This window comes from Spea bombifrons, chromosome 4 (genome assembly GCF_027358695.1).
Source record: "Spea bombifrons isolate aSpeBom1 chromosome 4, aSpeBom1.2.pri, whole genome shotgun sequence".
In the NCBI taxonomy this organism is placed as follows: Eukaryota; Metazoa; Chordata; class Amphibia; order Anura; family Pelobatidae; genus Spea; species Spea bombifrons.
Window position 1 is genome coordinate 102734379 of NC_071090.1, and position 70822 is coordinate 102805200.

The following is a 70822-nucleotide window of genomic DNA, read 5'->3' on the forward strand; positions in this document are numbered from 1 at the left end:
CATATGGTTTCACACAAAAGCTCTAGCTGCTCATATATATATATGTCTGTGCACTAAATGCCAACTAGGTCCTTAAGGGGTTAAACAGCAGACAGGAGTCTAGGCATGGCCGTGACGTCACGTATACAGGTAAAGACAGCAGAGCGCTCCTAACGCTGAAGCAGAGAATGTAGGAGGCGGGGCAACGAAGATGTCTAAGACTCTAAACAGCAGATCACATGACTAGCAGCTAGCAAGTCAGCTGACTAAAAGCGAAGCTCCTAAAGGTACGGATACCCCGTTGGACCGAAACGGGGCGTTTAAAAGATATTGAGCAGCAGGAGTTAAAACAGACATCCTTCTGCCTGCGGGGGGCACACGGCACACGGCACACGGCACACGGCACACGGCACACGGCACACGGCACACGTATGGTCCGGTAGGGCAGGCATCAAATGAGACGGCCGCATAGTGGAGAGCTATTCTGATCAGAGAGACCGCTGGAGAGACAGACGCAAGTGGATGTGACAGACCGGCTGACATGGGGACCCTGCACAGGAGCCGCAGTCTAAGCGACAGCCCTAAACCATCAGGTGTGTGTATGTGTCTCATAGGTAATCCCTGTGTATACATACATACATACATACATACATGTCTGTGATCATATGTACCCCGGGCAGGTATGTTATGTGTATATGTCTTATAGCTAATACATGTGTATACATAGGTGTCTCTGTGATCATATGTACCCCGGGCAGGTATGTTATGTGTGTATATGTGTATACATACGTGTCTCTGTGTACAAATATTCCCCACACAAGCCGGTATATGAGTCACTCCCATTACACACAGACTGGTTCCACATCCGAGCTGCCGCCCCGTCAGGCTGTGTTTTATTACGGTAGATTGTATAATTATTTCACATACAATAAGCACCAGCTGTTTGCAACAATTCAATTTCTTGTGGATTTTCTTTTCCTTTTTGGATTAAGTTAATTTTTTTAGACTGGAGTCTGTAACGTTGTATGAAACATTATTATTATTATTATTATTATTATTATTTTATGTGCAAGCGTCTGGATGGTACATGGCTGTGTTATGACTGAAATAACGTTATAATGGATTATAAGTGATTTGATACATTGATGGCAAGTGGGACTTGTTTGTGTCATTTTATTGCACTTGTTGTTGAATAAACATTAGGTCTGGGTCGCTGTTAGATTCTTTTGGTCCATCTAGTCTGCCTGTTTTTCCTGATGTAAAGACTCTGACCTTAATCAGTTGTTGGTCTTGTTTTGGTTTCAGGAGCCATGTGCCTATCCCATGCATGGTTAAATTCCCTCACTGTATTAGGCTATACCACCTCTGCCGGCAGGCTGTTCCATGTATCTGCAACCCTCTCAGTAAAGTAAAACTTGCTTACCCAACATCACACACTAAGCCTCTAGTTTTAGATTAGGGTCTCATGTTGTAACATTTCTCATGTGAAATTAGCTTCCTCCTGTACTTTGTGTAATCCCTTCCTGATATTTTTTTGGTATCCAAATAAAACAGCTGTGGGACGAAGCCTTAAACGTAAAATATCTCTGGCATATTCAAAAGTTCTGTTTTAAATTTTTCACCGAGATATTTGCTTACCCGGCAGCCGTCTGCCGGGTGCTGATATGCCTGTGGGCAGCGCTGTGTATCCCCGCGTGATTGTGTGCTGCTGACCTTGCGTTCGGGTGCACCCGGTGCGTCCTAATTTGAGTAACCCTGTGCAAAGATGACCCACGAACGTGTAATACCAAATCCACCGCGAAAAAGAATGATTTAACTTACCAAAAGATCATTGATGATGATCCACAAATCATAACAATGGAAATGGCGTAAATAATGCCCAAAATACTCCACCGAATATTCCGGTGTCTGTAACTAAAAATAAACATAAAGCGCATATAGTGTAGGACCTTTAAATGTAAAAATAACAACATATATAAATAAATATGGTTTCAATCGTAACGAAAGCTCCGTGACTTGGAGCTGTGTATGTAAACTTGTAGCAATCAGACATGAGCGGGTACAGGGAGTTTATTATTATTTAGTTATATATTGGACTCTTAGTATTATCTTTTTTGGTTGTTTTAGTGTGCACCCAGTGCGTTCCCTGCTTTATACTGGTTTTGTGACCATAGCAATGCCTGGGCTTTAATGTCCCTTTTATGCGGTGGTTCTCCCCTGCAAATCTACAGTTTCATGCTGGCAAGGAGGGTGAGCACCTTTTCCCCGGTAAGCTGAGGTTCCATTTTGCCACAGATCACTTCTGGAATAGCATTACCCCCCCCCCTGTAATTGCATGTCTGGAGTTCCGCCAATGATTTCTGGAGCCCAGCTGATTTCTGGTATTTTCTATTCGGTGCTTCTGCTGGTTGGACTCTGGTAAGAGTTTCGTATTCTTCTGCGTCTGTGGCTGGCTTGGTGAAGAACCAGGCTCTGAAGAAACCGATGTCTATTACATCTCGTCTCCAGGGGCATACTAAGAAGATCACATTTCTTGTGTTATCTCAGAACAATGGTTACATCCAGAGAAAAGACTGTCTCTAAGAGGGGTTTTTTGACTCCAAGAGCTATATGATTTATTATGTCTCTTCTGGAGTTGATGGGGTTTTCCCACTTCGCTGTTCCATGGCATTTAGCACACGTGAAATCTCTAAAAGGTTTCCTCTTGGACATCTGAAGCCTCTTCGTTCTTGGATCAGATGGTGGCTGAAAGTAGAGAATCTTCTTGGAGGGCTCTCCTGGAAGTCTCCATGCTGGACTATAAGAGCGGCAAATGCCAGTTTGCTGGCTTGGGGAGCCGCTGTAGAAGACAAAATCATACAGGGAAGCTGGTATGGGCAAGAGTCTCGCCCCCTAATCACATGGAACTACTGGCTGTTTACATGTTCAACATCCTAGGTTTAAGTTCCATCGAGACGGCTTTTCTCAGCAGGCCTGTATTTCATTACATCACACAGACGGGTGGGGAGTCCCTCAAATAGTTCTCATGGCCACAAACTTAAACACGCAAAAAATAACTTTGTCAATCTCTCGCCCCGATATTGGAGTTTACGTCTGTCTTCAACCCCCCCCCGCCTTTCATCTTCCGAGTTCACAAGAAGCTCACATCTTAGTCGCCTCAGTTGCTCCCTTTTGTTTTTTTTTTGGAGCTGATCATCCTCTTCTTGTGCCAGTGAGAAGAAGGGGCCCATTCTTCATCCTGATCTGTTCTGGAATTTGGCAGCCTGGTTTCTAAGGGGAAGTTGCTAATTATTCCCTGTTATGAATACCCCCCTCCCCCCTCCAGTAAAAAAACCAATCACTATACAATACAACGAGATCTGGAAATCCTTCTCCCATTGGGGAAGGTCTTTTATGCGGGCCTAAAACCTGAGGTACAGATTGTAACGATTCCCGTCTTGCTGAACATCCTTGGATCCCGAGGTTCTATAAAGCTATCTCCAGACGTCGCTCCATCCTTGACTCCCTTGGTTTCACCGATGAAGACGATAGTCTCCTTGGGATAAAACGAACTTCTTTTTGCACTCCACGCATTTTGCGATATGTGCAAACCCCCCCAAGCTAATCAAATGACTGAATTACACACAACAAAGCGGGAGAAAAAGGAGTTTTGGATTGGAATATAATGCATATTTGTGCTGCTTTATGGAATGCAGTCATGTGGGGGACATCTAATCACATGTTCATTAAGAAAAAAGGCATAGAAACCAAACACTGTAGTACTCGTACTACACAAACTCTGTTTATATTCTAGAGGCTCCAGTGGCTGCAGTCATGGTCCATGGTAAGTGCTCCGTGCTCCACCATTAAATGTCCGGGCTGAAGTGAATATCGAAATGGCTTTAGATTGGTTTTGCTTTTAGTAATCTAGTCTGTCCCTGGCAGCGTTTAACCTTTTGTGTTAGGTGATCATTGGTCCTAAAATCAGGATCGTATTTTTAGGGCGCTGATCTTGGTCAGGACAGAGCACCTGCCTCCGCGGTCGCCGTCCATTAATCTATTAATTATCTCTTATTATTATTATCTATTAATCTGAGTCTTCGTTTCCAGCAGAACGCCAGCGCCTTCTCTCCCCGACGCCTTGCTATGGCTCTCGGCTGTGTGAAATCGTCGGCCCTGAGGAGATCCAGCTCCGGCGCAGGCTGAAGTATTTCTTCATGAGCCCGTGCGACAAGTTCCGGGCCAAGGGACGCAAGCCGTACAAGCTGGCTCTACAGCTGGTCAAGATCATGTTGGTCACTATTCAGGTGCGCATAACGGCTTCCCGCCATAAGGGAAATTCACCATGGCCAAAATATCTACGTGATAGGAGTTGGGCCACGTAGCAATATATATTGGCCTAACTCCGGAGAAAACCTCTACACGTAGAGCTTCATTTGAAATCAGTAGGAGCTCTTTCTGTATTTGTGATGGAGTCTCATTGGATATCCTGTAAATCTCAAGCTAGCCAGTGCCGGAGCCGGTTGTTGGTGAGTGTAGTCTGATGAATACCTCCATGCATTAGCAAGGGGAGGAAAAAAATCGGCTATCATGTGCATATGATGGCTCAAGTGCCCCTTCAAAAACACGGTCCGCAGGGATTGGGAATGAAATAACCGGCCACAAAAGACCGCACGTAATGCACTAAATGTGTGGCACCGGTAAAACCTGGCATTAGAAGCGTGGTTACGGGACGGGCTATGGGTACGACCCACAACCACCTCGCGTTTGTAGGTACCTTGTAATCTATTGAACTAGAAGCTCTGCTTCAATAGGGCACGAGGTGGGGTCAGCGATTGGGATCTGTGCTGCTGAATTAACCCCTGATCACCCGTGTGTCCCACAGCTCATCCTTTTCGGGCTCAGTAATCAGATGGTGGTGCAGTTTAAAGAAGAGAACACGGTGGCCTTTAAACACTTATTCCTAAAGGACTACTCGGATGATTCAGATAAAACCTACGCCGTCTACACGCAGAATGACGTCTACCAGAACTTGTACTACGCTGTGGAACAGGTGAGCGTTTCTGCGTGCTCTGCGTCACTTAGGCAATGCATTAACCTCTTAAACGACTGCAATGCCCATCATCTAGCCATTTGTAGACTTAATCGCAGCCAGAGGCACCAATTTTGCTCTCGTGAGGCCTATGTTTGCTTTTCCGTAGATATTAAATAGATATTTAAGTCAATCGTCTGAATTATTGGCTAATAGATAAAGTAAGTCCACTCAATGTCTTTTTTTGTTAACCCTTTAAGAACATCAGATCTTGCTTTTTATTCCATTCCACACAGTACCTCTCGCTACCCAATCAAACAACGGCTCGATACGCGTATACCCGTCCCTTCAACCAATCCGCTCTCTCCGTGTGTCAGCAGTACTACCGCAAAGGCCACATTGACCCTGCTAATGACACTTTCAATATTGACCCCAAGGTCATCACAGGTATGTTTTTGTGTATAATTGTATCTTTCAAGCTGAAAAAGAACACCGGGGAGCTGTAATTTAACCCTCGCAGGCCACATACACAGTTATTTATTAATTTTTTTTCTTGTTTATTGGGCAACCCGCTAAAACGCTGGTAAGTTTGTAGCTGTAGGGTCTGTCTGTCTGTCTGTCTGTCTGTCTGTTTTATGAGCCACATCATGTGTAATTGATGTAAGTCTTTGAACCATGGGAACTGCATTGATAGTTTATAAGAAAGGGGGTGACAAAGCCCACATCCTTGTTCCATGATGTCTCTTGCCCGGGAGGCATTGGGCATTGTGTGCCGCAGCGTAGGCTTTGACATGGGGCATTTGGTTGGCACGGGCTTTGGCTAATGATTGTACGTGCCTATCTCTCTGCAGACTGCATTTATATGGACCCGTCGGACTCCAGCCAAAGCTACCGGAACCTTACTATTAAGTTTCACAAGTAAATATAATTCTTCCGTCCGTTAACCCTTCCCTACCTGTGGAATAACCAAAGGGCTGTGTCCGATAATGTCTCCACGAACGGCCCCAATGGACTGCCCGTTTAGCCAGTAAACCCTTTTAAGCTGCATTCTAATGACAAGGTATCGCTTATATCTGGTAGAAATGCTGTGTTAACACCTTACCTGCTGCTGCCCTTAAGAACCTTTTCGCTTGTGGCTTCTTCTATCTGCCCTTTTTTGTTTTGCTCTGCAGAGACTCTTCCTTCTCCGCGTCTCAGCACAGCTTCCGTCCCGTAACCCCCCCGGCATGAATCGTCGCGGTCCGTATGTTGCTCTGTTCTTTATCGCTTCTGTCCCTTTGTGCTTTTCCAGGCTAATCAACGTCACAGTAAAGTTCCAGTTAAAGGCAATTAACATTCAGACGATCATTAATAACGAGATTCCAGACTGTTACACGTTCACCATCACTGTAAGTGGGACATGGCAATGGATGCAAAGATATCGGTCCTATGTAGTCATGGATGATAAATCTAGAGACGGCAGAATGTTTATGGTCAGCTTGACCTAGAGTATGGGCACAGGAGGCTAAGATGCAAAGAATAAGTCTTCAAAATACAGACAGGATAGAAAGTATGTCTGTAGGATCAGGAGCCTTGAGTTGGATGGCATCTCACTGAATGGTGGCTTTTTCTGTGGTTTTTCTTTTTTTGTAGATTGTTTTTGATAACCAGGCACACAGTGGCAGAGTGAAAATTAATCTGGACAATGAGGCGACTATTAAAGAATGCAAAGATCCCAGCGTTTATGGCCGAGGTGAGCTCTCCGTCGTGCGGCACAGGGATGGACCTTTAAAGTCTGCTTTGATCATTGTCTATGGTGGGGGTAGATGGCCATCAACAGCTGAGAGGCTTGGCTGACCATCCTGAGGGTTTTGTATGTTCCTGAATGATTTGGAAATCAGCTCTGAACCTCTGATCAGTCATTAATGGTTCCTTACTGTGTATTTCTAGCCCTAGGGTACTTGCTAAGTACTAATTACTGTCCCACTACTTAATAGATGCGTGGGACACCCCAGCTAAGGGGTTTATTCGCTAAAGGGAGAGGTGTCAGAGTTGTCATTTCAACTCTCGCTTCACCGTTCATTATGAAGGGCCACCATTGGCAGGCTTCTTCAGCAAAAAGGCCTGAACTAGCCCTGTATAATGCATAATTTAATTGGTGAGGAGACTTTGAATAAATCTCCCTGATGTAACTATACGTCATACAGGACCAACCAAGTTCTTCGCCAGTAGAAGTGACGTCAAGAAGCTGAAACCACAACTGTCCCTTTAGTGAATAGACCCCAGTATCTTATCTAGAATCCTGTACCCCACGTCTGCAGCTTTTCTCTTCTGTTTCCTTAAAGGTGACAATCACTCCCGGCTGGCGTTTGATGTTTTTGTGATCGTTTGCTGCATTCTGTCTTTCATTCTGTGCGGTCGCTCCATCTTACGAGGCCTCAGACTGCAGCATGTGAGTCAAAGTCCTGAACGCGCGTCTCGTATATTTACAGCCCCAATAATGTACCCTTTCTTTATAAAAGATGACCTTTAACTATATACGGACAGTTTATTGGCATTTGAGGTCTTGCGCAACACTACTTGCACTCTTCATGGACACCACCTGCATCCTGTAACTCTTTCTGATCTGCAGTAGGGGGACATCCTGCTCACATGGGCTGACTTCTGTGATGTCAATTACCAGACAGTCAGCGATGTCTCTCTCTTTTTGCAGGAATTTGCCGGCTTTGTGCGCACCCGGCATTCTCTCACGGTTTCGCTGTCTGACCGCCTGGCGTTTGTCAATGGCTGGTACATGCTGCTCATAATCAGCGACATCCTCACGGTTTCTGGCACGATTATGAAGATTGGCATTGAGTCAAAGGTGCGTCTCCAAGTACCCTTAACGTATAGAATTACTGCCCCTCCGGTCGACTGCCTGGAATTACATAGGATGACCACGTATTACCGAAAAAAACCTCAGGGCCCTACTACGAAGGGAGCTAGAAGGGGAGTCCTAGGGTTCAACTTTCCAACTTCACCCTGGATTATGAAAGGGTCATCATCTGTATGCATAATGTGTAGGGAGGTGATTATAACAAACTCTTATCTATTTACTATGCATTGTACAGGGTCAGCAACACTCTTCATGCAGGAGAGGCTCGCTGACCTTGGTCCTTTTGTAGTGCATAGATGCATAATCCTGCACTTTAAAGTATTAAGCCTTGGCCGTCTGTATGGTTTTACAACGTGTTGATTTTCGTGCTGCCCTCTGTTGCGTTCCACCCCTGTATTCCTCAGACGTTTGCCAGTTACGACGTGTGCAGTATTCTGCTGGGAACCTCCACGCTGCTGGTGTGGGTTGGCGTGATCAGATACCTCAGCTTTTTCCAGAAGTATAACGTGAGTACTCCTCGGTATTAACGGGACCAGAATGGACACAAACTGTGATTATTTATATTTATCAGACTGATAATGAGACTTCATGCCTAGTGACGGCATATAAGGGAAGACAAAAGGCCCGTGGGAGTCTGAAGCATCATAAAGAAGCTACAAGAATGGGCAGATTAAATGGCATAAATGACCCTATGCACCATTAAATTCTATATATTTAATAATGTTTATAGATCTATTTACTGTTACCATTAGTTAAAGCTATTTAAATCCGGTTTAAATCAATGTACTGACGTATTAAATGTTTGGAAACCTTTAAAATAGAGACACCGCCTGTAATGGGTTTCACCTCCAGAGATTCTTCTGGCCTGTTTTTCAAAGCTTTTATATTTTACACGTTCTTTGTCTTGCCCCCCCCATCACAGATCCTGATTGTAACACTAAGGGTTGCGCTCCCCAACGTCATCCGCTTCTGTTGCTGCGCGGCCGTCATCTACCTGGGATATTGCTTCTGTGGATGGATCGTGCTGGGACCGTATCACGTCAAGGTTAGTGGTGGTCGTTGACTGTGCGTTCCCTTTAACTTTCTTCCAAGCCTACTTTCCTGATACGTAACCAACGTTTGCTTGTTTGAGGCATTCTTGTTTGAAGCATGATGTTCCCTTCAAACTTGAACCCATTATTTTTCGGTCTTGTGCCTACAGTTCCGCTCTTTCTCCATGGTGTCAGAGTGCCTCTTCTCTCTTATTAATGGTGATGACATGTTTGTCACCTTCTCGGAGATGCAGCAAAGCAGTAATCTGGTGTGGGTGTTCAGTCAGCTTTACCTGTATACCTTCATCAGCCTCTTCATATACATGGTACTCAGCCTCTTCATCGCTCTCATCACAGGAGCCTACGAGACCATCAAGGTGAGTCGCGTTCATGCATGGTGCCCCTTACTGCGACTGCTGGATAAAATAGCACTTCTTTCCCCGTGGATTTTGAATACCGTGACAGGTCGTGTTACAAAGCATCTGCCCCTACCCAAGCAGTCTGAAACAAGTAGTAAAGGCCTATATACTGATGTCGTTCTCCTTGTAACTCGTCTGTTCCCTCCAGTGCCAGAACATGGGGGATGTCACGGTCACTGTCCTCGATCAGTATATAGCAGACTGTAAGGACAGTCCCAGCTCAGGGAAGTTCCGCTCTGCCAGTAGCAAAGACTGCTCCATGCTCTGCTGGTGCGCTAAAAAGTGAGTATTGACCGCGTGCCTATTACACTCGCATAAATATATACTAATGGCTACTCCGGCCTATGGCTCGATCTCTTTTCTTACTCTCTGCCATGTGGTTTACCCCACCGATACACCCCCATTTTCACCCTTTTGCCCCATTTCCAGCCACCACCAATGCCTTGCTTCTCTACGCCTTGTAAGGGGTTTACTCTGTAACATTGCCCTTTTCCAGTCCGCCGTTATATTCCTTTCCCATATCTTGACTTACGATCTTTTTTTTTTTTTTTTTTTTTCTCCCCCCTCTTTCAGGTCAACCGATGATGATTATTCTGAAATCATTAACTGAAGTTCCCCGTTGGTGGCCTGGAGACGCTCCCTTCGGTCCTAATATATTGGAATTGTATTTTAAAGACTGTAAAGCATTTTCATTTTTTAAAAATGTGTTTTAATACAGGGAAGGTTAGTTTGTCCCGGGTGAACACCACCCGCCAGGAGACATGATTGCTGTTTTTATGCAAATCTTATTTATGCTATTAGTTGAGAACTGTCACAGGAACAAGGAGGTAGTTAGGACTGAAACATTGTCTGGGGGTATACTTAGGAGGGGTACATAGAGTCCCAAGGGATTCGTTTTTTGCATAAGCAGGGAATAGACGTCCCACTAAATGGGAACTTGACTGTGGTGACTAGGCAGAGTAATTCATATATATATAATATGTGAGTGAGTGAATGAATGAATGAAGTGTAGCAGGAAGGATTGGTGAGACTGTGTGATGCAGATTACTTAAACGCACAACAAAACTGTGACTGTGGCCAATCATGTTTTAATTATCTGACATGTTGTGTCTTTTTTTTTGTTTTAAAATATTTTTTACTTTTTTTTTATTATTTAAAAATAAAGTGTCACAGTAAACTATCTCGAACAGTCTCGATATGTTTCTGTAACCTCTTCATGACCAACAATATTTTCAGCTTCTAAGACCAGAACTTTTTTGCACTTAAGATTAAAATATACTATTCACAGTTTCTATTTGTGAGCCATGCCTATCATCATACAAACTATTATGGCCAAAATGGTTTGGGGGCAGCAAACATGTTATATAACCATTTCATACAATGTTATCTCTGTTCTGAAATATCTTTAAATGATGCACAGTCTGTGTGTTTGCCTCCAGAAGTAGAGAAGGATAAAATATTTTGATCCCTACATGTTGGCAAAACATGCATGTCCGCTAAGCAAAATGTTAAAATCACCTTTTACTTTTTGTTTGCGGTGAAAACAGGTGTGTGTATACACTCATTGGCCACTTTATTAGGTACTCCTCGCTAGTACCGGGTTGGACTCCCTTTTGCCTTCAGATCGGCCTTTATTCTTCATGGTATACTTTCTACAAGGTACTGGAAACATTCCTCAGAGATTTTGGTCCATATGGACATGATGGCATCCCGCAGTTGCTGCAGATTTGCCGGCTGCACATCCATGATGCGAATCTCCCGTCCACCACATCCCGAAGGTGCTCTATTGGATTGAGATCTGGTGACTGTGGAAGCCATTTGGAGTTCAGTGACCTCATTGTCTTCTTCAAGAAACCGGTTTGAGATGATGTGAGGTTTGTGACATGGTACATTATCCTACTGGAAGTAGCCATCAGAAGATGGGCACACTGTGGTCATAAAGGGATGGACATGGTTAGCAACAATACTCCGGTAGGCTGTTGTGTTTAACCCCTTGATGACAATTGACGTGCCAGGACCGGCACGTCTTTAAACGGGTGCAGAAAGCGAACTATTTTCGCTTTCTGCACCGAAACGGCGTTGCTGTAATGCCTCGACCTCAAGGCATTCGGCAACGCCGTGATCGGCACAAAGGGGCCATCTCTGGCCCCTCCCCGGGGCGTCAACATCCCGTTTTAAAAGACGCCCGTTTTAAAAGTGTTTAGGAGGCGATCAACGATCGCCTCCTAAACTTAAATGGTGTCGCTGGAATGCCGCGATCAGGAGGCATCCAGCGACACCAAACACTTACCTTGGGATGGACTGTGACCGCTCCGGAGAGCGGTCACAGCCGCCGCTGGAGGTGATCTTCGCCATCAAGCAAGATGGCAGCCGCCCTGTAAAAAAAAACAATAAAGACTAAAAAGTTCGCTAGACAGTCTCCAGACCCTCTAGAGAACTCTGGCTCCACTTGCAGGTTGAATACAGGTACTGCATTCAACCATGCAAGTCAATGGAGCTCAGCTTTCTAATCACAGTGTGATTAGTAAAAATAAAATAAAATTAATAATAATTAGAAAAAAACAGTAAAAAACCAGTAAAATGTAAACTAGATAGCCCAGGGGAACCTTCAAGTTGAAAAAAAATGTAAAAAAAAGGCAAAAAAAAAATAAAAAAAAATATATATATATATATATATATATATATATATATATATATATATAAAAAATATATTTTTGTGAGCAAGTCCTAAAATTAGCATATTAGCTTAAAACAATTCTCGCATGGAAAGAGTTAAAATACTGGCATATTAAATGCCCATGGGGTGTCTACTTTTAAAAAATGTATGATTTGATGGGGTAAATTGAATTGGCCGGATTCAACAATGTCCCAATTAACACGGGGGGGAAGGATGGCCACACATCTAATTTCCAATTTAAAAAAATGCACACGTACCAAATGTGGCCTTTTAGTTCCCCCCAAAAAATGACAAACCCATGCATGTGGGGTATCACTGTACTCAGGAGATGTTGCTGAACACATACTGGGGTGTCGTGTGACAGTGGCATATACCAGGAGCTGTAAATTCATACATAAAGTAGGTGTGTGTGGGGAAAAATACACACAAAAATACTACTGCAAACTTTGAAACAATGCTGGTGGTAAAATGTGTGCATGCAAAGAGTTAAAATACTAGCATTTAAAATACACTGTGGTGTGTAGTTTTCAAAAATATATGGTTTTGTTGGGCACACTGAAATGGCCCGGCTCAAAGATGTACCAAATAGGGCATGGGCAGTGGATCCCCAAATGCCAAAGTTCAACATTGAAAAATGCGCATGCCCCAAATGTGGCCCTTTTGCCCCCAAACAGCCAGGCGAAATCATTCATGTGGGGTATCACTGCGCTCAGGAGATGTTGCTGAACACATATTGAGGTGTTTTATGATAGTGACATATACGAGAACCTGTTTATTCATACCTGAACTAAAATGTGTGTGACAAAACAAATGCAAAAAAATTACTACCATAAAGTTTGACAAAGGCTGATGGTAGAATAAGTGCTTGGAAAGGGTTAAAATACTAGCATTTGGAATACCCTGGGCTGTCTAGTTTTCAAAAATATATGACTTGATGGGGTAAATTGCATTAGCCGGCTTCAAAGATACCCGAAATGGCACATGGGGGGAAGAATTACCAGATTTGGAAAATGGCTTTGAAATAGCAAAACGCTACCTGTACTTATTGCCCCATAATGTGTAGAAAAAAGCAGAAAAAAACATAAAAACATTGGGTATTTCTAAACTCAGGACAAATAGTAGACTCTATTTAGCAGGTTTTTTTATTACCTTTTATAGATGAGTAAAAGATTTTTCAACTAAAAGTTAGAAACAGTCATTTTTTTCTAAATGTTTCACCATATTTTATACTTTTTTTAATAGTAAATAATACGATACAATCAAAACAATGTCATCTAAAGAAAGCCCTTCTTGTCCTGAAAAAAAACAATATATAATGTGTGTGGGTTCAGTAAACGGGAAAGAAGAAAATGACAGCTAAACACGAGCAGCGCAGAAATGTTAAAACGGCCATTGTCACGAAGGGGTTAAACAATGCTCAATTGGTACTAAGGGGCCCAATGTGTGCCAAGAAAATGTCCCCCACACCATTACACCACCAACAGCCTGAACCGCCAAAGTCTGACCCTGCCATCTGAATGTTGCAGCTGGAATCGAGACTCATCAGACCAGGCGACGTTCTTCCAGTCTTCCATTGTCCAATTTTGGTGATTCTGTGTGAATTGTAGCCTCGGTTCCCTGTTCTTAGCTGACAGGAGCGGCACCCGGTGTACTCTTCTGCTGCTGTAGCCCATCTGCTTCAAGGTTCGGAGTGTTGTGCGATCAGAGATGGTATTCTACATACTTTTGGATGTAACGAGTGGTTATTTGAGTTATTTTCTTTCACCTCAAACCAGTCTGCCCATTCATCAACAAGGCATTTTCGCCACACAACCTCACTGGATATTTTCTCTTTTTCGGGATCGTTCTCTGTAAACCCTAGAGATGGTTGTGCGTGAAAATCCCAGTAGATCAGCAGTTTCTGAAATACTCAGACCAGCCCGTCTGACACCAACAACCACCATGCCACGCTCAAAATCACTCAAATCACCTTTCTTCCCCATTCTGAGGCTGCTGGAACAGCATGCTGTCTCTACCACGTCTACATGTCTAAATGCATTGAGTTGCTGCCATGTGATTGGCTGATTACCTGTTTGTGTTAACAAGCAATTGAACAGGTGGACCTAATAAAGTGGCCAGTGACTGTATTATATATATATATATATATATATATATATATATATATATATATATATATATATATGTTTTAAAAGGCAAATTGAGTACTAGAAACCCTTTTGCAATTATGATACCGCTAGAAATCTCCTTGTATGTGCGTGTAACGTACATACACAGGACAATAGGACGTAACAGGAGCGCTCTTGTGGGAGAAGTGACGCTTTCATGTTATAATGCAAACATGCAGACATCACTGTTTCTGGTATATATATATATAGAACGCATGTATAAAATGCGATCAGTGTAAAGTAATTGAATCCATAAATAAAGGATGGGTACATAGCACTGGCAAATAACACTTTAGCAGCGTATAACAAGTGATTAGTTCTGTGCATGTAAATGGTTAATCATTAGAATCTTTATTATAAAGACATAAATGATTATTATTTATGAAATCATATTCTATAGTGAGAGGTTAACTTGGCGTTTATTTTAAATGAGTTGACATCGATTACTGCAACTTTCCACACTCAGATCTACACAGAAATCACAGCACATAGTTGGGTCTGGGTGTAGTAAGATGGCCGCCAGAGCTCGCTGACGGAAGGAATGCACTGCGGATGGTCGGGTGCAGCAAGATGGCGTTCCTCGTGAGCTTTCCGCTTTCAACATGGCTGGAAACCGGTGGTCATCGCCCACTGATGACGGCATCGCCGTGCGCTGGAGCGTGATAACAGGTGAAGAGAAGGTCGAGCAAGTGAGGACAAAGGTGAAACGTAACCCCGGCTACAGGTAATGGGAGGAAAGTCAGCTGCTGTGCTCTGCGGGGGAGGATAGAAGAGCTGCGCGTTATCATCTAATAGTAATAGCAATGATCACGTGTTCAGAAGTCCTCCATGGAGGGATAACACAAATTAAAAAGAGTGCCGGGCTTTGAGGGATGGTGTTGAGCTGTTTAGAGTATGTGGATAGACACAAGCAGTTTGGAACTCCAGCTGCCTGAGCCTGATGGGAGTTGTAAGCACTCACAGGATGAGTTGCCTGTCACAGTATGGGGGATTTAGCACACTTTGTCGTTTGTTGAAGTAACATGGTGTCTCCTTACCTGTGCAGAAGCCGCAACATAACAGAAGCCTGGATGGGTTGGCAATGGTAAGGACTTTACTGCGATGCAGGGGCTTTGCTAGGTCTCTAAGAGATCCGGGCGAGTGCCCACAGATGGTTAAACAGCAGCGGAGTCCGCTTTAGGAATGGACGCCGTGCTGACACTGAACATATTTACATATACAGGAGGTACTCTGCACTCACTTTGCACCCACAATAGTCTTCTCTCAGAGTATAAGGTCTCCTCTTGATCATCCCCTTTCTCGTTATCTCTCCCCCTTCTCACTATCTCTCCCCCTTCTCACTATCTCTCCCCCTTCTCACTATCTCTCCCCCTTCTCATTATCTCTCCCCCTTCTCATTATCTCTCCCTCTTCGCATTATCTCTCCCCTTCTCATTATCTTCCTCCCTCTTTCTCCTATATCTTTCTATCTCTTCCTATCTGTTTATCTCTTCCCCATTATCACTTCTCTTTTTACTTCCGTTTCTCTTTATCTCTCATCTGAGTTCACCTCCCCCCCTATGTTCTCCACTTTTGATATCCCTCACCTTTCTCCTCATCTCCCCCTTTTCCCAGACTTACACAATCACGCCAACACATATACACTCATATATACACACATACATGCTTTCTTTCACACCCTTACACATACTAATAGTATACCTGTACATTGCTGACAACTCTAGTGTTTGTGTGAAATGCTTTGCATGGTCTCTTTGCATTGTCTTATCCACCTTATGACGTTTTCCATTTCGAAGCAAAGAATAACAACTGCCGTCAGCTGGCTTGTTGAAGTTATTATAGAACATCAAAGAAACCGTAATAAGGGGAGTTCTCTGGAGGTTAATAGAAAGCGCAGGCGGACATACTCGGTGTCTGGTGATCTCTCATGGTTCTGTCTCTGTGTCTGGTGATCTCTCATGGTTGTGCCTCGGTGTCTGGTGATCTCTCATGGTTGTGCCTCGGTGTCTGGTTGTGCCTCGGTGTCTGGTTGTGCCTCGGTGTCTGGTTGTGCCTCGGTGTCTGGTTGTGCCTCGGTGTCTGGTGATCTCTCATGGTTCTGCCTCACCGGAGGAAGCCCAAGATTCCCTAGAAAATATAAAGAAACGCCTTGATAGGTGCTACCCCAGCAGGTTCTATCAGAGGCTGTGTTCCTCAGCAATGCTGACCCAGCCATTACAGTGAGATAGATTGGAGTGTTTATCTCTGGGACTTCACTATTCCCACCACTGCCCCAAACGGCAATGAAGAATCTACACTTGGAATACAGATGGGGAATTTAAACATTCGGGGGGGGGGGGGGGGTAGACACAACGCTATCCTGAATCTAAGACGAGTTAAAGGACTGACATCAGGAACAATGGGTGGACAAGATGGGCCGAATGGTTCTTATCGGCTGTCAAATTCTATATAACAGATAACCCACCGGGGCTGTCAGCTGAGCTCATTGGGGTAAATGAGAGGGTTATGACCTGTGTTCTCCCAAACTTTCCCTTTTCCTTCCGCAGGATGAACCCGCCATGAGTTATATTCTAGGGGCCGGGCTCTTTGTGGCTGGAGTCTGCACCATGTCATTAATCCTGTACACGTTTCAAGGGAGGCAGACGGGTGAGTCCCATTCAGTAGTCCATCTTTCACCTGTGTCCAGGGCAGGCCCTACATATTAGACTCCGCTCGGCAGGTAGAACCCGGAGGTCCACCCGATTTCTGTCTCCCAACTGAGAAGAAAGTTCTGTACCGAACCATGACGATTGCACACAATATACTCCTGGATTTACACTCGCACCATAAGGCACGTTACATCGTTATGTAGTTCTTTGGAACCTTGCCCGTCATCAAGATGGGACTAAAATGTTTGATTCAGGAAAACATATGAAATCCATGTAACAACAGAGAATTAATACGAAACGTTTAGTACTTGCTGCCTCCGGCTTTATAGGGTAAAATAGATCACATTTCCAAAATTCTACAATTTGCATTTCACTGCGCTAAATATACCTTATATGTACCATATAACTCAAGATGCCCAGTGTCGGTAACGAAATACGTGTAATTCTACTTAAAGCTGTGTAGGTCCATCCTGTCTTGGTTCTGACTTCCCGAGATCAGGGAGTTCTATTGAGAGCCTGAGAGAGGACTGAATGATCCAAATTAAACCATATAAAAACTGCATTAGAGATGATGACATAAAATAAAATGTCCATGTTTTGTTTGAAGCATAAACATCTGTGTTTTCTAGGTAACACCCCAAAAGATCACTTTTTAAACCACTTATTATACAGTATATATAATTGCTGTCACAGCGCCCCCTTGTGGTCTATTTGGGAATCTTCAATTAGCTGAATTGGCCAATATTGAATCCTTACCTCTGATTTACCTCTCACCTTTCTGCCCCTATATAATGATAAACATTGATAGGTGCTACCCCAGCAGGAGACAGAACCTAGAACTGTAGGTTCTATCAAAGGCTGTGCTCCTCTGCAACAATGACCCATGGAGGTTCTAGATGACCAGGAGGTGGGTACAGGCAGTTTTGCCCCCATCAAGTAATTTGGGCCCAGTTTGCAGCTTTACCCCCGTGCCTGTGCTTGCTACTTGCCCTAAAGGGGCTTCTTTGTTTATCACTCGCAGAATCCCCGTTACCAGAAGAACCCCAGCGGCTTCAAGTTCCGAAGATCCGTGGAAAGGTGACAGTTTGTGTATCTCGTGCAGTCTGTGTGATCAAAGCTCTGTGCGGATTTTATAAATGATATCAATTTATAAAATATACACACAGCTTGCATGTGTTGACGCCTGTCTGTGCATTTGCAGTGTTCACATAGATTTATCACCGTTTTACCGGCCATAAAGGTATGCTTCTTTAGTCTGTATGAAATATGTGCATTTTAAAAATATATATTAAAAACTATACATATAATAAATATTATTAAAAAATGCCCCCCAAGAAACGGACCAGCGCCTACTGATTTGTTGGAGGAGGAAGAAGTTCATCCACCTAAAGGACTTGAAATTCCAGCATTGCTTGATAGATTGTAAGCTCACAAGAGCAGGGCCCTCTTCTTTACCAGTGCGCTGATGTTATTGTCAGGTTTACATATTTCTAACTTAAAACTGAATGCTAATTTTCACTGTAATTTTCCCCTATTGTAATAGCGCTCCAGAATCTATAAATAAAGCGTCAAAACCAATTAAAACCATTGTGTAGAGGATCAGGAGGACGGACCGTAATGATCTCTAATTTATTTTGGAGGCCATCATCGAAGACTTTTTCCCTTCTGATCAGTGAAATGCGCTGTGCATCGGCTCTTGTGAGCTTGCGCTCGTTTGTTGTGCCGGCAGCTGTTGGCATGTTTTATGTCTCTGGTAACAGGCAGAAAGGGTCATCATCTTTCCATTTGTTTTCAGCCAAAGAAGCGGAAGATTTTGTGTACGAAAAAGAGGTGAGCAGAAATATATTTGGGTTAAAAAAAAATAAAATAAATGGAGGCTGGTTAAAAAGAGCTAATGGAATAAGGTAAAGTGTGTTAATAAACATGAAACCCGTCTCCCAGGGGTCGGAGAGGACGTTGGGAGTCTCCTCCCTTGCATCCCGTGGATCCTCCACGTGCTCCACTCCTCAGCCCCCCAAAGGAGCCGATCGCATCCACGCTGCCCCCTGAGGTCTTGTACATGTTAAAGAGTATAAGGTGAGCTCGTTCTGCTTCTGCCCTTCTGTTTATGCCAGCGGTTCTCAACCTGTGGGTCGCGGCCCCTTTGGGGGTCGAACGACCCTTTCCCAGGGGTCGTCTAAGACCATCGGAAAACACATACCTCACAATATATAATTGCATAATTTTATGGTTGGGGGTCACCACAACATGAGGAACTGTATTAATGGGTCGCGGCATTAGGAAGGTTGAGAACCACTGGTTTATGCCCTTATCCTTACATTTGTTTGCATTCTACTTGGGAATAAAATAATTGGGAATCTACAGTAAGAGTATACGTTGGTGATCCGTGCAAAAATGTAAATTGTTCTATAATGCAAACAGATGAGAATTTACCAACATTTAGTTCTCTACTTCTCGGGCTTGGTTCCAGCGATCATCAGAGATGAAATTCAATGATAACTCTAGAGCCAAGGGTTGGCCATATGTCCTCTACTTTGTGCTGCTGGAATAGGTGAAGCAAAAAAAATATTTAATAATGGTGTGTTTGAGGTGCATTCGGCCGGGAGAACCAAAAATTGGGCCACTCAAGCAAAATGGAAAAGAACGTTGACTCAAGTGACGCCAAGTCCAGCAGAACCAGGTTCTTGTTTGCTTTACTGGAGACTCTGGTTTTGAGATGGCAGGGACCACAAACTCAAAGCCAGTAAGTTCTTTGAGAGGAACCGGTTGCTCTCCATATTCAGCCGTGATGAGCTCCTGAAAGTAGGAGAGATGCGCTGTTTGCCAAACCTGATAAATGTGACCTTTACATAATTTTTTGTTATATAATAAAAGTGTTTTATATAATAGATACTAATGAGATCCACGATAATTATTAATCATGTGTAATGTATTAGGAGGACATTTATGTAGTGATGCTAATTCTATGTTTGCTTGGGCTCTTCTTAACTTCCTTCATGATGTCATCCTAGGCAGATCCTTATGGTGCCAAGTCGCTTACAAACGATTTTAGTTCAGGATTGATAGGTTATTAAATATACATTTCGGCTTATAGGTGGCACCTCCATACCAACACCCAAATAAATGGAATTTTTAATAAATTGGATTGTTGAGTAGGGCAAAAAAAAATGTCATGATGCACATAATGTACCCGGTTCATGGTTAGTATAGTAGGTTTAGTGTTCTAGGTTTTAGTATATTTAATTAGAACCTCTTACATGTCCAAACCCTTCCACTAGAATTGAAATGAAATAAAGTAGCAGTTATATCCGTTTTTCTTTAACCCCCCATATTTTTTCTCTGTTTTGTTCGGTTTATTTCTGCCGCTTCATTCAGCTTCTATCCTTGCCATACTTTGAGCTGTCGCTCTCCTCCGATACATAACCATTCTCTGTGCTCGACCCAAACAGGTTTTCCGAGTTCCACCTAATGCCATTATTATGCTATAATTTATCATATCTGTACCATATCCCACTGTCTTTATTATTAGCTTAGGCAGGGTCGGGGTGGGGGCAGTAGCATATTCCTTCTAGGGCCACAAGCCCCGGATTGATCGCCCTATTGGGACCTAAAACCCCTTTTCCTACCCTAATGCCTCTCTTTTTCTAAGGAGCTCAGAATGTTTGCTGGCTGTGATGGTATCACAATGTTCTAGAGCTATAAGATTTGCATTAAGGTTTAGATAAAACAGCAAAACAAAGCAGAAAAGGGGAAAAAATGGGGTAAGAATTGTGATTTGGTCTAGGACTGACTTAAGGTCACACTACATCATCATTTGTGATCGTCCTTCCATGTATCTCTACACTGTAATGTTTTCTTTGTTTTTTTTTGCTTGTGTGTCTTATCATGTTACCATCACCACCACCGAACCAGCACCATCACACCTCTCTCTGTGTCTCCCCTCTTATTCCCCGTCTTTCTCAGAGTGCTGGGTCATTTTGAGAGACCTATTTTCCTTGCGCTGTGCCAGCACGTGGTGTACGAGCATTACAGCCCGGGATCGCTGGTTTTCTGCCCCGGGCAGCCGGACTCCAGCATTTACATTGTCCTGGAGGGGAGAGTGGAGCTGTCACTGACCGATCCCGTGAGACCTTATCGATTTCTTTTTCTTTATATGTATTCTCTCTTTTTCATGTTTTTGTGTATTCATTTTCTTAATATATTTTTTTCCTTCATATTTGTTTTTTTGGGGTTTTTACCAAAAAATTAGGTTTTTCCACTTTTTTCAATATGAAAATATTTGAAATGTTACAAAATATAAGAAAAGAAAATAAGGAATAGCATATAGAATCGCTGCAGCGAACACAATATCTGCCCTCCACCCATCTAATTTGACGACTGCAGTTAGCGTCCCGAGTCCAATCTCTTGGGCCAAAACGGGGAAAAACCTGCAGACGTAGGACGAGGACCTTTGGGAAAAGACATAGATTCCAAGGCGATTTTTAAACCGGGACACTGTTTAATACTCTATCTAATGCTCTCCTATTTTTGATATACATGTGGCATGATTTAAAGCGGAACTCATACCATACCCGTTCCTTCAGTTATGGTTGTAAGTTTATCATTTATTCGAGTGACTGAACTATCTCTGATAGGGTGACCACATCAGCCATGTTTTCCAGGACACATACTTTTCACATATTGCTGACCAGCCCAGATAAATTGGGGCCCTGCAGTATGGGGGATGTATATCTAACTCATTGGTTCCACTCCATGAGTCTATACATCCCACATAATGCAGGGCAGCATTTTATCTGGGCTGGTCAGCAATATGTAAAAATTATATGTGTCCTGGAACTATGCAGTAGGGAAATTGATTGCTCTTGTCTTGGCAGTCTATGGTAGGGAAGTTGATTGCTCTTGGCTTGGCACTCTGCGGTAGGGAAGTTGATTGCTTCTGTCTTAGTATCCTTATGTATAGAAAATCTTTATTGTTTTGGCTTTGCCCACTCCTATGTATGGAAACGATACCTCTATAGTAATATGAATTCGGTACACCCTGGGCCATCTATCTATCTATCTATCTATCTATCTATCTATCTATCTATCTATCTATCTATCTATCTATATATCCTTTATATATCCTTGGACTGAGTTCTAAAAGTGGAGCAGTCACTATGGAAACTAGTGAATTATGGTTTTTCCGCATTCACGCTTTGCTCCAGATTTGCACTAAATAAACATGGCCTACTATTAATGACAGTCAGCCTAAATTTGCAGAAAGCACGAATCTTGCAGGCACATGTGCTTCGTGATATGATATGGGAATTGGCTGGTATGACATGAAATCTCTCTGTCCTGTTCTTAGGATGGCACCCGGCATTACATGAAATCGGTGGGTCCAGGCGATAACGTGCACAGTCTCCTCAGTATCCTGGACGTGCTGACGGTGAATGGACTTTTCCTTAATTAAGCCGTAGCGTAACGTTAAGGTAGTGGGGACTGCTCTCCAGGGCAGGTCCAATGGTCTCCAGCGCCCTAGTCATGAAACAGCGTTTAACGCCTCCCTCATTCATTTAATTTCTTAGCAGAAAATGTAATGTTGGCGCCCCCTATTGGCACAAAGCCCCAAGCTGCAACATACAGTGAGGAGCAGAGGATGATGGAAGAAAGATACAAAGTGGCCAGTAAAATAATAAAGTGAAGTCAGGTCCATCGGGAAAAGTCAAGAGGTGGCCTGGGAAGGAAAACCTAGGAAAGGCTTTAAAGTCATCCATCTTTTCTTGAAGCTATCTGTATTTAGTACAATGCAGTGGCGAGGGATGGCTTTCATCATCCTGCTTTTTCAAACTGAGCCAAATGATCAATAGTTTAAGATGGGGGTTTGCCTTCATGTGGAACAAAGGAACATTTTGGATAGGATGATGTAATATAAGATGTGGGAACTTTCTAGATCTGTGACTCTGGGTGTCACAGCCAATTACCAAGCCTCCTGTCATCCCCAGGTGAGGGTCAAGTGACATCTATCTCAACCCAATACCTTACCGATCCAGCCCCCAGGTTCAGCTAACCCTGTCCCTTCTAGGATGGCTTTACCCCCTTCTGACTCCTGTATCGAGATGGAGACCCCTAGGCGGGGATACCAGAGTCTCCATGTTTCCATCACTGATTCCTAGAAAGACAACGTGGTATTCAACTTTTACTTTCCTCTCTTAGGGTCACCAGCGGCCATACCGTACAGTAACGGCACAGGCTGTAGAGAAGAGTACCTTACTACGTCTTCCCGTTGAGGCTTTCTGTTCCATATTTAAGAGTCACCCCCAGAGCCTGGTACGGACGGTGCAGGTACGTAGGCATAAATGGAATCTGTTTAGCTACGTTTGCTATAGGCTTTCATTCCATACATCATACACCATACACCATACACCATACAGCACCACCACATATTGCTTATTCCAATCTATTACGTTCTTGTACCGGCTGGTAAGTATGTTTTGTGGCTTCTTGACATACAAACCACCATGGATTTTTTTTGTATTGCTAACAGTTTTGTTTTAGAACACTGACATGCAAATATAGATTTTGTTTTCTAATTTTTCTTAGATACTAGAAAAATGACCCACCATGGATGTGTGCAAATGGTCATAGGTAGATCTGACATTGACTTCATTCTAGTATTGTGTTACGTAGATGTGGATTTAAATTAATAGCAACATTACAGCCCTGGCACTCATAATACATACACAATTGCTTAAATATCCAGTGATTTTGGGGATGTGCACTTTCAAATCTACTTTTTACACAGAAATAATGGTAATCGACCAAATTCTCTTTTTTCTGTGCAGATCATAGCAATTCGCCTGCAGAGGGTCACCTTCCTTGCTCTACACCACTATCTGGGTCTCACCATTGAGCTCTTCCAACATGTAAGATCCAATGTTTCTCCCTTTCTGACACTAAACCAAAGGAATTGTGGGGTTTGGAGATTCAATGAAAGTAACCAAGCTATATATAAGAAACTTTTTAGAAGCATTTATAATATTCTGAATAGGATATTTCACGTTATCTCTGTTTCTCCTTGAAGGCCCCTCAGGATGAGTCTCATCCATCTCAGTCTAAGTCTGTCTGCTCTCGGCGGCCACCGCTTTCAAGAAGCAAAACACATGACGAAGGTGAGATCGTACCTACTACAGCTATCTTCATCTGGAAGACTTTCTGTATTTATTAAGAATCATTATTTCTTCTCCAGGCAGCACAGATAAGTCTTCTAAGTCCCCACCACAAAAACACAAGAGAGCTCCACCCTTAGGACGCTGCAGATCTGCATCTTTGGCGGTGCCAGGTGAATGCCATTTAAATAATGTGGACATGTTGTGCAAAGATCCAGATGGTCATATCTTTTTAAGTGACGGGCGCTAGTGAGGGCTGTATATCCACCATTCTTTATGGTAAAAATTCATTCTTTCTTCCATTCATGAACTAGAAATATTTGCCTGTTCTAATATGGAGGTCTCTCCTCTACATGTTTTCTATATTTCACCTTTCTTTGGCTTAGAAGAAGCTAGCGTTGTAATGTTACATCCTCTGTAAAGGGTCAGTGATTTTTTTTTTCTATCATTTTATAGGAACTATGTCATCTTCTGGGTTCTGGCGCTCTCTGGATTGTGAGTTAAAGCAGACTCATGGTCCTTTCTCTAGTAAAGGAAAAGAAACTCTCACACACTGTTCACCTATGGTAAGAGGCCTTTTGATTGGACACAGTGGCGTATACTGGTATAGGCCTTGGGTGACAGGTCCAAGGGGCGATCAGGATCCCAACTGTGCCGCTGCTCAATGGGCTGTACCCAGCGTTGGCGCTCAGCAGTGAGGACGGTGGCTGCAGATGGTTAGCCCATTGGTTCTAAGTCATTTTCTGGATTTTTACAGCTTGATTCTCTGGATCCAGAAGACACCCAGGAGAGGATAACTAAATTAATAGAAACCGGAAAGAAACAGATGGCCGGTCTGATGGACCTTGAGGTCAGAAATGCGGGGATCGGTTGTTATTTCTTTGTAGAAGCGAACCAATTGGCCAACGTAGTCTGTCCTTTTTATTTATTAATTCTTGACAATGGTTGGGTACTCAGAGCAAGATGTTCAATGTCTGTCTGCAACCCGAGGAGCTACTCATTCCAGTCATTGACAGATCTATATCCATATTGTCTGCTTTTCCCTTCATCCATGTTCTCTCTCTTTCTTGTGTGTTCCATGCTCTCTGTGTCTCTCGTAGGATGTATCCCTGCTCGATCACAAGGTGTCTCTCCATCATGTGAAGGCTGATACTGTCATTGCCAGGCAAGGTGAACAGGTGATGAAGCGTAAAGGATGTGTCTGTTGTGTGTGATCATTTAAAGCTTTTGGACTTCTTACTCCCCGTCCTTCTTCTTCGGCTTTAGCTATTCTTATCTTTGTACCGTTATCCAGCCGCTGTCTCCCTCCCCTTTCTATCCTTGGTTAATTTTGTAGTCACGCTCAGTTTCCATTTCTTCTCAACACTCCGTTTCGCTCTCTCGTGTCCTCAGGGAGTAGGTCTGCACCTCTTGCTGTCTGGCTGTGTCCATGTTTATCAGGGCGTCAGTGGCCGCCAGGACTTCTGTATCTTCGAAACTTGTCCCGGCGAGATGATCGGGCAGCTTACGGTTCTAACCGGAGAACCTTTGATCTTCACCATGAAAGCTGTGAGAGACAGCTCGTTTCTGTGTCTGAGTCGTACTCATTTCTACCAGTGAGTGCCGCTCCAATGTACACTCTCCTTAGCTTTCTTTGTTCTGTGTTGTTTATTTTTGTCTGATTCTTGCTTTTTTGTGCATTAAATCTGGGATTCCCAATATACAAATAATGGTAGATGACAGCAGTTGGTGGAGTATAGGCGGCACTGCAGTAGAAGTAGATTAAGGTGCCTTTTGACCTACGACAGGGGCGTCCAACCTGTGGCCCTCCAGCTGCTGCAGGACTACATCTCCCATAATGCTTTTTCAGCTAAGGGGCTGGCTGGGGAGGATGGGAGATGCAGCCGCTGGAGGGCCGCAGGTTGGACGCCCCTGACCTGTGAGATCATTATCTGACGACTGAGAGAAGAGAACTGCACGAATCACACAGATTTATTCCAATCTATCATTTTAAAAAAAACAAACATATTTTGAGCTCCTTAGTTTGAATATAATTGTTTCTTGTGAGATCTATCCACTTATTGAATCCCTTTTGTAATTAAAACTACCCATAGTTCCTGGTAAACAAAGTGAATCTCTTGGATTACATGTTCCTTGAACACAAAGCCCGGCGGAGAGAAATGTAATTTATTGTAGTACACAGTAATATTAATTTTCTTCCTTTCTTATTTTTCTGTTTATCGCAGGATCCTGCGCTCGCATCCTCATGTCCTGCTTTCCGTGGCTCATTCGGTGGCCCGGCGCGTTTCTCCCTTTGTGCGTCAGGTGGATTTCTCAATAGACTGGATTGGAGTGGAGGCCGGGAAAGAACTCTATAGGTGAGAATTAATGGCGTGAACGGGGAGACCTGCAGCCAGACTCATGCACTATGCCAGGGGCGTCCAACCTGCGGCCCTCCAGCTGCTACAGGACTACATCTCCCATAATGCTTTTTCAGCATGAGGAGGATGGGAGATGTAGTGCTGCAGCAGCTGGAGGGCCGCAGGTTGGACGCCCCTGCACTATGCTTATAGATGGGGCTACCATTGAAGTCAGATAAAAAGCTGCTCTCGCTCTTCACTCATTATGATTCTTTTATTCACGCTCTTCAGTGGGGTATTCTTTGGGTGCTGCCCCCACCGTCCTCCGTCTTCACTGCCGAGCGCCACAATATGCTGCCAATTATTATTTAGATTTTTCCCCTAACTGTAGGAAATTTTAAGTAAAGTGAAATGCCAACTATACAGCGTGCAAAATGTCACTTCTAATACATGAAATATTTTAGTTATTATCCTCATCAGATAGTTAAAGCGTAGAGATAAATGTGACCCGGTATGGCTGCTGGCACGGCTGCGCGTTCTCACAATTCTGGTTTTTAAGTGATGTCACCAGCACAATCCAATACTTGTCATCATAGTTTGTGGCTGACAAGTTCTCTTTACATCACTATAATGTATACATAAGGTGTCAATCCCAAACACTTGTGAACACTGTATCGTAAGGTCATTAAGTCATTTAATCCGCCTCTACTGAATCTTTTTCTCCCCTCGTTTCTTTTCATGGTATTTGTTTCTCTTTCGCAGGATGGGAGACCCTTCTGACTGCACCTACATCACTCTAAACGGGCGCCTCCGTTCCGTGATCGAGCACCCGGATGGGAAGAAGTCTGTGGTGGGGGAGTATGGCCGCGGACAGCTGATTGGAATGGTGAGATATTTTTTTGTAAACTTCTCCGCACGAGGTCCAAATACCTCATTCTCACCACCCGTCGAGGTGCTGTTCCACTACAACAGAACCTTTTTGGGACTCTCTGGTATGTTAAGCAAATAAACCGTAGCAGATCTGACATTTTATTCTTTCATATAAAGACAACACATAAAAACTTTAAAGAAGCCTTTTTAGTTCCTATGGCTACATAGAATTTCATAGCGGATTCAGCCTTTCTAGTCTGCCCATTTTTCCTGATGTAGAGACTCAGACCGTAAGCAGTCCTTGCCCATGTCATGCATATTTAACCCCTTAATGACAAAGCCTGTACATGTACGGGCTCAAAATGCATTGTTTTCAATGGGTTTAGGGACCGCCCATTGTCCTTAAGGGGTTAAAAAACACTCAGTATTAGCCTCTGCTGCATCTGCTGGGAGGCTGCTCCAGTTATCTGCCACCCTCTCAGTAAAGTAAAACTTCCTTACATTACCTTTTAAACCTCTGACCCTCTAGTTTGAAATTACAGAAAGAGTTAGCTGGGCCACTTCCTAATGCTTTGAACATAACAAATACAGGTTCCCAGAACAAAATTATGAATACGGCAAAATTTCAACTAGATGGGAAGGTTTTAGGCATTCAACAAAGGTGTTTCTAATGCTTCATTTAATGAAAATGGTAAAATTCAGAATACGTTCCCTTTGTAGTTTCCTTTATCTCTCTTTTCTCACCTATCCACTCTTCTAGTCCACAGTGCTTCCAGTGGCCATGGCTTCTTCTCACGTACTTTGAGTGGTCTTTATTCCCAGACCCTTAACGTTTTTTTTTTTTGTCCTAAAGGTGGAAGCTTTAACCCACAGACCGAGAGCCAAGTCTGTCTATGCGGTGCGAGACTCTGAACTGGCGAAAGTACCGGATGGGGCCTTGTCTTACATCAAGAGGAGATACCCACAGGTAGCATCTTTTCTAGCTTTAGTTTGGATGATAAGAATACTCGTTTCCTTGCATTTTAAAAGTATATATGCAATAAGTGAAGGTTCTCTTATAATTGCTTGTATCCCAACGACACGCTCTCTCTCTCTCTCTTCTAGGTGGTAACAAGACTGATTCATATTTTAAGCCAGAAAATCCTCGGAAACCTTCAGCAATCAGAAGACAATGCAGGTAAACGTTTCTCTAAATGGGACAAGGGTCCTCAGGCATTGAGGATCACAAATGGGCTTGGGATTTTTAGTTTATTTAATCCTAATACATGGTGTTTAATCGCTGACATGCATATTGCTTATGTTTTCTCTTTTAGATCCTGGTAATCTTACTAGTAATCTTTGCACGGTCTGTGTCTTACCCTGCAGTAATGAAGTACCCCTCACTGCTTTCACCCTGGAGCTCAAACATGCGCTAGATGCCCTCGGTATGTTGCCCGGTTGGCTGGTGACTAAAGAATTGAATGACTCTTTAAAGGCTAATGGGGAGAAGTATTAACCATCTGCATCTCACAGGTCCGACATTAGTTCTTACAAGTGACATCATCAGGACACGGCTTGGATCATATGCCTTGGAAAGGTGTGTATCGTGGTCGGTCACCCATTTAATACCTTTGCTTCTCAGCCATTATGAGTTATTGGTTTATACAAAGGGGGCATTCTTATACATAGCCATAGCAGATTATAGATCCTTTAACAAAACAAAAAATATCCATCCTCACGTTCACTGTTCCTGTTCTGTAGCACACATGAATGTCAGCTGTCCAGTTGGCTGGCCCAACAAGAAGACCTCCATCGTATGGTTCTATACCAGACTGACTCCAGTCTAACACCGTGGACCGTCCGCTGCATCCGGCAGGCAGATTGCATTCTGGTTGTTGGTTTGGGGGAAGAGGAGCCAGTTCTGGGTGAGGTAAATGAATCCTGTTGAACACCTGAAAGAAATGTTTCCATGCCTTGTATCCAAGACCTCCGTTGTTTTCTCCTCGTTTGCAGCTGGAAAAGTTCCTGGAAACGTCCCCAATTCGAGCGCTAAAACAGTTGGTTCTCCTCCACCGAATGGATGGTCCTCCACCGCGTGGCACCGTGCACTGGCTTACGGCGAGGACATGGCTTTCGGGACACTTTCATATCCGAGGGCCAAAGCGTGTGTTTATCCCAAGACCTCCTCACAAAATGGTAATTATGTTAGTTTTTTTGGGGGGAGAGATAGCAGAAATATAAAGTTTCATTCTTAAAGTTTTCTTCAGATATATTTTCTTGATACTCTTTAAGATAAATCTCTTAACTTTAAGAAATTACCTCATGTGCCCAATTCCAAGAATATTTTGAAGTTTTGTTTATTGTAATAACCTGTTCCCCGCCTGCTTCATTCTCCCCTCTCCCATCTTTTCCTGCACCCCCTGTATTAGCACGAGCTGTACACCAAGGTCCTGCAGAAGGCTGCCGACCGCCACAGCGATTTCTCGCGGCTCGCGCGCGCTCTGACCGGAAATACAATAGCTCTGGTTCTAGGAGGAGGTGGTGCCAGGTGATGTTCTTGTGCAATAGAGGGCTAATATTTGGAGCGGATCTGTCACTATGTCCAGCGTTTTACGGTTCTCTAAATAAACCAATGTAATGGTGTTTACAGACTAAAGTAAACAATACATGTGTAGTAACCTACATGGTTAGTGCCGGCAGAAAGTTCCCAGTTTTCTTGAATTCCCGCCTTTATGTAGATGCCATGGGAGCCTCCATCTTAATTCCTGGTATTCCTCCCTGTTAGGTTATCTCTCCCCTATTGTTAGGTTGCTGATTGGCGTTGATTCGTATTGCAACTAATCAGTAATGAAATCTCAGCAGTTCCCGGTCTGAGTTGATGGAGCTGTTTCGTGACGGTATCGCCTTGCTTCCTTTACAGAGGCTTTTCCCATGTTGGAATGATAAAGGCCCTGGAGGAAGCCGGCATCCCGGTAGACATGGTTGGCGGAACATCCATTGGTGCATTGGTTGGAGGTCTGTATGCTGATAGACAGAGCGCCCGTCAGACCAAAGAGTGGACGTGCAAATGGGCAAAGGTGGGAAAATACACCTATAATTTCCAACATTAGATTTCCATTTTTTTTTGCTATATCTACTATATAGATTTACCCTTTTCTATTCCAGGTTTTCCACTGTTTCCCTCTCATATAACATTATCATTAATACCCATATTGTTACCTTCCAGATGATGTCTTCACTGCTTCGGACAGCTATGGACCTCACCTACCCCATTGCTTCACTTTTATCAGGCTCTGCCTTCAATTCCGCTTTGCAAAACCTCTTTGGGGAGAAACAAATCCAGGTAAGTGACAATGGAGGAAGTTTGTGAGGTGCCCACAATCAATCTTCACAGCTTCAGTTATTTCATCCTCTTTTTTTTTTCTTTTTCTTTGCCAGGATTTATGGTTGCCGTATTTCAGCATCACCACAGACATCACGTCTTCCACCATGCGGATCCATAGGGATGGTAGGAGACCCAGGAACATGTATTATACCAAAAGAACCCTTTGGCCAGTCCAGTTAATTTTCCTTCTATTTGTGTGCTTTTTATTATACAGTTTATTTATCATGTACGTTTTAAGTTTTTTTTCTGTGTACCCTGTTAGTCCACTAGAATGCTATACCTAATATTAAGTACGCTGTGTTATATTATTTTTAATAATCTTCCGTTCTTCAGCTTTAAACCATTTACTGTTTTTCTAGTAATCACCTTAAACATGGTTTCCTCCCATAAAATGTATTCGCTCTGTTTAATGGTAGCCGTCACCAGCACTGCTTTTAGCCTCTTACATTAACTTAAAGTCTTATTATTCATTGGGTTATATAGTACATCACAAATAGCTTGTGGAATAGCATAGGACTATTATTAGGACTCGTAATGAAAAGGGAGCACTAATTTAACCCCTTAGGACAATGGGTTGTCCTTAAACCCTTTAAAAACCATGCATTGTGAGCCCGTACATGTGCAGGCTTTGTCACAAAGGGGTTAATAATCATGCAAATCATGAAAAACAGTCACAATGGCGGCTGTCATGGTATACACATTTGATTCTTATACATTTCAGCTGTTTGTATAGTGTACTGCACAGGAAAATGTAATATATTGGGAAAGTGACAGATCTGCTTAATGCGTGTACGCGGCGTTGTCCTTCTGTCTACAGGCTGCCTGTGGCGTTACGTCAGAGCCAGTGCCTCCTATACCCCTTATTTGCCACCTCTCTGTGACCCTCAGGACTCTCACCTCTTATTGGACGGCTGTTACGTGAATAACCTGCCAGGTCAGATGGCTTGGATGAACATTTTCCCTAAAGTTCTCCGTTTACCACCACTGTTAGAGATTGAACGCGTTACCATGTCTCTGTTGTCTCTGTTGTCTCGTTTGCCACCTTCCCTGGCATGCTCTCTGCCCTGTCTATGCCTTTTCATCCTCTTTTCAATTTTCCCTTAGACACTGCCGAGTATTTTTGTTCTGTCCTCTCTCTCTTATATAAATATATAAAATGTCCCAGGAATGGTGCACTCTAATCCATGAATTTACTTGAAGAAAATGGGAGCGCTCGCAGGACTTCATATTAAAGTACAAAAATGTTTATTAGTTTAGGTCAGGCATGTCCAAACTTTTTTCGAAGAGCGCCAGATTTGATGAAGTGAACATGTGCGAGGGCCGACCATTTTGCCTGACATTCTTTGAGCCATTAAAATTAAATGCAAATTAACTATTTTATGCCAGGGTTATTTAAAACGGCATACTTTTCATTTTGTGACTTGGATGACGAATCTAAACAGGTGGTAAATCACTCTGCCTTTAATATATAAAAAAACAGATCTATATTTGGGCAACTTATCTGTGGGGCCTTATCAGTCCGGAACGCTGGCCGCAATTGGCCCTCGGGACGGACTTTGGACATGCCTGGTTTAGGTCATATCGACGCTTCGGTCTTCAACATGGAGACAGCGTTCTTCAGGACATACTATATATATGTATACACACCCCAATATGTAATATTTCCACTTTGGCCTCCCATATACACTATGACTGTCTGTGTTCATCTTCTGCTCCTTTTCTCACTCCTCTTTTTCCCCACCACCCTCAGCCGACGTGGCTCATTCCCTCGGAGCCCGCACTGTGTTAACAATAGACGTTGGGCAGCAGGAAGAATGGGAGACTTGGAACTATGGGGACAGTCTGTCCGGTTGGTGGCTGCTTTTCAAACGATTTAACCCATGGGGCGAAAAGGTCAAGGTATGAGGTTTTTGACGAGCAGGAATGAATCTAGGTTTTTCATAATTTCTTGAAGCTTGTTGGATCTACGAAACGCCGGCAGGGGTCTTGTGGCCAGAAACTCGGAAGGAGATTTTTTAATTACGTTTATGACTTCTGTAATAAGTTGAATCTTGAATAGATTGTCTTCTTCTTCACATATGCACGTCTACCCCACAGAAAAAGGAGCTTCTAGAAAAGTAGGACATCCACTACTTCCAAGTAGGACGTTCTCCACTTAAAGGAGGACCTTTCTTAGTGATCCTAGTGTTCTACAGATCTTTTGTGATATGGTTACTATATCATCAATATCCATTGTTGGTAGAATTTCATTAAGCAATATTTTAAATAAAATGTAATTTTCATCCTACGCGGCCTTTAGGTTCCGGACATGGCTGAGCTGCAGTCCCGCTTGTCCTATGTATCGTGTGTCCGCCAACTGGAACAGGTGAAGCTCAGTGGATACTGCGAGTATCTGAGTCCTCCTGTCCAACGATTCAACACTACTGATTTCCACCGCTTCCAGGAGATTCACGTGAGTTTGAGTCCTTTTCTGTTGTGTGGGTTTATTGCTTAATCCCTGGAGAGCTGGATGGATGATCTTAACTTCATCTCCTAGTTATAACTCACCTAGTTATATGCTCTTCTTCATTGGCATTCTGTTATCATGTCCAAGTCAAGTAGTCCTTTATAGTTTTAAAAGTATATCTTTTCTTTAATGTGTATCAATTTTGAATTATATTAAGGCTTATTTTAGATTATTCCATCATTTGATACTTGAGTCTTGAGTTACTGCTTTTTAACCATCATTCACACTCCTACCCAAGAAGTTTTACACATACTTGTGACATCATCATCCAACATTTTACTACCTCTCATTCAGGATGTGGGCTATGAGTACGGAAAACTTATTTTTACTGAATGGCATCGTGGTGATGTCATAGAAAAAATGCTGCAGGACAGGACTGCCACTGAATTTTACCAGTGTCAAGAGAGAGATGTGAGTCTGACGTCATTGGATTACGTAATATCTAGATATCATTGATTTATTCTGTGACATCACATGGCATTATCAATCACGTGGGCCGATGGGTCTTGTATAATTGCGACATCCTTGGTATTAGTGCATGACATCATGGCTGGGCACTGTGACATTGCCTGTTGTTTTTGTTTGTAGACCGGAATGGTGCCAGGTTTCACAGACCTGGCTGAAATGATCTCTCGCATTGAACCTGCTGCCAGTCGCAAATTGTTGCCAGGGGAGAAAGAAGGTGAGCAACCAACGATAGTTGGGTTACGCTACTATAAGATCAAAGAAGTAATTCAAAACGTTACTTTTACCATTGCTGTTTGTCTTGAAGTTGCCATTAATAAGGTGCCGTTGGATTTCACAGAACAGTAAATCATCTTCAGGTTCCTCATGTTTTAGGTTGCACGTTTTTGGCCCAGCACTCGCTATGCATCTTTTTTGGTGGAATGGTACTAGAGGCAAGAGGGGATTGAAAAAAAGCCCCCATTCCTATGAGACCTCTGTCCTATCAGTAATATCCCCTTCCCGATCCTGCCCATAACCCAAACGTACTTCTTCTTCAGATTGCTATTGTTATTATCATTATTAATAATAATTGCCCCTGGAGTCTTAAAGTAAATCTAGTCTTGATTGAGTGGCCACGCTAGCTACAGTTATGTCCTCCATACGTTGATAAACAGTCTGGTTTAGTGATGATTTTTGATAAATATGTTTTGAAGACATGAATCGAGGTAAAGACTGGGAGAAGAGAGCATAGAAAGTATTCTTGGAAGCCCCTAAGAATTACAATATAAATTCTGGGAGAAAATCCTGCAGCTCACTGGCAAAGTTTTAGATATAAAGCAGAATAGTTTTTTTTTTCTTTCATATCTGCTACAGTTCCCTTTTTGGTACCCAAATCCCCCTGCCCAGCTTTCTTCCCCCGATGTCCCTCTTTTGTAGGCGTACCTCTTTGACCATTTGAAAAGTTGAAAGGTATGAAAAAAAAAAAGAAAAGATTTTCCGCCAGTTCTATTGTTTTAATAAAATGTAACTGTTAAGCCCCTCTGGTTCCAAGTGCTTGAGTAGAGCCCTACTGGGTTCATTGTTAGACCCTGAAGCAGATATAGGGAAGCATTGGGGTGTGCGAATTTATACTTTCCCAACCTCCATGCTCCTGAGCCAAGCTGTCTTCAAGCTGCCGCCAGATGAGAAAGACCACGACGGTGAAATAAATATAGTTTGACCGCCACGTCAAAGGTTCCCACGTTCCTATCTTTTTTCAGGTGAATTCATGTGCAGTGGAGACACAGATACACCAGATGAAGGAAAGAGAGTCTGTGAAACGGTGAGCAGGGCCCACTCTGTCTCTTTCTCTTTGAGATTTAGAAGTCATGTCACTTGGGGTCACTTATGGTCTCATTTTCTCCTGTGCACCAATCAGGATGAAGAGAAGACATTAAGAATGCAAAAGGAGCAGGGCCTGGGAGGTGAACGGTGACATCCTAAACGTTCTTACCCTGCGGAAGACGCTCTCTCTTAACCCTCACACACCAAAGGGCATTGCTTATTTATTTCGTGAGGCTGCTTGTTCCGTTTTGTTGCATTTCAGCCGGCTCTTGTAGACAATAATTTACCAAACAATACATACGCTTAGGCTCTATATATGTAGGTTTGTTGTGTTTGGCCAAAACACCAACTCTCCTACCTAGAGGCCGGAAAATGGATTTTACTAAACTGTTTTTAAAGGAAATAGTCCAACATACTTTGTTATACCTTGTAGTGGGTCAACGTTCATAAAGTAACATGCAAAGTCACACAAGCTTTCAAGAAGTTCCTTGATGTCTGAATATTGGCTCGTTAAAGGTATCGCAAACTTCTTTGGACTACTTATTTACTGAGTAAGATCTCACCTTCAGCTTATTCCTAATATTTCATTGACATTGAGGGTTCTTGGCTAAATTGCTTGATGTACTCCAAGGCAGGAGTTTGGTTTTTGGGGTTCCAGTAATCTCCTCTTTTTATTTCTTATGCCGTGGTCACCACACGCACAAGCTTAATGACTGTTTACTTTTATACATGGTTTTATATTTAATCATTAAAATACGAGAGTGTTCAATGTACATATAGAGATGGTATATTATGAGTGCCTGCAAGTGGTAAGATGTTAAAGTTTTATTTGCCACCAAATCCAATAACAGTGTTCAGTAGTCTTTCTACGACATAAGCTGAGCCTGATATTGGAATGGCCCACGAGATGAACCGTATGCATGCATTCTCAGGAGGGGTAGCACACGCAAGCCATTTTTGCCCCCACAATGGCCCACCCTCATAACTCATCTTATGGTGACTTGAATTATGCGGTATATGGTTCAATTAGAATAGAAGGGTGAGATCCTTTGAGGTTATGTTGGTATTATTATGATTGATATAGCAACCTCCTATTCTGCAACGCTGTACAATGGGGTAATCAGGACATAAGAAGTTCATCACATAACAATTTGGACAATTTGCTAAAAGAGCTTACATTCTAGAAGATGCAAAGGTTTTTCTTATGTTAACCTCAATGGCAACAACAACAACAAAATGAAATCAATATATTACGAAATCTATACATTTGTAGAATTCTGGTGTCAGGATTCGACACTTTAGCTCTCAAGAAGGAACGTAACTTTTTTAAAATTATTTGTGGAAATGTACACGTGATGCAGTTGGGTTCTAAAGATTGTGAAAAATGGTTATTTTTTTCCCTGGTGATGCACAATTGCTTATTTAATAATAAACCCGTCGTATTGATTGGTAGAGGTGAACATTTTAAAAACCTGCATTTTATTATATGACTATTCACGCTTTTTTAATGTAGATGAAAAACTACCACTTTTTATAATTTTTTCATTAATTCGCCAGCACTGGTACTCGACCTATCTGATAATTTCCCTGGTCCCTTGGACTCTATTGGTCGCCGGCAGGGAACTCCTCTGCCAAAACTTTTAAATCCGGGCACCAGGATTTTAAAAGTCCGTACGAGTGACTCTATTGGTCGCCAGCAGGGGGCACCAACCAATAAAGAGCAGCTTGTACGGACCTTTAAAATCCTGGTGCCAAAGCTGCTCCTTACCACATTAATCCTGTATTAACCCCCCTTTTAAAAATAAAATACAAAACGAAGAAAAAAGCCGAACACGAATAGATTTTATCCCCACAAAGACAAACATAAGAGCTGGCCAGCGCCCAATTCTATAGTATATATTTTTAGTGTATAGAACTGTAACGTGTAGGCTACGGGAAAGTGACAGATCCAGATCTGTACAGTTCCGGATACCACATTCTTTATCAATAAGGGATAGCAATGTGTTTCCATCTGAATAAGAGACCTCTGAGGTCCAAGAGATTTTTTTTTTCTTCTATGCTGGCCCAATGAATGGTATCAACTTCAACAAAAGACTCAATTTTCTCTTGGGCTAAATGTGCATTTTTCTTATCAATAGGAGAGTCAATTTTGAACAGATGTTCGGTTGTCAAAGTGTTTTGCGGATATATTTTGTCATCTAAATATTTAATAATTTGCTAATCTATAATATAATATCAATAACAAAAAATAATCCATGACTATTAGTAACATTAAAAGTAATATATGTCCCTTCAGTAGAACCATATACTTTTACAGACATACGGATTCTTTTTTGTACATGCAACGTCATTCCATAATCCTTCTTTTAACTCCACGCAGTCTTCAATCCCTCTAGCGTTGTTAGGTTCATATGGCGCCCAGGATCTGTTAAAATATTGCAAAGAATTACACGCACACACATATAAATGTCCCAACATTTCGGATTGTTATGTGCTGATTTGTATGAAAACCTTACACATAAGGTGCTCCTGACGCCTGACCTATTAGACTGCTTTAGGTTAAACACTAGAAAAAGATATAAAACAATTAACCTCGCAGGTCCTTTCCTCAAACAGAAGAATTGATTCCATATGAGGACGAGCTCTCTGAGGTCCTGAAAGGTTGTGTAACTTTGCCTTTTTTTATGTAGGCCCAACAAAAGGGTATCAACTTCAACTAAAGACGCCATCTTTTCTTAGGCCAGTATGGTTATTTCCTTATAAACCTCAGAGCAGCTACACAAAGTGTATCTAAGATGGCCAATGCTATATGTTTTATTTTAGTTGACTAGACAAATTATAGAAAACGGCAAACAAGGCTCAATGTAAGACTAACCAAAGACACGGAAGATTGAGACTTATTGCATTAGGGTCTGACCTAGAATTAGAGCATTACTACAACGCAGTTATGGTATTCTGGTTTAGATAAGGTTTAGTACTGTGACATTATGATTAAGGAAGCAGAGCATTAAGGAGTAGTGGTTAGGGTGTATTTATTTTGGGGGCTATCCTAGACCTGACCCATGGCAGGGTATGGCCTCCGTCCTTTTTGCTGAATGTCCCTGAGCCGAGAACGGGCAGCCCGAGTCACACTCACGTGAAGGATGGAATAGTCCCGTCTAGCCATATCCATGTATTAATTTTTCTCTTCAGACTTATCCAAAAAGGCTGAGGACTCAAATAAACCCTCAGTGCGTTCTGGGAAAGAGATAAAGTGATATAGATTACTGGGCATAGAGGCAACATAATGATTAAAGTAAAAATATGTGGCATAGCAATGTGTGCCTGTTTGTATTTTGTCTTAGTCCAAGGTAAGAACGTAGAAATTTCGTATGAGAGGATTTTCTTCTGGGGGGGCAGTATCGGGGAGGGCTTTATATGTTAGCGTGAGGAACTTAAATGTAATTCTTGATCAGGGAGCCAGTGGAGGACTTCACAGAGTGGGGGAAGCAGAAGAAGAGCAACTTGTAAAGGAAGAGAAGCATAGTAACAGCATTTTGAATGGATTTTAGAGGAGAGAGTAGAGACAAGGGAATACCAAGGCTGGAGATAATAAAGGAATGAACTAGGGTGGGGAAGGAATGGCTTTCTTGGGTGGGGAATGGTGCAAGTGGCAGGATCTGGGGAGCAATTGAATATGAGGCATGAAGGAGAGGGCTGAATGACCCCAAGGCATTGGGCCTGGTTGGAAGGGAAGATAGACACGTTGTTCATTGAGACTGAGAATCCAGTTGCTGGGGCGGAGATGGAGGGAAGGGAAGATGATGCATTTTAGATTGTTTGTTTTAGGTAACATTGTGACATCCAAGTAGAAATAGACAAGCATTTAGTAATACAGGACATAGGAGAAAGCGAGAGAGAGAGAGAGATCGGGGAAGACAGGTAGACTTGTGTATCATCTGCATAATCTCTTCATGGCTTCCCCACGTCCTCTCCTATTTATTGGAGACTTCATCATCCCAGAAGACACCCCTTTCTTCCTTACCGATTCAGTCTGGTCCCTCAGAACTAGAAGCTGTCCTTGACGAGCAATACAGTCCTCCTTGGCTTCCTCCCACGTGAGAGATGTTGTAGAAATATAGTAACACTTGGACTGGATTTGCTTCCATGTACTGGGGCATGAAGGTTTGAACATTTCTGAATAAGTGAGAAAATGAAAGAGTTGAGGGGTTATCTAGGTTTGAAAGGTGGTAACAAAGGAGAGAATGTACAGAAAAAGCTAAGTATTCCCAAAAATACCAATATTTCATGTGAACTATTTCTTTCTCAAAAAACTCACCAGTTTTAAGTTGTTGAATCTCGACAGTAAGGTTTTTCTGTGACTCAGTGAGATGTAAAACTGACAAAATAAAGCAGATGAGAATAATTACTATATCCCATATTATAGCATAGTTTACTGTTTGTTCAGCTTACATAGTCACCCGGGTAGACCATGGTTATTAAGTGTCTCAGGAGCATACTTAGGAACTCTCCAGGTTTGACCTGGTGTCTCCGGATGAAGTGTTTCTTCACCGGGTCTCCAGGTCATTTTCCACTTTTTCTGGGCCGGGAAGCTGCATTTACCCTCCTACTCATGACGGTATAAAACTAGCCCCATCCTATGCACAGCTGGTCCTGCCCTTAAAAGCTTGCTAGCCCCACCTACCCAGCCACTGAGATCCACCTGGTGATGCTGGGGAGGCCCTGGCACTTTAAGGCCAGCAGCCTTCTGATGAGATATGTGGCTGGAGTGGCTTAACTGGTAAATGTGTAGTCAATAGACCATATCTGGGTTGAAGCACACAGCTAAAACTCCCAAAAGATGACAGCAGAATACAGCACAATAGCCCACACAGACAAGCCACCCTTGATAGCTACTGGTTGGTTCTCAAGAATATGTGATGTCAAAAACACTGGTAATACAGCACCCTCCACTAATATTGGTACCCTTGGTGAATATGAGCAAAGAAGGCTGTGAAAAATTGTCACCTATAAATTCATATGAGAAAAACATAGTTGAAGTATATTCCCAGTGATATTTTACATTTTACAGGAAATAGCTCAACCATGACTTCCTGTTTCACAAGGGTATAAATATTAGCTAACACATAGGCCAAATTCCCTTTAGTCGTTCATCACAATGAGTAAGACCAAGGAATATAGAGATGTGATGTGCGGCAACATGTTGTTGAGCTTCACAAAATGGGAAGTGGCTATAAGAAAATATCAAAAGTGTTGAAAACCCCCATCAGGGCAATAATTAAGAAGTTCCAGTCAACTGGAAATGTTATGAATCAAGCTGGAAGAGGATGTGTGTCTATATTGTCTCAACGCACTCTAAGGATCACCGCTGGAGAACTGCAGAAGTTAGTTGCATCTTGAGGTCAGAAAGTCTCTAAAACTACAATTCTACGTCACCTACACAACCACAAGTAGTTTGGAAGAGTTTCGAGAAAAAAGCCTAGCCCCAGAATTAATGACATTTATATGTGAGTAATGTATCGCTGGATATGTTTCTTTGGGACATCAAGGGGAGGATAAGAACACTATGGAAGACCTGATCTCCACCACGGCCTTTTACTGATATAGAAGGAGGTTATCATGTGAATTGCATTCATCTTGGCAAACTCACCAACTTTACTGTAAAATTCATGTATTTCTGCAATAACGCTTTCTTGTCCCTTCTTGGTATGCTGGAGGACCTGAGAAACTGCCAAAAAGAAAGTGTGAGCAATTTCTTCATATCTGGGTGGTGGTTTACGATAAGAACGGTCTCTCTTTCCTCCCCTGATATCCCTTTTTTCTAGATGCTCAGAATGGTAAGGGCAACTTCCTACCCAGGTTCTGCCCACTTCCTGTCTACTTCACTCACTTCCCATCACTCACAGTCTAAGTGGGTTAGCAGCACCCTTGTGAGTGGCTAGAAAATGTGGTTCAAAGTGGGTCCAATAAATGTAACAGGTGCTGCTTATTAAGTATTAGCTACTATAGCAAAGACTTTATTCCATTGGACCTCAAGCTTCTGCTGGGAGGCTGTTTCACATATCCACCACTCCCTCTGTAAAGTCTTCCTTACATTAAGTAGAATGTAAAAACTTCAGGGGAGCATAATTAATATGGAAATGACAATTTACGATTTCAGTGCCTGTAAGAATTTACCGCTACATACAAGCAAGTGTCATATTATAATTTGGGGCAGCTTTTTTTGCAGACACAAACTCCTGTTTTTTTTTTTTTATCTGCAGCGGGATGGTATCTCACATACTGTCCACCCCTCTTCTTACTCCCTTTTCTCACTACTGTCAGCATGGTCTCTGCTTCTGCAAAGAGAGATCAGAGGAGACCAGAATGGCTGGAAATAGAATGGTTACCCTAGCGCTCACTGGTAGAGGCATCGCTAGTCTCTATGATGTCTGTTCCCGCAAACAGCTTGTCTGCTCCAAATTTGTACCTAAACGGCTTGTCTGAGCCATCTTTGCCACCAACAAAGATAAGATGGCTGGTGATGCTGAGTGGCGGGGTCATCCGAGTAAACAATTTGTTATGTAAGGGGTCGCAAAACTACTGATGGTGGCCCTGGGGAGCGGCAAGCTGCCAGAACATGCAAATGATTATTCAGATGGTGCGCTGTATGCATGTGTGCTGTCAACATCAAAGGAGGGAAGTGTGGGCTCTACTTCAGTCTTCCAAGTAAACCTTCACTACTTCTATGCAGTGCATTATGGGTCCACTCTTAGTGGCCCTGTCCTTTCGTAGCTCTGCCCTCACTGACCCACAGCTATGGCTGGTTTTATTAGGAAAAGGTGGCAACTATGTGTGTGGCTACACCTAATCACAGAGGCACTCCCTGCCTGCCACCTATAGAAAACACATGTGGAGGAGCTCTGGCCTACCAACTCTTGGAAGTTCCTAGGAACGTTAATAGTTTACATAGTCTCATAAAAAGTCTGGGTAAAGCCCCACAGCCTGGCCGTGCCTCTAACCACATCATTAAATGTTGGGAGCTATGCAGTTCTTCTATAAAAAGATATTGATAATGTGCTTATGCCCCCCCTCTGCCAAAGATGCTAAAGACCCTAGGGCAGGCCCTGAATGCCTTAATATATTAAAAGATATTTAAGGAAATAGTATTTTCTGCAACCACAAATGTGATAAAACAAGGCTTGCCGAGGTCAATCTACATTATTGTATACAGCACTGGGTTGTATGTTCAAGGACTTCCTCTTTAACATGTAAAACCATTTGGTTTTTGACTAGTGCAACATCTCTTCCAAACCCCCATGTTCATTGTGTTTCACTACCCTCCGTGTTCTGAAACCTTTACTCACAATATGACATCATAACGCTGATCTGGATAACCCAGAGTAGGAACATCACCGCAAGCAGAGCCACCAAGGCTATTACTAGCCACCTCCTTTTACTGTCCTTTGGAAGCTGTGGCCAACCTAAGAGAGAACAAGAAACATATAAGTGGCTCAATACATAAATGTCTCCTTAAACTGTATATACTATCAATCAACGTCTTGTGCCATTGGTAATTTGCCCCTAAACAACATAGCCCCAAAGCCAGGGCCGGGTTGGCCCACCGGAAAGCCGGGAAATTTCTGTTTCCTGGCACTTTACTTACTGTAGGAATAAATAGAACTATTTAATGTTTACTGATCCAGAGATAAAACGCCCTCCTGAATTTATAGTCACTTCAGAGGACAAAACTTTCTAGGCCCAGAAATCAGTGAGAGGAAAAGTAAAGGTTTTGTGTTATTTACTCTGTTTAAATCCGCATATTTTATTAAAAAGGATTAGTGGCGGTAAATTGGTGGCTTCAGGTGTATCATGACTTTTTTAGTGTACTGATTACTTCCAATCCCATCACATAAGATTCTATCTTATATTATCTGCCCGGCACGTATGGATGGTGAGAAATTAAGATTTTGTTAATTCCCAGGTACTTATTTGGGTCTTTTAACACTTTTGGTTCCTGAGATTTTAATAATAATGCGGTATTCTGTTATCGTAAAGTAACGATTTAATATAGTTTTAAAAAGAATGATTTCTAGCTATTTGGATGCCAAAAAGTGCGGCTCAGATAGGTTTGTATAAGGCGTGTGGCGTGTGGGTACAAGAGCTCGTCCACGCGATACAATACATGGTGCCGGTGTCCACATATTTCCAGGGCTGCTTTTCATTCCCAGTCCGGCCCTGGCCAAAGCAGAAATGTTACTTAAACAAACTTTCCAATAATCCCTTTTCTCCTTCTGTACCAGCATGTGTTAACCAGTATTAATCTTTTAATGTATTCAAATCAGATAGAAATATATAAAAAAAAATAGATCAAAATAATCTATTAATCAGATATTAAATATCTTAAAATAGTTTAGAAGGTTAGCTCCCTATGGATGAGAGGGATCAGAAAGCATTACCAAAACTTGTTTTTTTAATATAAGACTGTCCAGGTCCCATAGATTTAGTCCCAGTGAGTTGAGGAACTCTCCGGGTTTGACCTGGAAATTGGCGGGTGAGCGCTGGGGTAAAATTACTCTGATGCAAGATCCTTGGGCATCAGACCGATTTATATTATATTATTATTATTATTGTTAGTCACATACTTTATTTTAAACATTGTAATCATAGTCAGGAATATAGCTGTCCTGCGTTTTAGCATAATAATTATTCATTGAAAATGCTTTCACCTATCTGAAAGGGGAATTGCCAACCTCACAGCTTTTAGTATAACAAATCTCATTTACGAAAACTACCTGGAGGTTGGGGCGGAGCCCGAGAACTGGAAGTTAAGATGGCTGCCCCTGAGGTAGTCAAATAAAATAAAAATAAAAAACTAGACTTAAGCAAAACGTATATCATAATGAAGGGATACACAATACTGTTCACCAAAAGAAAAGAAAAAAACACCTGGAAGATAAAATGCAGAAGTTATTAAGCAAGCTCAGCAGATTATGTTAAGGAGACTTCCGCTTTTTTTGGTGGATTCCAATCCCAGCCTCCTCCGTTAACCACAGCCGGGTCTTGGTACATCAGTTTGAAACGCAATGTTGCCGCAAACAGCTGACTGGTGCAACAATGGACCCTGTGGACCCTCCACACCGCATGAGCCCCTGATACCCCTGATCCCATCTGGGGGGGGCTGCCTTCTACCAGACGACTAAATGTTATTGTTCCCCAGCGATCCAACATAGATAGCCTGCTAATGTAGATTGTTACAAATACATTACATGTCGATGGCGGGTCCTCGTGGTTGTCTGAAGTTTCGTTTCCTTCGTTCATTTCAACAGGGAGAGCTGGCAGTTCCACATCTGTGTAAATCTCATCGTTTGCGATCTGGGTGGTCTCCGCTGAGGGCAAGAAAAAGAACAGGGATGAAGGCACAGCGCTGGTTTTGTTTTTGTGTACTAAGACAGACGCAGAGCAGGTTTCGTGTGGATGGGTCGGTAAAATTAATTTAACCTGCATCTTTTGGGACATCTTTAAACATGCATAGGTCTGGCAGATTGTAGAGTTCTATACATTTCCAAAGATAAAGTGCCCACTTCACGTTTTTAAGTGACTAATCTTACAACACAAAGTCTGGTAACACAGTAAAACAGCATGGGAGGATCACTAGAAAGATACAAAACGTAGTAACCCCTAACAATAAAACGAAACTTTTAAGAAACTAGAAAGATAAAAAATGTAGTAACCCCTAACAATAAAACTAAACTTTTAAGAACTATGTTCCATTTCATATTGTCTCACTACGCAGTGATTTGATTCTTCATGGCAGCGCCAATGAAGTCATGATTATGATAATGAAGTCCCTTTCCCAATAGACCTCAATCAGTCACAGAGTCCTTCTGGATGGCTAAGACGAAGGCATTCTATTGTTCTCTACCAGCCGGTATTACAAGAATTTAGTGTGTTTGTCTAGTAGATAGCAAACCTAAACAGATCCAAAAAGCCACTATACATCTATAACAAACATGTGAAAAAAGTGATACTGTAATATTAAACATTTAAACACTCTACATTACCCTATTACAGCATATAGCTAAATGCAACTATTTTCCAGAGGACTCACAAAGAACCCCGTATGCACTTTAATGGATATGATAGCCGAGTAGAACCTTTTAATATATATATGTGTGTTTTGTAATTTTTGATTTTTTTTTGCTTACATGCAAATGCAGAGAGAGAGAGATTCATCAGAATCCGTTGTATGCATTTGCTCTCCTTCTCTGCTCACACCCCGGCTATTTGCATTGCAGGATATACATTCCATCAATCGCGTGTCCTGCTCAGCACTATGCATGCGCAGGATACTTGTCACCGGCCAGATCCAGCAATGTGACTTGTGGAAGAGTTCCATGGGCTCTAACGGGACTGGTTTCTATAGATGCCAAAACTGGCACGTATTGGGAACCGCAGAGTGGGACTGGAGAGGCAGCTTTTTTCAGACGGTAAGGGGTATCCTTTAAAAAAAAATTAAAGTTACCAATGCATATTAAAGTAATTATTAAAGTAATTTAATATGCGATCATGTTTAGTAAAGCTGTTAGGGGAACCAAACTGTCCCTTCAAGATACATACTCATTTTACTCTGATGGTCTGCTACACATAATAATTCGCAATTAATGACCTCACAACCCAAATTGTGGTTACGTGGCGAGACAGGGCTGCCTTAGACATCTCGGCACGGTAGATGCGTCCAGCTTACCTGCTTTGGTTATATTGCCGTATACGTTAGACATCTGTCTCCCGGTTGTGTCCTTCAGCATGCTGCACAATGCTACGTTCTGCTTTCACCGTACATACAGACGTCAGCACCTTGTATCCCGCTGTAGTTGCTTTTAAACGCTCCTGCGGGAAAGAGGAAGAAATGAAAGCGAAAAGTCTCTGCCCCAAGAAACCAGAAAGCGGCAAGTTTCGTGCGAAGCAATTCTGGATACTTCCTTTCTTAGGAAACGCAAGCTAGGATATCTGATTCGTGATTTCTTACAGTTCCTGAGCAGGTGTAACCTTGTAATAAAGCGGCAGCACTTCTCGGCCATTCCCTTTATAAGAGAACCTAGCAAGGGTTGAAGTTTAGGAACATATTTTCCAGCAACCAAGCTAGACTTTAGCACACATCAGACCTTGAAGCGGTTATAGATGCAAAGGGGGGGCTATATATTAATATCTATGTACTTAGACTGTGATGTCATCAAAGTCCCTGTTGATGCAATGGTCAGGTGTCCCAATACTTTTGTCCATATAGTGTATTTTCCAGCAACAAAGCTAAATGTCCCTGTCAAACATTGGGGGGCCTGATACCCTTTATTTTAGAAAGTCACCCCTGCTCTCCAGTGTCTGATGCATGCAGGAACATTTCGGTTAGAGGATAGAACATGAGGTCATAACTCAAGAAGTAAAATTAAATAACCTGTGTTAAAATCAAAACGCAGAGTATAGCGGAGATATATCTATCACACGTGATAGGTGCACATCTATCAACCAAAATTTTGAAAGAAAGAGAACACACACCTCAAAAATATGTGTAATATCATTTCAGTAATCCACACTGGTAACAGCAGAATCACAGAGGAGTGAATATTCAATGAGGTTTTTATTGTAACAGAAACGCAATTTAATTATAATTGATCGGCAAGCAGATTTAGCAATAGCCTCCGTTACAGAGCGTATAGGGCTTATAATAAAGGAGGAAAGTCCAGGTTGTGAGCCCAAAGTAAAATTATAATACCCGAGGATAGTGGGAGGGGGGGAGTCCTGGTAGCCGTCTCTCAGAAGGGCTGTAGTGCAACATTGCAAGTGAGTCGGAGAGCAGCTGAACAGAGGAGTCGGCTGGAGATCCAATGGAGGAGGCAAGTAGCAAAAGTATCTGCAAGCTGAAGGGGCGAACGGCGTTATAAGGATCCAAATCGCTAGGCACTCAGATATACCCGAGTAAACGTGAAGCGGTCTGATAAAGGGGAATCCTTCAGTAAGGTGCAGAAGAAATGGAGAAAAAACTGAGATAACGTCCAAATGGTACATATACGGGGAATCCGTCAGTGCTGTGCAATGAGAGGTAGGCAAAAGGAGAATCCTTAAAGTAATCCAAGTCAGAAGCAGAGGAGTAGATGCAGGGAACTTCGTTCAGGTAAAGGAGATGTTTAAGCAGACGAATCCTTGGTAAATACAGCTCCGGTCTGAGCGGTGGGGTCCAATGTTCCATCTAATTTTTCTTAGTTGGTGTGTGCAGAAAATTTCTCTTGTGCAAAAATGTTCACAGAGCAAAAATTTTGTGCGCACAATATCCGCGCCGCATACAGTTTCAAAAAAATTATAATTTTTTTCTTTTTTTGGGAAAAACTGTTGTGCGCACAATTTTTGGACGTTAAAAAAGCTATGTGCGCGCGCACAAGCGCACAGCTTAGAGGGAACACTGGTGGGGTCCTTCCTTGGATCACCTGTAGCGATAAGGCGATTTTATTAAAGACATTCCATAAGACCATACATCGGGATCACCTGTAGAGATCAGGCACTCGTGCAGCACATTTGTTAACGCAGTTAAAGTGCCCAGAACCGCTCCCTAATGAGGTTTAAATAGGGAGTGATCACATTAGGTAATAAATTAATTAGAGAAACTGTACCTATAATGCATAAACCATGACGATATGAGATAATGTGATTGCTGATGTGTAAGATAAATATCAAAAACTACTGATTAATGGAAAATACAGTAGTGTACTTCGGTATGCTCTCTGCTGTCAGTGGATGCAGCTGGGGGAGGAGTTAAGTGAGGCAGAAGAAGGCCAATAAGTAAACAATGCCTGCGCATACTTGCATGCAGTAAAATGCTTTGGAGTCCATGCAAATATGACTCCAATATGCATCTAACACGAAATTGGTGCTCGTTAATTATTTCTTACAGGAAACTGCTATCCGATGCATTGTAAGAGGCTTTGATCCTACACCAGTTAACTTACTAGCAGAACCAGTTACAGCGCCATCCAATTGAGTCAAAATGAACGATAAACAAAACACTAAAAGAAGAAGAAACGAAAGCTCCCACCACATTCGACACAAGTTCAGATTAACTCATGATAGCAACATTGTTGCAAAAAAGTACCGAAACAGTTAAGCCCTGAAAGAGTAAATTTTTATGAATCTGTGCAACATAAAATAATTGAAAATTGGTGCTGTTTTTAGGAAGCTCATATCTCCACTCAGCAGTGAGTCCCCTGTTCCCTATTGCTGGCTATCCATCCCTGGTCATGCCTGTCTGACTTAACAGTTTGATCAGTAGAAAAAAGTGATCACCGAGTGATAAAAACCAAATAAGAATACTTACGGCAGCAACCCAAGAAAAATCACTCTCCAAATGTCCAACACCAAATAGATCCGCCAAGGGTCACTTGCACAGTTGGGACAAAAAATAAGAGTGTAGATATTACGTAACCAACGTCTTCTGTCAACCCGCTAGTCCTCCTTACCTCTACATCTTCTCCAGGACATCTTCTGAGAAACTTTCCACTACATTTCCTGCAGATCCCGCTTGCCTCTTCCCCATGTTGTCCACTGGGAATGGTGTCCTCGATTCCTCTATTTATTACCTCCCAGTGGGTAATTGCAGAGGTTTCCTGCAAGTGGCTCCAATCATTCAGGCCCTCAAGAATAATATATTTTTATAAAAATTTAGAACTATACAAACTGTATTTTTTTTTTTTTTTATAAAATATTGAACAAAAAAATGCAAGTGGTCTTGGCAGCAGACAGTTATCTTTTTTTCCTCCTTGGTGTGGTTTTACTAATTGAGAAATATTGCATTTCTGGCAGGAAGCCCACAAATGTAACTATATTAGTAAAAACCACACCAAGGAGAGGAAAAACCCGTGACTGATTCTCTTTAGGACACCTTAAAGGAATCTTTCCAAATATAAGACTTCATGCTTCGGAGATTTCAACACATTTGCGGCTCATGAATGCATCATTAAATGTAACTTCACACTGATAGGGTTGAATTGCCCATGTTGTGCCGTGTTTTAACCCCGCCGCGCCTGCGGTGAGCGAATGTTTCATCTTTGTAGGGTGGACAGAGTTGCGTCTTTGCTAGCTAATGATTTGTAGACAAAGGATTTGGAGGGCTAGAATGTACGTGTTTGGGAGGGAGTGGGGGCTGTCAAGACCCGCACCCACGACCTGAACGATTCGGGTGTTGACCTGGAGAACCGGAGATGCAGGTCCCAGGTATGTCTATACATCCCACATACTGCAGGGCAGCACTTTACTTGGGTTGGTTGGCAATATGTATAATAAAATTATATGTGTCCTGGAAAACATGGCCGATGTGGTCACCCTAGTCGCTGTATGGACAAGAACAAAATAAATATTTTACTTACCGTAAATTTATTTTCAGCAAAAACTTTGTCAGATATTTTAGACTGAAAAACAATTTATATTCAGTATTTTTTTTTGTTTTTATGCGCACGAAATAGAGTCAGAGACATTTTGTAGCTGTTTTAGCAAGAGTTTCCTAATCAGTGTATATTCTATGGGAAAATTTAAGGAGTGAGAATTGTAAAATGGAACTTCTAGAGATATGTGTGATCAAGGACAAACTCTAGATGTATATGTCATTGTATTAAAGTTATTTCTTAGACCGGAGCGTCTCTCAGAGGTAAAGGATGGAAATACAATGGTGTAAATATGCTAAGAAGTGCTAATTATAATGAATAAAATCCACAATCATGAATGGAGAATTTCAATCAATAGGTAGAGAATATGGTAATAAGCCCTGTTTTTAAAAGCTTATGTTTTAGACTCCCGGACAATTGGAATTTTGGAATATCACAAGATTTTGAGACCATCTTTCACTCTCATAATTACTTTGAGCATCTAACAATTTTTCTGGCAAGTAGCAACTTTATAATAGTTATTTACCTTTAAGAAAGTTATTTTTCTTGCCTCTTGAGTGATATCTACAAGGACCAGTTGGACCACAGCAACAAGTGGTGGTAAATAGAATGGTTTTATTATTCTGGAGAGAGGTGAATTCTGTCTACTTCAATATAGAATTCCCTTCTTCTGGGAAAGAATACATGACATTATTGTATGTGACGGCTTGGGGGACTGCAGCTTATAAACCATAGTAATAATAATAATAATAAAGTATTTTTACCTGTAACTGAAGTTTGACATTATTTGCACCTATTAGATATTTCACTAATAGACATTATTAAATTATTTTTAATTGTCGTATTAGTAAGACTAATACAGAGAGATCGGGATCTTTTTGTTACCACCTGATTCTTATTTTTGGGGGTTTTATTCGGTTGGGGGTTATGTTGATGCCATATGCTTTTTCACCTGTTGCCTTTTGCGTGTGTTAGACTCATAAGGCAATAATTCATATTTGATAACTAATCAATGATACACTATGTTTTGGACTTGTTTTGAAGATATATTTTCTGTGTTATCTTATGCACTGCATGACTTATATAGGTATTTTGTGTTTTTACAATAAATGATATCTCGATGAACTATCGTGATGGTATAATATCACAATTTGAATTATAATTTTGGCTCGATCTGAAAGAAATTAGGATCGGAGATAAAATATAGTATCTCTTTACATTAATATTGTGGGTGTGGTCCTACAATAATTGATAACGTCATTATTTTGCGTATGTGATAGAATATTGGTTGTGTCTGCTTTATCTCATTAATATCCCCAACAACACGATGCCCACCCATTTATATTGACTGCCTTTTAGTCAGTGGGGGTTACATGGTGGACGGGCATTATCTTTATTTAGGCATACAGTCAATTTCTTATGTTCCTATTGAGGAATTGATTGGATTTGCCCAGTTGTAATGGCTACTGAGTATGTGAAATAGAATTCATTTACCAAACATCTATTATAATGGTTTACTTAGAAAATTATAATCTGACGACAGGTAAGAACCATTCAGCGTGTCTAGTCTGCCCGTTACAGATGTAGAGACTCAAACCGTCTTAGATTCACGAGCCATAAGCCTATCTATTTAAATTCCCTCACTGTATAACCTCGGGTTGCCTTCAGTTAAGTTCTAACTCACATATATTTACACACAGACACGATTGGAATAACATAGGAAGTACAAGACATTTATTTCAAGAAGCGCAGTGTTCTATTATGGTGGTATGAAGAACATCACTATGGGTTAGAACTGACATATGTGTCCTCAAATGTCATATAAAGAATAATTTTTACTTGTTAGCAACAAACTACAAATATATATAAATACACAAAATGTGATTTAAGGGTAAATGAGGGTATTTCCAATAAACAGTGTCCTTGCCAGTTTATTTGTTTCAAAAGTGCCATGAATGCTGCCGAAGACTGCTGTATTTATTCTACGCCATTCATACGCAAAACGGCTGCCTGCGTGTTATTCCTGTTAACGCTAAATGCATGCGAGTGCAGAATCCACACAATGTGGGAGTTTTTAAATACTTTATGTAATAACGTAATACTTTATGTCTCAAACAAGAGCTGGCCAAATAAGAAGCCAGTATCGGTGAATAAGACGCTGGGCAGGTAAGAAACCAACTTCCGCATCTCAGAATCCCCGCTCCTGCGGTGTTCCAGTGTGGAGCATGTGCATGGATCTATTCTGTCCATCCCCTGAAATTAATACATGCGAAAAAAATATCCAATAACATGGTTTATTGTTTAACAAAGTAAAATTTGCTCTTAAAAAAAAAAAACATTTCCCCCTAATTCATGAGAAAAAATTAAATCGTCATAATATCATACACATGCAAAACTGAACCTTGTTACGATGTCCCCTTACAAAATATAGTCTTTGGTGGGATCGACAATTCACTTTTCAGTTCTGGGGTCATATTCTGTGAGCACTAAGGCTCCTCGCAGGTCTGGATGCAAGCTCCTCCTTCCTGCAATGCTCCATCGATACCACGGGACTTCCAGCGACTCCATGTCCCAGTCCCTCCATACAGCATGAGTATCCCCTGCGGGTTGTTTCCATAGTTGAAGTAAAGCTGGTGGCCCTTTACTCCCAGGAGTGTGCTGTTGGTACAAACCCAGCTCAGAGCTTGGGCTGAGTCACAAGGAAATAGCCTCACGGCCATACGGGCCTGAGGAGTCCCACTCACCCCAAGACATAGTCCCTCCCTAAGGTTAAAAAGTCGGGATCCGGGGAACCAGTGGAAGAGCTGAGAGCGAGACAGAGGGGAGCAAATGTTAGCCGTGATTCCAAGATGGAATTGTGGGAAGGAGTGGACCTCTGCACATTTCCCGTGCGCCTCATTATATATAAGAAAGGAGCCTATGGAGACAATAATGTTGAATCAGAGACCACAGTACAGGTGTAACATTTTTAAAATGGGGCATAAGTGGTAGCGGAACCATTTTTCCTGCTGTAGAGACCCTAATCAGATATTAGCAGATAACAATACTGCTATGATATGGCTGAGGGCAGTAGCCCATGGCAGGGGATTTGCCCCCAACCCCCACTAGATATAAAGATGGCCAACTATCAAAGAAAACCTAAATAAGTAAATCCTAATCAGAAAATTTGATACCAAAGGAACGCTCAGGTGAAACATATACTTTGGAAAAATTTCATCTTCTGAAGGACAAACTCGTCTTGTGAACTTTAGGGAATATTGGTCATGTGACAAAAAAGCTGGCTCTGATAGGTTGGCGCCACAGAAACCAAAAAAGGTTCTTAAGTTTTCTGTGTTGTTTTTGTCTGATCAAACCTTCATTACTAGAGAGCTCGGTTCATGTTTTGTTGAAGTGGAATGGCACCTGTAACATTTTTGAGGCTTTGTATTATTTTACTCACCCATCGATGCTGCAGCCTGTTGTTCCTTTTTTAGACAAACCATTTCAGCAGCCATTCTAAAATCTGTAAGAGAAATTTTGGTTTCAATCACCATTTGGAACCCGGCGATACCGCCTGTTTCGAAAACAGTCAGGCACATTTTTTAATGGGTTTATTTCTAAAATAATTAAAGTACCATCACAGTCCCTGTGCCCATCATAATGTTTAAATGAGAAACACAAAGCCTAACTGTTATGCCTCCAACTCTTATCAGCACCTTTGCCTGGAACCCAGCAGATCACTCGAAAGTTTCATTCTTCGTAAATGAGGACAATGAGATCTGGTCACCCAGGACCATGTTTTATGTGGGACTAAAGGGCAGCTGCCCTGGACCCTGGCTCACTATAGGGACCCACTACAGCTGTCCATTGGGCCTGCTTAACAGCCACCATAGTCTGGAGGTAAAGGTCTATGCTGCGGCCAACACAGGCCTCTCCACTAACGCTTCCTTGTGGCCTTTGTAGGCAATGCTCCAGGATATATAACGCCGTATCAGTGTAGGAATTGGTGTAATGTTCTCTGCAGCTGCACAGACCTCGGTCTCCTCAGCACTCAAGTGCAATTGGGCTGGAGAAGAGTTCTTGGTAGGGACTGATGGTGGTGGTGAGCTTACCCCAGGGCCCATTATGTGTAAAGATGACTGTGTGCTCACTCTTCTTACGTTTTTTTTGACAGGTTTGGCTGCCCGACCCCATATAATAGATGATATATACGTACACTTGGCTACACCTAATCCCATAGCGCAGAGAATCAGGATCAGCAGCACCACACCAATGGAGAGAATAACAAATAAAACCTTCTTTCTCGAACACCTCCCTATGGCAGACAAAAGATTTCAATAATGAACAACAGCTTCAAAAACTAACAAAACAGTGATGTATTTAGGTTGGGAATCTCTCTAGACCTACCCCCGGTCACTGCCCCTGCTGCCCTTTTAAGATCTCCCTCTGCTTGCACATCCTCTCTGACAGAGCCGGCCTTAAGTGTGCGGCGCCCCCTTCTCACTACCCCCCCGCCCCTTCTCACTTTTCCCTTGCTCTCTCTCTTTACTCACGCTTCTACTGTTGTGACATCATTGTAGACGGTGCGTTTTCTGTAAATTGTTTGAATTTACTTGTGTTTACCTTTTTTTACTACTTCTTTCCAGGGCAACTTGGGCTGCTCCCTGCTGTTTCCCACTGGTTCATATATGCTGTCATCTTGAAGGTAGATATTACTTTCCTCTGCAAAGAGAAAGAGTAAAAGGTTGGCGAATATAGGTGCGCACAACATGGATACATGCATGAATGGATAAACCTCTGCAGAAACCGAATCATCATTCATCACATAACTTTATAGTGTAAAATAATGGATTTAATTACATTCACATTTAAAGCATTCTTTAGAACTCCTTAGATGTGTCGTTTGGATTCTTAACAAAGTTTAATCAATGTTCTGAAATGTATATGAAAAAATGAAAGCCTATTGCTCTGAACCTTATACTTGGTCCATAACTTGGACCTTATATTCCAAATGAGCCAAATTTTAATGTTTTGTACATTTTACAGACTGTTTTCTTATATTCGGAAATATAGATTATAATCTGACGAGCAGGGACATCATAAACCCACCATTCTTGCCAGGAACTTTGTATAGTGCATTAAAGTTAGATGGCAAGCTCATAGGCAGCAGGTGCAGGCTAGCCCAGGGGGGCAGGGAGGCTAAAGTCCCTCGCACCCACCCAACATTGTTCACAAAACAGTCCTGACTGGACTGGCTCTTAATAATAATAATTTTGGACCAGCATAGGGAAGCAGGAACGCAGCGGGGTCACATAATGTGAGAGAAAGCTGCCAATGAGGTAAGGCGGATGCGACCTTATATATTTAAATTGTACAGCACTGTGGAATATGTTAGTGTTTCATTATTAAAAAATAATAAGGCCAAACCAGTTTAAGCAGTTTGGAGCAGTGTTTAAAGGCAATCCCACCCAAAATGAAAATAAACAAACTAATTTTGCCCTTTTTTAAATCATTTATTTAATATAGGTCTGTCTTTCTTAAAAGGGGGTAATCTTTGGGAGAATAGTGCAAGAAAAAAGCCTATATACCCTTGCCAGGCCTCTGGCGCCACCTAGTGTTTAAAAGTAATGAGTGCTTATTTAGTGATTTTTTTTTTTGTCATTCTCAGCATATTCTTTACTTCTTAAAGAGGGGAAATTGGGTTTATATAATTTCCACAACATTCTGTCCTAATTTATGTAATTTACAAATAAAAACTACCGTATGTCTTGGAATATAAGGCGCACCTAATTACATGACGCTACTGATTTTTAAAAGAAGCCATAAATAAGCAACTAAAGTAATGATAAAAATAACTGTGAAAGAAAATAATGAATAAAGCCAATACCTTTTGGCATGTAAAAAAAAAAAATAAGTAAAACATTGGAAACTACTAGTCGCTAAATTATAATGCTAGGATTTAGTAAAAATACAAAAAATCGATATGGGGGTATGGGGATGGCATTGGTAAAATAAATGGATAATATTGCTACCCACAAAACAATGTTTTTTTTTGTTTTTTAATTTGCACTCTTTCAGGATTTGTTTTACTAACAGAATTAGTTTGGTTGGTTACCTTGTAATCAGGATTGCTTTATTGTCTATAGTAGCTTTTCAATTTTAATAGCAAAAGCGTTTCTTTCCCTGTGTAATTTCACCATTAGAATTGCTCTGTTCTCCTGGCTCATATACGGGGAGATCTCATAGCAGAACGCATAGAATTACTAACACCAGATCCTTTTTATTTGTATGATCACATGCTCCATTTGGAGACGCTCATGTGCAATCAGGCAATTTTATTGATTATGATGGGATGCCTTATACCAAATTGTATACCGGCGGAAATGTAATAGCAAGAGGAATGTATTTATAAGAACAGATCACATGACTATTGAGGTAAACCGTATAGTGCAATGTAATGGTGCAAAGATATTGGCGTGTCTTCATGTATGATCAGGTCAAACATGGAAACAAATATATGAGATCCTCCAGCCTTAATTTCCTTGGATTACCCCGTCAACTTGAATTTTCTCTTCTACCCAATTTTTTTCCTCTATTTCCACTTTCCTCTCCTCCTGTTATCCTTTTCCATCTCTTCCATTCTATTTGTTACCCAGTTCCTTGTCTTACCTAATATTAATCTTTCCGGTCTCCTCTGCCCCCAGTGTCTCTTGTTGCCCCATTATCTTATTCTCTTTCATCTACGGTTGTTTCTCAACTCTAAGTCAACCATGCTCCCCAGTGTCTCTTATGTCCCCGTTACCCCATTCTCTTTCGACTATGGCTGTTTCTCCAGCCTAAGTCAACTATACCACCCCCCCAGTGTCTCTTATCCCCATGTCCTGTTATACAGTTGTCTTTGCCAATGGGAGGATATACCTAATGCCCCAATTGCCTCCTGGCAGAGGTGGTAGATGCTAATACGGTGTTGGGGTTTAGACCAAGGACTGATTAATGTTTGAGACTGTCACACAGCATTCTATACGTATAATATTATGACATTAGTCATTACCTGATGGTTTTCTCTTCTTCATAGGCAGTTTTGGGCTCCCCTCTGGAGGCGGATAATCAATATTCCCGTACATGTCAGCGGATGTAGTCTTTGTAGTATTCACAGTGTGCTTTATCCGTTAACAGTTTTATAAAGAGCCACAGTTTAGGTGATAAGTGCCTTTCGCATAGTCTAGAGCGCTAACGCAATGAGAAGCACCCTCTGCTGTGTGGGCATATTTATAAATATTTTGGCTATATTTGTGTCGAGACACAAACCAATGAACGCTGATGCGATAAGGAAACCGAGGAGGACTTATCTCACAGGAACCAGACAATGAAATACTTATATATAAACAGATGTATAAATGCAAAGTATTAGGGCAAAAGAAACAAAAAAAATATAAATATTAAAAAAATACAATTTACGGCCATGAAGGCTTTCTATGGACCTTGGTGTAATTTCCCATGTTGGGCTTTCTTTATAGAGGGTCAGGCGCAGACTGGCCATCTGGCACACCAGGCAAATGCCCGATGGAGCTGGCAACCGGCTGAATGTGCTGCGTGAGCATAAAATGGTAGCGTGCGGCCGCCACTGGCATTAAAGTCCCGGGGCCGCCTTGTCATTGCCAGCCCGACCCTGTAGATAATCAGAGGTTTAGATGTCATGTAAGAAAGTTATACTTTACAGAGAGGGTGGTAGATAAAGAGAACATCCTCCCAGAAGAAGTGATGGAACATCATGAAGGAATTAAACCATACATGGATTATTATTGTTATTATTATTATATTATATTTATATAGTGCCAACGATTTATGCAGCACTTGTTACTGCAGAGCATCATGAACGGAGAAAAGTTTCTTCTACAAGGCTGTGCTATATGTCTTTATCATATAACCGCACATTTTGCACTTTAAAAGTAATAGAAACGACACCGCTAACACTGTACTTAGTTTGAAATTGTTTTATAGTCAACAGAATGTATGGAATAGCACATTGAAGATGAAATGACACCTATTTTCATAAAATCAAGGGAAACAAAACAAAAAAAATTGTGAAAATGGGCATTTCCAAAAAAATCCAGCTCTGCATTCAAAACTTGGGAACTTTCCAATGCACACAATAAGGTCGCTTTTTAATTCCTAGTGTAGGGCAGCACAAGGTGGAAGCAGCCATTGCTCCTACATACGGCTTTGTATTATTCTTCTTAGATCTCATCAGATCTGCAGTGGCATATTTTTTGGCTGAGCATTGCTCTATGCTTGACCCGGGGCACTTCCACCTCTGCGTGGTTGTCATATCTGGCGCTCTGTATTTTAAGAACATGGTCCCAAGTAAGTTTTGCTATGGAGGCTGTTGGTGCATCAGGGAGGCTGCCCCCCCCCCAGTTGATGCCCTAAGCCAAAATCCACCACTGCAGGTATAAACGGTCCTGCTCTGAATTCAGATTAATTTAGCAGTGTTTCCCGTAGACATTGTCAGCAGCTCCACACTTTCTTGCAGATGTAGTTGACTTTCGCATAACAGTTGAGGTCGTTCCATCTTGCGGATACAATCTCTGCGCAGCGCTCATTCTTGTTCATGTAATTAGGCTCGCTTGCATGCCAGCTGCTGTTTGGATAACAGATTGTTAGTGTTTCTAAAAATGATAAAATCAGAACGAAACAAGTACGTGTCTCCTCATAACCGAGTTACAGGCAGGACAACTGATGAGTGCCTTGGAGCAGTTCTTCATCTCTTGGCTGCTGGGTCAAACTTTGACTGCCCAATTTCGTGCCCTTCCAGTCCTGGCATTTTAAGGACATTCCTAAGTGACCCCAAACTTTTGAACAGTAATATACCGTATTTGCTCGATTATAAGACGAGGTTTTTTCCAGAGCAAATGCTCTGAAAAATACCCCTCGTCTTATAATCGGGGTCGTCTTCTCAGACCCCCCAAAAAATGTCTACTGGGGCCATGCTGCTTACCGGTCGCGAGCAGCGTCTCTTCTGTTAGAAGCAGGAGGACAGGAAGCTTGCAGCGTCCTCACAGAGCTCTATCTCCCCCTCCCTCCTCTGGGGGCGGGGCCAGAGAAGTTGCTCTACAGCCGGTCCCCTGCAGAAGTCTTCGAGTGAGAGATCTGCAGTTCAGGTAAGGGGGTGGGGGAGGGTTTTTGGGTAAGTATGTGTGATTAATGTGTGTTTAATGTGTGAAGTATGTGTGATTAATGGAATGAATGAGTATTTAAATGTGTTTGTGTGTGATAGCATGGATGTGTAAGGGGGGTGGGGGTTGTAGCATGGCATAGGGAGGCTGTAATCCCACTACTATCATCCCCAGGTTCCAGCATGTACTGGCTGCCTTGGCTTGATAGGAGTGTGATTGCTGTTAGCAGTTTGATATATATATATCAAACTGCTAACAGCAATCACACTCCTATCAAGCCAAGGCAGCCAGTACATGCTGGGTTAAAAGGCATATCATGGGGCTGAGTGGCATATAGGGGGTTAAAATGCATTTCTGGACCTCCTAGTCTACTAACATTACTATTACTTCTTTAACTATAATTCTGGTCAGAAGCATGAAGAAATATCCTTAAAAGTTGAAACTAGCAGTGCCACTGCCCCTGACTGACTTTCCCAGCCTCAGCTACCGCTTTGTCTGGACCATTTACCCATTTTTCTACCTGCTCTAAAACACAAAATGCTAATGATGCCTAAATATTCCGAATTTATTAACCTGCGCGGCATGCGCTGGTACGAATATCCAGGGCCGGCCCTACAATGGAGCCGACTGGGGCAATTGCCCCAGGCGGCACTTTTAAAGGGGCGGCACTTTGCCGCCTCAAGCGCTTTTTTTTTAAGCGGAGGAGAGAGAGGGGCGCCGAGTGGTTTTCGCTTACCCGCTCGGCGCCCCTCTCTCTCTCCTCTGCGGCGAGTCTCCCTGTTCGGTCTCAGTGCCGGCTTGTAATGCTGAGCGCCGGAAGTTACGTCAATTTACGGCGCTCAGCATTACAAGCCGGCACCGTGGCAGAGCAATGAGACCCGCCGCAGGACTGTTTAAAGGTAAGTACCGGGGGGGGGTTAAGGTAGATAATGGCGTCGGCGAAGTTTAAAATGCCGCCCCCCCGGCGTCGGCGGGGGGGGGGGGGCGGCATTTTAAACTTCGCCCCAGGCGGCATTAAGTCTTGGGCCGGCCCTGCGAATATCACACATAACCCTTCAATTTTGCAATCTCCTTAACATTACTCTGTAAGCATAACACATGATTGGCTGTGAGCACCAATTGTCTATCAGGGGTATTTAGGAATATCAATGTGCACGATGAGTGTCTTTCTAGATCTAAAGTAATAAGAACGTGTTTTAGGAACCTAAAAGATTTCATACCAGACCCTCCGCCTCAATTGTCTCGTTTCTTCCATTATCATCTGGCAGCAACAACGCGTTTCTCATTCTTTGTGACCTACAAGATTTATTTAATTGCCATCTTTTTTTTAGCCACATTTCTATCCCTTTTGTATACGTACCTATAGGGGGTGGTTGGATTGTTGTGGCTATATCTTTTCCTAAAGATTAAAAAAAAACACAAGAATGGGTGTTAATGGGCAGAAAGATGCCCAGATTTGGCAAAGATTGTGAATATTATTGAGAGAAGCAAAAAGTATAAGAGAATCAGCCGCTTCTGGAACAGTAAAAGGTGGTTACCTGGTCGGAATACGGTATAAACTGTGCGTGGTTTCTCAGGTGCATCCAACCCTGAAACACATCATTTGTGGCATAATTTCAATATTGTTACCTAAAATACCTCCTTTATAATAAGATACATATAAATAAAACATTGTTTTATTAAAATGCACAAAAGGGGAATTATGTAGGCAAATGTTGATAACTGGTAAACATTATTAGACTTTTTACTTATTCATTTATTCTTGATTTAAATGTAATGATATTATTTTAAAATACAATATTCTTGGGTTTGTTATGGGCTATTTTAAAGATATATATATATATATATATATAATTATTTGCTGATGGCATTTTATAATGTGTTAAAATGCACAAAGGCTTATTTTTTGAAAAATATTTCCGACTTCAACAATCCTGTTGATACATTTTTTAACAGAAAATATACTTTTTTTTTCTCACGGGACTTCTTAAGTAGCAAAAATGTATTTATTGGTAATATCGGTACATATTGGTAATTATATTTAAACAAATCAATATATATCCTCTAGATCAGGGTCTAAAAGTCCAGACATCGAGGGTCACAAATAGGCCAGGATATTTGAATATTCCACACTGAGTATAAGCACCTCAGTAGGATTTTTTTTTTAAATTGATTAAATTACCTGCGGTCAAGTTAGAATTTACAGAATTCCTGGTGTGACACCCGTTCTCGAGAGCAAACGTTTTGACATTATCTGGGGTGCTTTATCTGGCTCTATATTACATTTTTTTGTAGCCTCACTTCTTGTACGGCCACAGGGGCCATAGAGGTAAATATATCGTTTTGATGGCCTCGTTTTTTACCCATGTCATAGACCACGCTCAAGCGTCTGACCGGAGCCATGAGACTCAACTATACTTTAAGGAGTAATATTAATACATTTCAAAATGAGACATTACGTGTCAATCCCACGTCCTTCGTCCGGGTGGAGGTTGTGTCCCCTTTCTTCTCCATTGTGGGCACGGATGGGGGCAATTTAGATGCTGTCACATTTTCATAGTCATCAGCATCATCGTCAAAGTCCATGTTGTATGCTAAGGAAAGTAAAAGATGAGTTGCTTTAGAACGTTAGATGCGTATCTGCCATGGGAGGAATGGCGACTTTCAGCCCGCAGTGACGGCCCACTCAGTATTCCCTCCAAAACAGAAATATCAAAAGGAAAGACACAGGATTGATGGGGCACCAGGCTTGGGTATTAAAATCTGCCCTCGCCAATAAACTGATGTACATGCAGAAGCCTGCTGGGCTCACCGGGTTGCAGGTTATGCTTTTACCGTTTTGCAACATGTAGCCGTGTCTATCAAGCTGGTGACTCCACATTCAATGACAGGATCTGCCACATAAATGGCAAAAATGTATCTTTCTATATTTAAATTGCTTTCATAAAACTGGGCAAACTCATACCTATCAAGTGTCCTGTGTTCCATGGGTTCGTCCTGATTTTATAACCCTGTCCTGCTTAGAAGCTCTCTGATCCACGTTAGCAATAGCTTTGAAAGTAAGGGACTATTTTAATGTAAATGGCAGTGACATTTATATCTTCCTTTCTTCTCCATCCACCCCTACACATGCATCTGCCACTAAAGTGGGACTGTAAATTAATGGAGAGGAACAATCATCCAAACCATGCGGCCAGGAAGATGGCTGCTCCCGTGGATTTTTAACTCAGAGTCTTAGAGAGGGCAGCAGATATTAATAAGGTGAGATAATTTAACCATGCATGGGGTAGACATAGGGCTCCTGCATCAAGACCGAGACCAAGGACTAATGAAAGAATCAAGATTAAGACAAGACCAAAGACTGGTTGCATTCATAAGGTCCTCTTCTCCATGATGCAAGCCTAAGATTTGCCTGATCCCCAAAATACAAATGCTCGACATCAATTGTTCTTTTACGGACATTAGAAAAACAGAAACAAAAATGGAACAAACCCATGGAAATCATTGGGATATTTGTGCGGACTGCTTCATCGTTGGGCTACTTCTCCAGAATTACTCTTCATATGTAAGACCTAATATCTTAGCTGTCAATGCATCTCATTGAAGTGCAGAATGGTAACACAGATATGAATTTCTTCAAGAGCCTGACTTAAGGAAGTCCACACACATGTCCATCTATCCAAAAAGAATGCTGGTTCCCCCTGAAGAGATGCTTCAGGACTGCCGACTAACATAAACCAAGTCTCTTTCCAATAACTGAGGCTAATAGCTATGTACATTATATAGACTTATAGTGACAAAGACAACTGAAAAAGGTTTGATCAGGAATTGATCTGATGCATCCACACATCTCACACATCTCCAATATCCAGTATTTTTCTTACCGTTCTCAGACCTCAAATAAGGTTTTTCGGGGAAGGTATGGGTTTTCTTCTGGTTGTGCATCTCGATATACTCTCCCTTTTCATTGCGAGCCTTCTATAGATCGTTTCTTTCACTTTAACCACGCATAAAATATTCGCCCGCTGTCTTTCACCTGCTTCCTTTCATGAAGCAACGAAGCAATGCAGAACTAGAATGGCCGACCAAATAGAACTCCCCCTGGGATAGCTCAGAACAGGTGGTGGCTTTCTTTACTGGAGTCCCGAAAGCAACACTCCTTCCTCCGTTACTCAAAGATTCCGTCCCACAAGCTCTTCTTTCATCATTTCTCACCGAAACAAAACTATCTTCAATAGAAAAAGTCGTGAAATAATTACTTATGATGAAAACAATGTATTTTTGTTTGCTTTTCAATGAATGTAAATGCAAAATGCTCTAGAAATAAGAGTAATACCATTTATTCAATGTTTTATTGATCCTCTAAGCATACATGTAACAATACAGGTTCACGCTTTATTTCTTATGTAGTGGAATCACCAAAGTATTGAAAATCTGATTGAAGCCTTGGTGGTCCCAAGCTCAAGCGAAGTATTAAAGTACCCAAAATAGTTACCCTAGGTTAGGATTTGTAAAATGGAATAGGAAATGTTTTTGTCACAGCTTTTAGCAAATAAATTCATTAGAAAATCTATATGTTATTTTGTTGGAGATATTTAACCCCTACGGGACCGGGGGGGGGTTGGGGTTTATATACGTTTGTTACTTTTGTTACTGAAGAAGTTGTGATCATTATGACAAGGTGATACAATCTGCCTACAGAGAGGCATTTGTTGTACAAAGAGTTACATTTGTTGAATGCCATGAATGCTGTGGACTAACAAACTTTACAAAATACACACAAATAACATAATAAGTATAAGTGATAATATTCTGCCTCACTTAACAAAGCTGTGAGATATGGGTTCCTGAGACCAACTGCTAAGTCTGTATTGACCAGTACTCACACAATGAAAGTTCAGCAGACAGTGTCAACTCAGCAAAACTGACATGTAGAAGAGGATCAGTAAAGTTTTAATCTTCAGGCTGACAATCCTTGAAAACATGTACAGATATGCAGGTGAAAAGACAGTAGTTCTTGCTAACAAATCACATAAAAATGGCTGCTACCAGACAGTATAGTTAACAGCACAGAATCTACCGGAAAGGGGAGGGGTTAGCTGAATACAACCTGACTAAGGGAGCCCAGCAGGGACAAATAACATACTAGCCAGTAGCAAACAGCATATAAATCAAAATACAAAATAAACCATGAGACATGACACTCCCCGCATGAAATCTTTAGATTTCAAAATTATCTGAAACACAATAACTATTAAAGTCCACAAGTGAAAGAAATGTTGCAATGGGGAATGCAGAGTGGAAGAACATATAATAATACAATTATAAACAGAATAAACATGAAGTTGAGGTCATGTATCGATGATATGAGCCATAGTCCAAGATGACAGGATTCAGAACTCTAACAAGTGGAACCGATCTTCAGGCTAGGGAAGCCGCACTAGGCCAAAACTTCCACCAACCCATGTTATACTCCAGTGAGGATAGAATGTTCCAAGAATGCTCTTGAGTGACACAGCTGGAAGTTCATAAACGCATTCCGCCGAGCTGTGACCTGAGTAATAGACTGTCAAGTGGTTTCTTCCCTTGGCAGAAGAAGTACCAGTTCGGTGATTGGCCGGAAGAAACGGCGTTCAGCACCTCCTTTAGTCACCTTGACTTCTACCTTGCGGTTTCTTCCATCACCACTGGGCATGACCTGAGTGATAATACCCATTGGCCATTCGTTGCGATGAATCTCATTCTCCTTCAAAAGGACAAGGTCACCTACCTGAAGGTCAGGTTTAGACGTCTGCCATTTGTGACGGCTCTGAAGCATGTGTAAGTATTCGTTTCTCCAACGACGCCAAAATACATTAGACAGATGTTGTACCTGCTGCCATTGGCGTCTGAAAATATTGCTACAATCAAAGTTCCCAGGAGGAATTGCAGCAGTCCCGACCTTTTGGGTGAATAGTGTAGCTGGGGTCAGAATTATAGGGGCATCAGATCCATACTCCTTTTCTCCTCTTTGAGCTGTCTTACTCAATCCGTCGATAGCCACCGCAGGAGAAGGGCTGCGACCATCTGGCAAAATGTGTGTTTTGAAGGAAGAGATCTTGGTGGGTATCTTCATTTTGCCTGTACAGATATTGCCTATGATAACCCAACCTAGATCAAGGCGTTGGGCGAATGGAGCATCATGTGGTCCATTAATTTGTTGACGTACCTTGTGTACTTGGAGAATGTCTCTGCCCAGGAGAAGTAGGATATCTGTGTTCTTGTCGAAGGCTGGCAACTCTTTAGCTATAGCCCTAAGATGAGGATGGTGAAGAGCAGCTTCCGGTGTGGGAATCTCTTCTTTATTGGATGGGATCTGGTTGCACTCGACAAGTGTAGGTAAGGGGAACTCCAGATCACCCTTGAGAGAAGATAATACGAGTCCACTGGCTCTTCTTCCAGAGACCTCTGTAATGCCGCTGCATGTACCCAAAGTGTAAGGGTAGGCGTCTCCCTTTAAGTTGAAATGATCAAAGATCTCCGATCTTGCAAGGGACCGATTGCTCTGATCATCTAGGATGGCATACGCTTTAAGAAACCTTTCTGGATGACCCTTTGGATATACTTTAACTAAACATATTCTAGCACAGGACTTGTCACAAAGGTCTTGTCCGCGGATTTCTGTGCAGGAAGAAGACACTAAGGTTGCTACTTGGTCTCTAGTCTCCCCGCCGTACCTTGACACAGGAGGGGAGTCTGCAGAAGTTGCAGGGATGTACTGAGATGGATGTAGCGCCTGCACGTGATCCTCACAATTGCACTCTGTGCACTTGATGGGGGTTTTGCAGTCTTTGGCAAAATGTTCAGTAGAAGCACAACACCTGAAACACACCCCATATGTCTTTAGGAGCTCCTTGCGCTCTTGGAGAGGTTTCTTTCTAAAGCCAATGCACTTTTTGAGGGGATGAGGTTTCCTATGAATAGGACATAGGCGGTTAGGATTCTCAATCTTTTTACCTTGACTGTTCTCGTCAGGAGTTGATGTAGGAGGTGGAAGGACATTAGTCTTTTTCACCGATAGTGGACCCCTGTAGTTTCTAAGATTAGAGTGCGGTCTGTCGTAGGCCTGAGGGGGGATGCCAAGGGCATTGAGCTCATTGTAGGAGAAACTAGGGTCATTCTTAGTTTCTGCAATATTCTTGACAAACTCACAGAAGTAGGAGAATGGGGGAAAGGAGACTTTATTCTCTCTTTTATACTTTGACCCAAGCGTTACCCATTTTTCCTGAATATTGTATGGCAGCTTGGAAACTATAGGGTTTACTCCACGAGCAGTGTCCAGATAGCTGAGGCCAGGGAGGTAAACATCTGCTTTGGCCAGCTGGAGCTCTAAGAGAAGGTCACTGAGTTCCAGGAATTTCTGATTGTCCTTACCGGATATTTTTGGAAAATTCTGCAGTCGTTTAAACAAAGCATCCTCTATGGCTTCAGGGCTACCAAAACTTTGTTCTAGTCTTTGCCAAGCAGCGATGAGGCCGGCTGCGGGGTTATCAATGTGGACAGCCCTGAGTCTCTTGACACGCTCTGTAGACTGTGGGCCAAGCCACCTGATCAGCAGGTCAAGCTCCTCAGCAGGAGTAATGCCAAGGCCACTAATTGTAGTTCTGAAGGTGCTTTTCCAGCTTCTGTAATTTTCAGGCTGGTCATCGAACTTGGAAAGGCTAGTTTTGGTGAGTTCGTGGCGAACCATATACTTTGCTAACTCTGACATCTCGAAGTTTGGGCAGGGAATAGCAGGTTGAAAGGTGTTGATCATGTTGTCTGTGGTATTCTGGTTGAGCAACTTAGGGTAGTATGGGGTCGCATAGGTATTTATCCCTGGTGGCGGTTTATAGTCTGTAGACCTGGTCAGGGATACATTTGGAGCAGTATTGTTGCCAGCGATTTGGCGCACTGCAGGAGAGTAGATTCGCATCTGGGGTTTTATGTGTTGAGCTTGCTGATGCATTATGGTTTGTGAAGAAAGGTCAGGGCAGTTAGTGGTTAGTGCATTGTACAGACCTTGGGCGCAGGGGTCTGCGCAGTCGGTGCCCTGTTGCTTTGGAGGAATATCTCTACTGTCAGGAACATTTGAGGCAATGAGGAGATCACTATTTTGGTTTAGTACATAGTCATTGGTGCGCTTAAGGGGATCTTCGGTATCCAAGTCACTTAAGCTGGCACTGTCTCCCTCACTCCCGTTGGCAGCTTGTTCTAGAACTCTTAGTGTTGCCATGGCTGTGGCGTGCTCACATTGTTTGTCTAGAGCTACCATTTCTATTTTAGCCTTCCTTTGAGCAAAGGCTGCCTGTATCTTGGTAGCCTCTGCTTTAGCACGGGCTTGGATAAGCTGCTGGTTGAGTGTTGAACTCTTTGAACATTGTGAGGATTTTGACCTTGAGAAGTTTGAGCGCTTTGAATGCTTGCTAGATGCCGAAGTGTGAGAAGCAATCTCTTGGAGTTGAGCAATTCTCTCCTTGGCTTTTACATTGGTTTCATGTACTAAATTGTCTCTTTCTGAATTAAGGCATTGGAAATGTTCTATTTCCTTTAAAGCATCTTCTGAATTAATCTTCTGTAAATTAGAGACATAAATTTGGCTGTGAGCAAGATATTGTGAATGTGCTGTAGAGAGCTGTCCTAGAGCTTCCTCTAGTAATGACACATCAGAAGCGGTCTGTGTGATAGTGGTGGTACAACTCATCACCTGTTCCCAAAGCCATTCCATGTGTTGCAAAGTTTCACAGTTTATGTCTTTAAGTGCCTCAATGATCTTCCAGGCAGGCCTTATGCTGCGTTTGCTTCTAGCTGGATTGACATCTATGATTTCCTCATTTGAGGCATGTTGCTTTTCCTGTGATGATAGTGAGCTACTTCTCTCTGCCATGTTTCACACAAATGAGGTAGCTGGCTGTCTAACAGGCTTATGAGGCAGAGGTATTACTAATCTACACAGGTCCAGTACAATAGGGCTGCTAAGCTGTGTTGCTAGCAGTTGTAACTGTCTTTTCACTATTCTGCCTCACTTAACAAAGCTGTGAGATATGGGTTCCTGAGACCAACTGCTAAGTCTGTATTGACCAGTACTCACACAATGAAAGTTCAGCAGACAGTGTCAACTCAGCAAAACTGACATGTAGAAGAGGATCTCAGTAAAGTTTTAATCTTCAGGCTGACAATCCTTGAAAATATGTACAGATATGCAGGTGAAAAGACAGTAGTTCTTGCTAACAAATCACATAAAAAATGGCTGCTACCAGACAGTATAGTTAACAGCACAGAATCTACCGGAAAGGGGAGGGGTTAGCTGAATACAACCTGACTAAGGGAGCCCAGCAGGGACAAATAACATACTAGCCAGTAGCAAACAGCATATAAATCAAAATACAAAATAAACCATGAGACATGACAGATAATATATCCTTATATATCGGTGTACCGATGCTCGCATCGAGCGCTGTTATAATCGATCAGTCGGTAGGAAGCAGCCAATGCTGGCTTCCGCCAACAGGGGAGAATCCAGTTGGTCAACAGACACTGCAACCAAGCTTGGACGTACCAGTACGTCCTAAGGGACATGAACGGGTTAAAGTTTTCCTCAGTATGTCACAACTAACCAATTTCATGTCCTGAAGTTCTCTCCCTTCTCCTTTTCCACTATTATAATGTCTATATGGACCAGTCAAGAGAGAGATAACTTAATGGAGAGGAATAATCATGCAGTTCCCCAATGCTATACACATAGCAGGGATGCAGTAACACTGCCAGATTCAAAGTTAAAAAGGGAAGCCTGATTCCTTTGTCCCCGGAAACTGAATTGCTACTTTGCGAACGTAATTAAGGCAGGATACCATGTGTCCGGATATGTACATGCACAAAGTATTGTGCTTCATATGAAACATTATGATTTTGTAGAATTAATAATAAGAAGCCATCAATATTTAAAATTTTAATATATTAAGTATATCTATCCATATATATGTGTGTGTGTAATAAAATATGTAAATATAAAAATATACAAAACATCATACAGCTGAAACCAAAGTTCAGTGTCAGGAGCATATAACAGATAACCTGGCATGTTTGAGTTCTACATGACCCTGGAAGAAAAAAAACAGGGAAAAAAGGAAGATAGAAGTAGGTGAGCGCCTTCTATATTAATCATGCCATATGTATGTTGAACAATGGCAGAAGCATAGGTGAGTGGAGTGTTTTAAGTAGAGTATCTGCGTGAAATTCTTAGGTTAGCCAAAGATCGATGGTGGAACATTCCCAAATGAGCAAAAGCACTGATTTTTTATATTTTTTTTACGGTAAAAAAAATATGTTGAGCGCTCGTCTTTCTATGTTTTGAACAAAAGTTGTTATTGTCAAGGGACTGCAGCACCGTGTGGGGGTGTGAAAGACAGTAAACCTGAAACGAGAAACAGTAAAAAAACAAACCATGTGTGGGTACCCTAAAGTTCCAGTTCTCTAACACTTTCACTACAACTGGTTTCTGGTACCTTAAATATCGGAGCTGTTTTGCCATTTTGGCCGTATGTTGGCAGTACCATCATTCCTCTTTGACTAATTTTGCAGTCGTTTGGCTACCAGTCACTGTCAAAGTTAGCCATAGCGATTCTTTTACCAACACTTCTTTGTTGCTTTGGATTTTTTGCACAGGTTATGCAGAGATATCCAGCCTAAATTTTTGTTCACCCAACATGCATAGTTTTATTTCTTTTCTTGATATTACAGGGCACAAGATGGAAAGTGAACGTTTCAGATTCCAAACAGGAATTAAGCTTTACTATGCTTTACTATGTCTCATTTGGGCCTGCTTAGTAGCCCCATCATTCAAAATACTCCCATAATAGTATATGTTTCTCTAAAACAGACAACCCAAGGTATGTCCCTGGGGGCTTCTGGGCATTGGTCATGCAGACAACTATATAACATTAAAAAAATCTAATAATCTATGGTAGGCCATGAACCAAGTCCTGGCGGAGAGGGACAGGGAAGGGCAGTGGTACCCGGAGTCCTTCCTAATAACTTTTTTTGTAACTGACTTTGCACTTTTTTTGAGCCTTTCGTTTGGCACCAGTAGGGTTTCCATTTTCATCTTGCACATCTGGAGTTGACTCCTCAAAACCAAAGGGCATCGTCAACATGACCCAAGAAATGTGGAACTGGAAAGACTGGAAAATGTTTTAAAATTTATTATTTTATTTATTAATCCCAAGAAAGTGTAGGTCTTTCCAGTTCCACATTTCTTTGGTCAAGCAGATGACAAACATTTTATACCGTGTTTTGTTTTTATGCAACAGCCGGCACAGCTGTAGACATAGATCGGAAAGCTCTACTCCCCCATGTTTTTGTTGTAGTCGATGATGCACTTCAGTTTTAGGATTTGTGTATCACCCTCTCTCAGAGCCTGTCTTGGTGTGTGTTTGGCTGTCGGTGTGGCAGAGCCTTCCTGGTCTGTGTGTGTGTTTGGGGGTCGTTGTGGCAGAGCCTGTCTTGGTGTGTGTGTTTGAGTGTTGGTGTGACAGAGCCTGTCCTGGTGTGAGTGTTGGGTGTCGGCGTGGTAGTGCCTGTCCTGGTGTGTGTGTTTGGGCATCTGTGTGGCAGAGCCTGTCCTGGTGTATATGTTTGGGGGTCGGTGTGGCAGAAGCTGTCCTGGTGTGTATTTGGTTGTCGGTTTTCTGGCACTTTACATACTGTAGGAATAAATAGAACTATGTAATTTTTACTTCAGAGACAACTTTCTTGGCCCAGAAATTAGTGAGAGGAAAAGTAAAGGTTTTGTGTTATTTAATCTGTTTCAATCTGCATATTTTATTAAAAAGGATTAGTGGCAGTAAATTGTGGCTTCAGGCATCCCATGTATGATGACTTTTTTAGTGTACTGATTACTCCCAGGAAACAAGGCTCAGCTGGATGTAATGATTAGGGCTGGGGTTCTCCAGCGTGAGAAGGGTTACACTCAGGTAAGCAGAGGCAGCTGGTCGGCTCGTTAGCCTACAGGGTACTGGCTGATAGGGTGGAATCCTGACAGCCGAGGAGTTAAAATTCTGTCTATTTTATTTATTTCTATAAAATGGCCACCAAAATCCTCAGCACAAGGCCCATGATGCTCTTAGTCCAGCCCTGATCAACTCATCAGCCATCTTAAATCCAGCTTGTACCCACAGTATGTTCAAGCCTTGTGCAGTTTTATTTGGCTAAACTTGTTTTAAATTGTTTGTGGACTGACTTTAAGTACCGTATTTGCTCGATTATAAGACGACCCCCCAAAATCTGAATATTAATTTATGAAAAAAAGAAAAAGCCTGAATATAAGACGACCCTGTAGGAAAAAAGTTTTACCAGTAAATGTTAGTTCATGTAAACTATGTGAACAATTGTTTGTTAATAAAAGCTATGATTGAGAAAAATATTTTGTTTTTATTTCCTTTTTTTTTTCAACCTGCCCCCCCAG

The 70822-nt window shown here is 42.1% G+C and overlaps 4 protein-coding genes across 6 annotated transcripts; 2 read left to right on the plus strand and 2 right to left on the minus strand.

Moving 5' to 3' along the window:
* The first annotated feature begins 422 nt into the window (after positions 1 to 422).
* Positions 423 to 10394, plus strand: MCOLN1 (mucolipin TRP cation channel 1). The gene is made up of 14 exons (XM_053463214.1): positions 423 to 572; positions 4072 to 4265; positions 4844 to 5011; positions 5287 to 5437; positions 5842 to 5908; positions 6282 to 6378; positions 6623 to 6722; positions 7315 to 7421; positions 7683 to 7832; positions 8249 to 8350; positions 8767 to 8889; positions 9046 to 9252; positions 9443 to 9576; positions 9868 to 10394. Exons 1-14 carry the CDS (start codon positions 521 to 523, stop codon positions 9902 to 9904), a joined length of 1689 nt encoding a protein of 562 aa, XP_053319189.1. The 5' UTR covers positions 423 to 520; the 3' UTR covers positions 9905 to 10394.
* A 4393-nt stretch (positions 10395 to 14787) lies between these two features.
* On the plus strand, positions 14788 to 35553 carry LOC128490333 (patatin-like phospholipase domain-containing protein 6). Of its 3 annotated transcripts, XM_053462175.1 has the most exons (35): positions 14788 to 14860; positions 15182 to 15220; positions 16683 to 16782; positions 17806 to 17861; positions 18580 to 18614; positions 18726 to 18860; positions 20748 to 20907; positions 22132 to 22212; positions 22980 to 23108; positions 23609 to 23689; positions 23848 to 23935; positions 24013 to 24105; positions 24389 to 24498; positions 24690 to 24782; positions 25033 to 25110; positions 25325 to 25527; positions 26158 to 26289; positions 27034 to 27157; positions 27995 to 28108; positions 28246 to 28318; positions 28455 to 28565; positions 28654 to 28717; positions 28882 to 29050; positions 29134 to 29316; positions 29550 to 29668; positions 30041 to 30197; positions 30347 to 30463; positions 30559 to 30628; positions 31323 to 31439; positions 32256 to 32404; positions 32805 to 32957; positions 33306 to 33422; positions 33600 to 33693; positions 34718 to 34779; positions 34876 to 35553. In XM_053462175.1, exons 2-35 carry the CDS (start codon positions 15218 to 15220, stop codon positions 34930 to 34932), a joined length of 3627 nt encoding a protein of 1208 aa, XP_053318150.1. In that variant the 5' UTR covers positions 14788 to 14860; positions 15182 to 15217; the 3' UTR covers positions 34933 to 35553. The 3 variants fall into 3 exon arrangements, with proteins under 3 accessions (XP_053318150.1, XP_053318151.1, XP_053318152.1); XM_053462176.1 differs by lacking the exon at positions 15182 to 15220 and having other exon boundaries at positions 14800 to 14860; XM_053462177.1 differs by lacking the exons at positions 14788 to 14860; positions 15182 to 15220; positions 16683 to 16782; ... (1 more) ...; positions 18580 to 18614; positions 20748 to 20907 and having other exon boundaries at positions 18729 to 18860.
* A 1412-nt stretch (positions 35554 to 36965) lies between these two features.
* LOC128490344 (C-type lectin domain family 4 member G-like) lies at positions 36966 to 42238 on the minus strand. The gene is made up of 6 exons (XM_053462196.1): positions 42128 to 42238; positions 40432 to 40509; positions 39100 to 39159; positions 38806 to 38957; positions 37918 to 38018; positions 36966 to 37206 (listed from the first exon to the last, which is right to left on the minus strand). The coding sequence occupies exons 1-6, from the start codon at positions 42171 to 42173 to the stop codon at positions 37074 to 37076; spliced, it is 570 nt and encodes a 189-aa protein (XP_053318171.1). The 5' UTR covers positions 42174 to 42238; the 3' UTR covers positions 36966 to 37073.
* A 9065-nt stretch (positions 42239 to 51303) lies between these two features.
* On the minus strand, positions 51304 to 56395 carry LOC128490341 (uncharacterized). Its single transcript, XM_053462193.1, has 5 exons — positions 56217 to 56395; positions 53789 to 53887; positions 53382 to 53480; positions 52626 to 52688; positions 51304 to 52103 (listed from the first exon to the last, which is right to left on the minus strand). Exons 1-5 carry the CDS (start codon positions 56287 to 56289, stop codon positions 51673 to 51675), a joined length of 765 nt encoding a protein of 254 aa, XP_053318168.1. The 5' UTR covers positions 56290 to 56395; the 3' UTR covers positions 51304 to 51672.
* Between the last annotated feature and the right edge of the window lie 14427 nt (positions 56396 to 70822).

Excerpts from the sequence above, each read along its gene's own strand:
- MCOLN1 (XM_053463214.1), top strand. The coding sequence starts at position 521 with ATGGGGACCCTGCACAGGAGCCGCAGTCTAAGCGACAGCCCTAAACCA. Across the intron at positions 4,266-4,843 it reads TCATGTTGGTCACTATTCAG|CTCATCCTTTTCGGGCTCAG; the intron begins GTGCGCATAACG and ends TGTGTCCCACAG. Across the intron at positions 8,890-9,045 it reads TGGGACCGTATCACGTCAAG|TTCCGCTCTTTCTCCATGGT; the intron begins GTTAGTGGTGGT and ends TTGTGCCTACAG.
- LOC128490333 (XM_053462175.1), top strand. Across the intron at positions 25,111-25,324 it reads TTGCCAGGCAAGGTGAACAG|GGAGTAGGTCTGCACCTCTT; the intron begins GTGATGAAGCGT and ends TCGTGTCCTCAG. Across the intron at positions 28,718-28,881 it reads GGATCATATGCCTTGGAAAG|CACACATGAATGTCAGCTGT; the intron begins GTGTGTATCGTG and ends CCTGTTCTGTAG.
- LOC128490344 (XM_053462196.1), bottom strand. The coding sequence starts at position 42,173 with ATGTTCCTACTCTGGGTTATCCAGATCAGCGTTATGATGTCATATT. Across the intron at positions 40,510-42,127 it reads CAGCGTTATGATGTCATATT|TTTCTCAGGTCCTCCAGCAT; the intron begins GTGAGTAAAGGT and ends TCTTTTTGGCAG. Across the intron at positions 38,958-39,099 it reads GATTCAACAACTTAAAACTG|AAATGTTCAAACCTTCATGC; the intron begins GTGAGTTTTTTG and ends TCACTTATTCAG.
- LOC128490341 (XM_053462193.1), bottom strand. The coding sequence starts at position 56,289 with ATGTACGGGAATATTGATTATCCGCCTCCAGAGGGGAGCCCAAAACTG. Across the intron at positions 53,888-56,216 it reads GAAGAAGAGAAAACCATCAG|AGGAAAGTAATATCTACCTT; the intron begins GTAATGACTAAT and ends TTCTCTTTGCAG. Across the intron at positions 53,481-53,788 it reads GAAAGAAGTAGTAAAAAAAG|GGAGGTGTTCGAGAAAGAAG; the intron begins GTAAACACAAGT and ends TGTCTGCCATAG.